The following is a 60814-nucleotide window of genomic DNA, read 5'->3' on the forward strand; positions in this document are numbered from 1 at the left end:
GCAAAATTGAACTCAATCACTTCTGAAAGTATAACAGATAATAATTTCTGAATGGATTTTTTCACTCAAGATAGTATGACAGGCAGAGCTCATATATTTAATTTTTACCTGCTTTATAAAAGATATTCAAAACACCACAATGTAATGTCAGCTTACTTTATCAACAGTGACTGTTCATTACTCAAATTGCGTTTCTCCTGGTATATACTATTTATACATTTGCTTCTTTGCTGAAGATTTAGAGGCACCAACTCTCTTGAAGAAAGTGCATTTTGGACATGATTCATACATACTTTGAAAACTTTTATCTATAGCCTAAAGGACACCTTTACTAAGTTGGAAATTTTGACATTGTTGTTCAAAAGAATTGTTGAGAATATTATTGAATTCCAAATGAGTGTTTTATTACTTTCGTGTGTTCCCATCATACACACTATCCCAATACTTCTTACTTAGGTTATTGAATATTTAACACTCAATAAAGCTTCTTTGCTGTGAATTTAATTATATTTTTCATTGCTAATATTTCTATGTAATAACATATGGCTCATACTGTTGCTTCAATCTATAATAAACAGTAAGAAAAAACTATCTTTGGTGCCTGTCTAGTGGTTCAGATTTAATACAGTAAATCTGTAACTTAAGTTTTGTTCAGAAACTGAGCAAAAATATACTGTTTCTTGTAGCATATTACATGTAATGTGCAAAATGATTTATGTAAAATAGTGAAGAATGGGCTTCCTATAACTGTTTCATTGAGAGGAATGGGATTTTGGTCTTCTATGAGAATTTCTGCCAGGCTGACATGCAGAGAAAAAATGCCCAGAATTCAGCTTACCTTTAGTAATGCCTTTATTATTTTAATGGTTAACGGGATGTCTTTCAATTCCTTATGAACATTCTGTGTAGAACTAGTGACATGCTTTTATGGTAAGCTTGCTATTCATGTGTAAAAAAGACAGGATAAGCTACTTTACCTCAAGGGCAGGCAAAGGAGGAACTGAGAGTGTGAGGGAGGGGGAGGAATTTGCTATTGGACAGAATCAAGAGCACATTTCTCATATGGATTAACGCAGATCTGCCAGCCAATGTGGGAGCAAGCTGAATCAATGATGTGCTCGTTCCCTGCCACTTTCTGCTCTCAAGTGCTGCTGAGAAGCAGAACACACAGCAGCCCATCAGCTCTGCTCAGGTCTCTAATGTGAACAGCACATACAGAGAATTAGGAAGTAATTTCTCACACATGAATAGCAATGAAGATCTTGAGTTTAGTAATTAGAAAATGTGAGTAGTTTAATTCTCTTAATTTTATGAATATTAATGGAACTATTTCCTACTGTAATTTGCTGTATTGTCATCTGTGTTTATATTTTGGGACTTTCACCCTTTCTCTGAAGGCGCATTCTTGTTGGTTCAGTCAGCACCAGTGGTTCCTGTATAATGGTTGCTGGATAATTTTTACCTAGAAGTTCAACTTCCAATTTCTGTCCAACTTTGCTGAGTTCCATGGGAACATATGCGAAAGCTAGACTCTGCTGAGCTCCATAGCTGAAACATCCAGATGTGGTATTGCCAATTACCTGAAAAAAAACAGAACCAATTGTATTTATTTTCAAGATGCAGTGGATTTTCTGAAGAAAAAACAAAACCAAAATAACAACAACAATGAAAAAAACCCAACCAAAACAGAAAAACCCAACCAACTAACCAAACAAAAAAAAACCAAACTCCAGCCAAGAACCCAAACAACTAGATATCTCACATTTTGGTTTATACACTTCAGACATCATGCAAATTTCAAGTGTGTCATGCAGTTCATAATATTCTCAAAAGAGAGTAACACCACCTGAAACCGGGAAGTTTTTGCTTCTTAAAAAAATGTTCTTATTATGTTCACTTAAGTTTTCACTGGAACATATACAATACACATGCATATGTTTATTATCTATAATAATTTAACTGCTAGTGAGTATTTCAACACAATATGTGCTGAAGTGTGGAGTCCCAAACTTTGCTGTTTAATTTCTTTTGAGTAGCAAAAGTGTTTTCTTAAAACAGCAGTGAACTTGCAGAAAAAGAGAATGGATGACAGTACATTAGTCTGTTCCAACCCTAGTTTCAGTGACTTGACAGCATTTCACATCTTCTCTGTAGGTATTTAGTCTTTACTTCTTGCTTGAAGATTAGTGTGTTTATCATAGCTTCAAATTGTTCTGTGCCAGTAAAATAGAAATAATGCATTCACACTTGAAACACAAAGATTCTGTTCATAGAGAATTAAGACTGATTTTTTGCAACATGAACCATAGTCCTTGCCTTGCCATTGTGCCACACGCTTTCATTTCCCTCTGGATCAACATTATCTGTTTCCAGTGTGAGATATACCAGTCGTCGTTTGAGCCCCTTTTCTTTAATCTGCTTCAGTGCTTGCTTTCCTGTAAAGTCTGCTGCCTGAAAAAATACAAGATAATGATAATATATGTTTATTTGGGTTCTCCAATATTTAAATGTATCTTAATGTGTTTGCCCATCACATGAGTATTCTGTATGAAATATAGATGAAATCAAATCTTTAGCAGACAGTATATCTTGTCTCTTGGTATTTTTATACTGGTACATTATATCTTGGTAACTTTATTCTGTGTTTTCATTTTCCTAGATCTCAGCCTTTAATATCCATAATTCCAATGTATTGGAAACACATACATAGTGAGCTGTGGTAAAGACTAACTGCCCAGTTAAGACTGTAAATCAGAAGACTGTACATCATTTCAGTGTCTATGAGAAGAGGTGAATTCCAATACCCAGATCCTAAAGTCTGGGCCTTGCTCTGTCAACACGCTTCCTTTTGAAGCCATCATCAATTTATGACAGTAACCTGCCAGTATTCCACTTTGATGTCTCTGCCAGGCTGCACAGCTGGCAGTTTACTCCTTATCCTTGTTTTAAGGTAGGTACATTTTGTTTCTGTATCTACCGTTTTATGGGATAATGCAGCATCTTTTGTAAAGAACACTGCTATTGTCTGGAGTCCCCTTTTTCAGTCTGCTTAGAAAGGTACAAGCAGTTTCTCATATTTCCAGAAGAAGACTGCACAAATGAATGACTAGTGTGGGGGTAGTCATTGGCAAGTTTCAGAACCCTCAAGGGTATATAGGACAGTATTTACTGTATCTGATCACATTGAGCTTATTCTATCACAGGAACATTTAGGTAGGAAGGGGCCTCTAAGCTCATTGAGTGCAATCTTTCACCAATGACTGCCTTGTTAACTACAGCACAGCAGAAAGTGTCATGTCCAGTTGTTTCTTGAACATCTCCAGGGATGGTGACTCTACCACCTCCCTGGACAGGCCTTTCCAATGCTTAACAACTCTTTCCATTAAGAAATTCTTCATTATGTCCATTTTTTCTCCTATGGCATAGATCAGACAGAATAAATGAATTGTATTTAAACTAAAATGCAAATACACACAAGCCTCCCCATGGGCAGAAATATAACAGCAGTTACAAAGTCCTCTAGCTTTCAAGCCTTTGCTTAACTTGCAATGAAAGTCATTTTAAGGCAGTTGATCTCAGGTCTGAAGAAGGAATTATATTAATTTGATGAGTGTTTAAGGGAAAATAAATACTATTTCTGGTAATGTACTTTAATTTCAGTAGAGAATTATTGCACTGTCAGAATTACAAGCAACATGTATGTGGAATAGATATTACACAGCTAGTTCAGTGTTCTTTTATTTCTTGAGGTCCATATAAATCCATGGGTATGCTCAGAAGAAATTATTTCAGTGATGAAGAGTTTTTGCATTATGAAAAGCTAGGATTTGTAAGCACTTGTGAAAAAAAGCTTATGAACCAGTTAAGGAGCAGTTAGTCTGAAAATCAAGGTGATTCAGCAGGGGATAAAGCAGATACTGCACATAAAGATCAGAACTGACACCCTTTAGGGGAAAAAAGCATGAAATACAGTTCAGATCAGAAAAAATACTGTGAGGATTCATTTTGGAATATAATGTCGAGATGCAACTGCAAAATATAAACCAAAGATCTAACAACAGAGAATAACCAGCTACTGGTAGCTCCATCTCACTTTTCTGCTACAGGGTAGGTGCAACTATAGGAAACACCTACAACTAGAAATGCAAATAAGACTGTATACCATAGCATGGCTCACAGACTAAAATGCTTTGCATAGCAAAGAGAAATACCAAGAAGTAAACATTCTACAGGGATACTCAGCATTTAATCAATTCCTTCCTATTCATGCTAATGTAATATCAGGTATTTAGTCACATGGAATGTAACTGTGGAACTAAATATAAGTATTCAAATGCAATGTTATATCCCCTAGGTATACCACTAGAACAAGCAGCTAGCAGGCTTTAGAATCTACCTAAGCATGGATCATTTTTTTCCTGTTGCTTGCAGATACAAAATTAAATCCTTTCCCAATTCATTTTAACTTGGCCAAACTTTTGGCCACCTGGAATAAACCACTACATAGCTATTATGCTACCTGAAGATGCACATGGAGGATTTAATGTAAAGGGCTTGTTCTTTGCCATTTTCTGTTCATTGAAGGTTAAGAATATTCCAGTCTCTTTAGAACGATAGCTTGGAAAAATAACCAAGATGTAACCTAGAATTCAAACTCTACAAAATACACACCTCTCATATATAGACACACACTGCAAAAAATGTGTGTATCTACATGTATAAATACATAAACAGATGCATACATGCATACATACTTGAACACTACATGAACATGCACAAAAATGTATGTGTGAAAATACATGTGCATATATAATGCACAACTGCCAGTCTATATGCACTTTTAAATATTCAAAGTGCCTTCTTAAATTCCAACTATAGGAATTCAACTATTTCAGTTTACTTCTTTTACAGTTCTTGAGTACCCATGGCAATTTCACACTAAAGTATTCCCACCATTATTCATTTTTTCTATTTAAGTGTATGTGTCATAGGATTGTTCATTCCAATCAGAACAGAATTTGGAAGCTGATGTGTTCAACCTCAGTCTGGCTATTTTTGGTAAAAAATGCTTCCTCTTTCTAGGAGAAAAATAGTCAGTTTTCATACTGCTTCTATTTGCTTTATCTCATCATGCAAAATATAATGCAAAAAAAAAATTTAAACCAGTATAATCCTATAAATTAATATAAAATCTCCCAAAACCAACAAAACAGAAGAAAAATAAACAAATTAAAACACTGAACAATTCCAGCCTTGAACAAATATCAAATTTAAAGCTGCTCTTTGCTGTCAGAGTTTAAAAAAAATGTATAATGTGTAGGAGCAATGCAAAATCTTTGTACTAATTGAAGTTAAGAAGTCCTAAAAATCTATAAAACAGAAAAGACTTTCCATTACTATGGCACAAATTCCCAAAGCATTAAGCTTTGGCAGATGTAATGGTTTTAACATAAAATAAAAACACTTCTTAGACACCAAAGATAAAGACAATATCTACTGTTTAGCTTCATTTAATTTGAGTACAGTTCACCAGATAAAAAGATGGGCTTTTCCTCTTAATTTGTGTGTTAGATAAGTTTTAGATAAAATTAGAATGAAAAATCATATCACAAAGACAAATCAGCCATATTTTTTAAATAGCATGTAGCTAAAGGGATACTACTGATTAGTTCATCTATTAACACACTGTATATTTGCCTTACCTTTCTTATCAGGCTTTTACTTTGTATTAGTTGCCATGTATTTGATAGCACAAGATAAACCCACTGTCTTCTAGAAAGATTTCACAGGACCATAACCAAGGTGATTTTTTTATGCACAGTGAGGTACCTTGAGGAGTTTAACTTACTGTGTTTCAAATGCACCTGGCTTTCAATGGCACCCCAATCCTAATTCTAATTCTCTGCAAAAACCTCTTCTAGTTTAAGGGACACAAAGGAATAGAAATTATCTATAAGCCTTTCAAAAACTTTTTTTTCCATGTTTCTCAGTCTGTACAGTTTATCAGAATTAAGTTGAAGTGTCTAAAAAGAAATATGCTATATCTGTTACTTGCAGCAAAGATATACAACTCTCTCAACAAGGAACTGCTGTAATTTATTCAGAATATCATTTAGGACTGTGGGCATAGAGCCAAATTATTAGCACAGAGTGACCCAACAGAGTAAGGCAGCACCAACAGCTGCTGTCATCTATTATAACCATAATGTTACAACACTCTGGAGGCAGCCTCTATACAGGATTATGAAATTTTTTGTAACTAGATGCTCTTTAATTATTTCAGGGTAACACTCCAAATGATATCTGCCTCACCAGCCTGATAAATGAAGACAATTTTTCTTCTCAGAGAGCAAATATTTGACAAGATTCTTATTCTGTAGCGAATCAAAGCTACAACTTACACCACACAAAAAAATTTTAAGGTAGGTGGCCATTCTGTGTGCATGGCACCAGCACCCGTGCATCTTTCACTCAATCCACCTAAGCTCTTCTTGTATGCAGTCAGCTCTAGCAAGTTGATACAACAGAAATAACTGATGAATCACTGAATTATTTTGGCTAAAAATCCCTATCTAAGTGGTTCTTATTTCTCTACATGGCCAAAGAAACACACAGGGAGTCACCTAGGTGTGCATTTTATACAGATAACAAAATCTCTGCAGATTCTTTCTAATATGTTTCCTAACCTGTATAAATTTATGGAATAAGTTCTCTGTTTTCTGACCCTCTGGACACCAAAAGATGTAATGATAGAATACAGTTCTACTCACTCCTGAAATTCAATTTGAATGGGGACAGGACTTAAGTGGAAAAGTACACTCAACAGATTACAGGCATAATAAATGGAGATTGAAAGGAGGGGGAGGGGAAAGAAGTACCATGCCCCATCTCAGATTTCCTATCCATCACTCCTTTTTCCTGTCCCCCAGCTCCTTAGCCCTTCTTCAGTAAAGCCTCTGCTCTTTTTTCTTCCTCCTCTTCCCTTTATTGTGTGGAGTAAAGCTGGCATGGAACACAATCCTATTCCAGGTTACGAAGTCAGTGACCACTATTGTAGTCATTCCTCTCAGAACAAAAGGGATGCAAGCTGGAAAAGTGAAGCAAGGGTAGACAATGGCAATCAGGGGACCTGCAAGAATTCTTGGAGCTCGGGCTGTTCCACACCAGGACCACGGGAACATGAGCTGGACAGAAACAACTGAGGGTCAGTTTTGGTAAATGGCCAGGAGAAAAACAAATTACTAGAAAGAGGAGGGAATAAAACTGTAAATCTAAGCCTGCTATCAAAGAAATAAAAGGGTGGAGGCATATTCTTAGAACAGCTCATCCTTGTTTCCTGAGAGATAACATCTTATATATTGTTATGTTGGAAGATAGGTCAATACTTCAGGACTGGAACTTATCATTCACTTCCCAATATGAAGCTGAAGGGAGTGACAAAACTTCTTTCATAATGCATACCAAAGCAGTTAAATACTCATGTGTCTAACAGATGTAATAGTAAAAAACACCAAATGTCTAAGTGAGAAAAAGAGGTAGCACTTGTAACCTGAGAGATGTGCTTTGACAATGACATTCAGGCAGCCACTGAGCAGGGATGGAGGAGATGAAATGCAATTAGCAATAAGCAGAGAAGGAAAAAAGCAAGAATCAAAGAAGAAGGTTACAAGAGATTCTGGATATAGAAAAATCTGGAAAGAAGTTTGAAATTAAGAACAAAAAACCTGCCTCAGTAAATAAAGAGGGCTGAGGCAAAGAAACAATGCCTCGGGAAACAGTAGTTTCTCCTAGGAGAAACAGACAAAATACGAGTTAAGCGCTCAGATCCTGACTTACAGGAGCTCACTAGAAAGAGTTCCAAACGGTTTCCTTCATCTACTGAACTCCTTTCCCAAGCTCTGCAGCGAGCGCGACCAGGAGATGGCAGTCTTGGATACAGCAAAAATACAAGCACAAACACACCAACAGCCAACTGCGGACTTGGAACTCAGAAAAATCCTTCTGACAGAATTAATTTCCGTAAGCTAGTATGAAAGTTTTTCACTCTAGCATCAAGCTTCATAGGTATTTCTGATCTATTACAGTCAGTAGAAAAATAAGACTATTTTAAGCATTCAGAGGTGATATCATTGAGTACTCAAAAATCTGAGCAAGTGCAAATGTATGGAACAGTATTCTTGGATGCAGACCAAAAAGAATTGCAGATTGTCTTCCTTAAAGATATTCTGTGTATTTCCTGGCACAGTGAATAACATTAGGACTCTACTAAATATTTTGTAGCAGAGTGCTTATTAATGAGATGAGGCTATCTAACAACTAATTAACTAACTTACTAAATGTAATTGAACAGCCAAAAGAAGACAACAGGTGTTGAAAAAAAACCTAAACCATTGACAGAATTTTGTTGCAAAATTGTGAAAGCATTTTATACTCTAAATTATAAATTTATTAGGTTATTGTCCCTCCACTTTAGTTAAATTGCAGCCTGTCCTGCTCATCTGTGCAAGGAAGCAACTAACACTAATTAGTGAAACAGGGATTATCAAGCAGACTCTAGAGGAAACCACCTAGAACAAGGCCTCAGAGTTACTGACAAAATCAAAGTTGCCACAAAAACACCGTGGAAATGGGTTTACTTATTGCCAGGTTATAATTTAATACCCTGTGAGATATTAAAGGAAGTCAGCTTCAGCTTTGAAGAGTTTTTCCTATTATTCATGACAAAAAAATTACTAGTCTATCTGTATATGAAGGTGATGCACACTAAACTTTCTAAACACAGAGACCATCAGGATTTTATGAGGAATTTATATCTTTTCATATATATTGCCCATATATATGAATGTCCTTTTGTAGAAATTAAATTGTAGAAATTAAAATTCTTTTTGATCATATTACCTTCACTGGCATCTGGGTCTCCATCATTTTAATCTGTTTAGAAACTGTTTTCATTTTGCATGACACACCATTCAAGATTTGCTTATGCTGAAGTATTTTCGCAACAGTTTTGTGAGTATTTCAGTTGCTTGTTGCACAGTAAGAAGCATTCTAGTTTTTAACCGAACAGTCTTTTGGTTCTGATTTACACAGAAATCAGCACTTTCCCCAGCTGGGGGCGCGTGCTTAAAGGAATAGTCTTTGTGAGGAGCTGAACAAGCTAAAATGTCAACAAGAAGTATTTAATTATCTGTTGCTTGTCATTTTTATCTCATTTACCCTTTTTTGAGGGGAATGTTTCTGCAACAAAAGAAACAGGTAGAAAATAGTGTTTTGCTTGTGTTGACTCACAGCTGCCTGTAAAGAATGGTGAGGTCTCTGCTATGCCAAATGTGCAACAAAACCAGAGGCATGGATCTGGGACTCAAACTGCCAAGAAGCAGAGTAAATAATCTTACACTGCATTTCATGCTACAGTGTCAGAGTGCTTCCAATAGCTGAATTAGCTCAGGTACCTCTGAAGTGTCAACATATAGTCACAACTGCCCTCATTTAAGTCAATAAAAAACATTGATTATTTCCTTTTTCACATTAGTTCAGCAAAACTGGCAAATGTTTCAGGCTGACACACTGCATTTCTGTGGGGCACTCATTCATGCCCATTTATCTACAATGTGAGTAGCTGCTCTGGAGAACTTCTCCAACCCTGCATTTCAACCATGCAGAGTCTGCAGAGCAACTAAAGAATCAAGTGCTTCTTGCACTTTAATGCCTTCCTATGATCCGCATGGGTATCTTGGCAAGCAACAGTTTTCCAACAGCTTTCCCTGCTTAGGGCTGCTTTCCTACTCAAACTAAAGGAAAGGGGAAAAAAAAAAAACAAACATACAGAGGTATCAAAAGAAAGTGGAAAGAAAAACAAGTAAAAGTCACATTTTTTTATTGCCTTCCCTTCAATTCTACTAATCTCTCCTCTAGATGGAAAGGCCTTGATTTGTAAATGCAACTTAGTCCTAAACAATTCTGTATTTCTCTTGCACGCGTCACTTCCTCAGATTAAGGCAAAATTATACTACCCAATGGAGAGAGCTGTAACTCTCTGTAACATGTAGGAACTGCCATTTACATCCTTAGGAACACCCTGCCTCAATCCTGCATAGGTTTAAGAACTTTACCTTCTATAGACAGGTTCAACAGTGAGAGGAAAAACAACTTCCTGGGCTTGTTCTGTTATGTTCAGTGAAATTGTTTCATAAATATAAAAGCATCCTTTTATGTTTAACATTCTTTCCTGTGCAAAGTTTAAGATTTGTTTTTATTTAGAGGTGTAACTTAAAGTTTGGGATTCTTCTTATCAGTTCTACAGCGCCTCCATATAACAGGGCAAAAATATCAAGGACTATTTATTATCTATTTATTGCATTTTCAGGTATAAAGGGAGCATAAATAATAACAGCTTGTTGCTATAAGACATTGCATCATAGTGATGATTAAATGTTTTGCAAACATTTTCTCTTCTTGAAAGAAGAAAAATATATATACTTTATATTATATACTGTATTTGTATTTATATACTGTAATTTTTTTACGTTAATTTACAAATTAATTGAAGCAATAGATTAAGTCAGAAATAGTCCATCATTTAGGACACCTCACTTGCAATCTCTAGGACCAGATTTTTCATGTTAGAAACTTCAAATCCATTGTGCAGGCAACTAATGTTTGAGTTGATGCAGTAACTGATAGCAGCAGATGGCTTTAGATCTGCAGAGAATGTGATTTCACCAGATTTTGTGGAAAAGTCCTCTATTTGACAGAGTTAAGACATCTAGTTTGTGATTCATTTGGACCAGGAAAGAGAATTACAAGCTTTTTTTTTTATCTATTAGACTAAAACAGAATTTTTATTGCTAAAATATTAATACAAAAAAAGTGAGGTTGCTAATTAGAGGAGATCGAACAACATATTTACTTTTTACTGCACAGTTAAATTCAACTAGCTTAATTCTCTAACCTTAAAATCAGGTGAAAACAAGTTATGAGCAGAGGACGTCTTCAGAAATTCCATGAGCAACTAGTTATTATTTTAACCAGTGCACTAATTTATCTAATATTTAACTTACTGTTGTCAGTTGTCCCTAGCAGTTCTAAAAAATGTACTTTTTTCAGTAATTGTTGTAGCAGAGTGGTAGCCAGGGAGAAAAATTCTAGAGATACCTGCTTCAACAAGAATGAATAGGTAGAATATTATCACAATATGAACAGGCTTGTTCAACTTCTGTGTGTGTATATATGTGTATATATATATATATATGTATGTATGTGTCTCTGTGTGTCTGTGCAAACACACTCTATATAGTTACAAAAGTACATGACTAAAATTCTCCTCTGAAAATAAATCACAAAGAGTTATTTTTCATGTAGACAACATTTAGCATTTACAAATTTCTGATCTAATGTATAATTTTGACAGCAAGGAACATGGGGAAGATTTTTTAAACAAGTTGCTACTTGTAAAGTAATTATAATTATAGTCATTGATTTAGTAAATGTATTTTTTTTTCCAGCTAATGGCATTTTGCATGTTCTAACACCTAAGGAATAATTGTGGACATAATAGAACATTTTGAAAATGGTAAGACATACCTTGTTTAGCTTCACAAAATACTCCAGTCCAGCTTCTAAGGGATTAGTGTCACAGTTCATCTGTTAAAAGATATAAATTCACCATCCATACATTACAGACCATCATAGCTTTTGGATTGGGCATTATTGATTCTATACATCCTTCTATTTACTCCTGTGCCAAAGTCTTCCCCACTGTGCATGCACAGCTTCTGTCGGAATACACTGCAAGCTTCCAGCATGGGATTCAGATAAGGTATCAATTAACACGCCTAATATGACATATAGATGTGTAAACCAGTCATCTAAGTTTCCATATGCAAAGTAAACACTTTTCAGAAAGAAACAGGATTTTCCATCAAAGCAGAATGCAACCTCAGAAAACTGGGTAACTGAGGTATGCACACCATTTGCAACACAGCAGAGTGGCTTAGCCAGAGAGGGAAATAAAACACAAAGCCGGCTTCAGTCACCACCTTCCCATTAGGTGTAGGGGGAATAATTTCTTAGGAAGCTCTTGAAGAAAGAATGAAAATAACTAGCACAGGGCAAACCAAAAGGACCCCTATATTCCCACAATTTCAACCTCTTGAGTTCTTTCATTTCCAAAGGAAAAATTTAAGGTGAAATGAAATTATACTGATTTACCCCAAATTCTCTAGGCCTTTTGAGTAGCTCTTTATTATAAGTGAGCAAATTCTGCAGGAACAAGGTAATGGGAAACAAAAAAGTTCCAAATACATTATGAAGCAAAAAAAATTTGCTTCTCATAACATAGTTGTTAGAGAAATAAAACATTTTGAGCACCTGTCAGCCAAACCTTTGATTTTAAAATGCTAGAGCTCAGCAAAACCATCATAATTTTGTTATACACCAGAGGAAAACCACCCATGAATCAAAATAAGTGTTTCTTTGCCAGCAGTGCAATGGAGTATACCCATTGTTTTTATTTAGAAAATCACCAGTAAGAAAGCAGCTTTTCCTGCTTGAGGAAAATTTTCTTCTCATGCTAAACAGAGAAAATGGTACAAATAACAGCTGTGCTAACTATGACTAAAAACTGCATAGTCATAACAAAATTAAAAAATAAAACTAAAAATCCTCACCAACACAATACTTCTCACCCCACCAAAAAAAAACCAAAACCCCAAACCAAACTAAGCCATACCAACAAAAAACACCCCCAAAACAAAACAAAAAGCAAACAAAAAAACCAAAATAAAATAAAATTTTTAAAGACCCACAAAAAACCCCCCAAACTTCCAGAAAGAATAATGAAGAAGTTATACTTCCTGACCTCTGCTCCCCAGGCTCGGAAACCCTTTTCCAGCCTCAAAGCATTTAGAGCATATGTTCCAAAGTTATCAATTCCCTCTTTTTGCCCAGCTTCCATGATTGCACTGTAAAGAGGTACAGAATCTTCTTTTCTATGGTAGAGCTCCCAGCCCAATTCTCCTGTTACACAAAAAAAAAAAAAAAATTACTATTTTAATCATCTCAGCTAAATTATCCTAATAAATACACTCCTGTCCTCAGTCAAAAGTAAGGATCAATGCAGTTAGTGTTAAATCACACTCTAGGGTCAGTTCTATCATATAGCAAGTCTAATTCCCAGCAAAAACTACCAGGATTTGTGCCCTACAGTGGTACTATTATTCGAATGTGAACTGTTAACTGAAAACTGTGGGTAAAAAAACTATCAAAATAACTGATAAGGAAAGGTCACGTAACCAAGTCGCAAGGATAAATAAAGGACATTTATGAACAGATGATGACTTGGCAAGTGAACAGCAAATGTAACTGAGTGTAAATAAGAATGAGTGTATTTAGCATATTTAGCACAACAGAAAGATAATATGAATTGCAAGGATTTCAGCTGCTTCAGAATGCTCTCAGTTCAGTCTATTACACTCAAAATTGATGTAAAAAGAAAAAAAAAGTAACTGGGAAAGCCAAATATTAAGCACTACAACATTACATTTTCAAGGCACATTACAAACACTAATATACGGTAATCCAAAAACAGTTCTTGACGTTGGTTTTGCAGCAAATACCAAAGAGGTTATCAGAACTGGCCTTTTGTTCTGCAAAATAAATATTTACACTATAGGGTATTTCTAGAGAAAAAGGTCTTGGAAAACTCAGCACAGATCCTGACCATATCCTATTTGAAAATCAATGTACCATGATGCCTCCCACACTTACGTGTAAGATGCAGCAAACCTACTTCTCATGAATACCTGAGAAGACTTAGTTTTCAACATAATTTTAGTGACATTTATTATTTTATTCATTGTCTCTTTCCTTAAGTGTATGGTTTTTCCATTGCTTACCTGTGTAAGATATCCTAATGGCAGTAACAGCAATATTGGAAAGTTTCAGATGTCTACACTGGAGAAATTTAAATGAAGCATCACTTAGGTCTTCATTTGTCAACTTCTGGAGGACCTGTCGTGCATATGGACCTGCTACACTAAGTACTCCCATCTTATCTGTCATGTTTTCCATTTCAACCTTGTATCCACCTTTTGTTATTTTGTCTTCTATCCATCTGAATATAAAACATAACACTGATGTTACACTTCCTATGAAAAAACCTGAATTTTATAAGATTTTACTAGGCATTATTTTTTGTTAGTGTTCATTTTCCCAGCAGCTCCCAGTCCCCGACTCTCAAAACCAGCCAAATATGTGCTACATTAGATAGACAAATCCATTGTTGATGTCAAACAGTTTTCTGGTGAGACACATAGGAACACAGGGATCTGAGATAGAGCCAGGAAAGAACAGCATTTAAAGGGGTTAGAATAGTGTTTTCAAGATAAGAGAAACAAGTGATCTCCTACAATGACAACAGATTTGGGCTTGGATCCAGTATGTGTTAGTAAAATGTTAACATACAGGAAGAGTAAGGAATAAACACTTTAAACATAAGAAATCTCTAAATAAATATCTGTGACAACAGAAATGTACAAGCAGGTTTGTTGCTTCCTGAATAGAGTATTCAAAATATTGGCAGGAAATTCAACTAGGATTTAATAAAAAACAACAGTTGTGAATTATCTTTCAGGAAGCTCAGACAATAAATAAAATGGGTATATTTAAAAATCTTATGGAGTACTACATTTTTAAGCAGTATTGTAGGATTTCAGGCCTAGGCATATAACAAACACGACTGCAGAAAATCTGTAGAATTAAATACATTAGATCTGGCTCTGCCATTTGGTTTCTGAATGTGCCAGTGCTCCTACTGATTCCTGTGGGGCTGTTATGAAACAGTACACTATTCTTTGCCTGTTAGGGTAGTGAATTCCTGTCTTTAATGTGTTGATTCATTTTGATTGACTGACTTACCAGTAACGTCCAGTAAGAGCACTAGAAATATCAATTCCAATGCTCATCTATGAGAGGTAATTTAGTGCAGTCATCCTGCTCTTTTCTTTTCTTTTCTTTTCTTTTCTTTTCTTTTCTTTTCTTTTCTTTTCTTTTCTTTTCTTTTCTTTTCTTTTCTTTTCTTTTTTCTTTTCTTTTCTTTTCTTTTCCCCTTCCCCTTCCTCTCCTCTCCTCTCCTCTCCTCTCCTCTCCTCTCCTCTCCTCTCCTTTCCTTTCCTTTCCTTTCCTTTCCTTTCCTTTCCTTTCCTTTCCTTTCCTTTCCTTTCCTTTCCTTTCCTTTCCTTTCCTTTCCTTTCCTTTCCTTTCCTTCCCTCTCCCTCTCCCTCTCCCTCTCCCTCTCCCTCCTTCTCCCCTCTTTCTCCCCTCTTTCTCTCCTTTCTTTTCACTTTGTGAAAAGAGCCCAAAGTAGAAGATGCCACCACAGCATCAAGAAGACTGCACTGCCTATCTCTCTGGGCCAGGTCAGTGCCTCTGGGGTCATTCCTGTTAAGAGCCAATTTTCTTTTTTGCGTAATAGAACACACTAGAAAGGAACAGCTATGCTGTGTTACATCATGCAATGCCTAAGACAAACAGGTTCAACAACAAAACAAGAACTACCTCCAATAAAGAATATTACATAACTATTAGCAAGTTCTCCATCTTTTTACATCAGCAATAATCCAATATCCAACTGCTTATACTTCAGAATTCAAGTCAACCAAGTTTCTAAGAAACTAAAATCAATAAATAAGAAGAATACTCGTGAACTTTGTGAAAAATTTGTTGAGTAATAATTGAGAATTTGGAACTCAGTAAAAATTTTTCTGTACTTAATGTGACTGTATAGAGCTATGTACTTACTGCATAAAAAAATACACTAACCTCAGATCATGGAGTTCGGACCCTGACCCAGTTACAAGCATGAATTCTTCAGGATACAGTTGAGAGACAGTTAGCTCAGCATAAACTTTTCCTCTTGGTGTTAACATATGGCTTATATTTGTGGAACCCACCTAGGGCGTAAAATTTGTGATTATTACGATTGCAAAATAAAACCTTTGAATTCTTAAACATTATTAAACATATGGTTATTTATCTTCATTTGGAAAAACGATTTTTTAATGTTTGCTCTGCCATGCCTCAATAGGAGTGGAGAGAGACACAGCTGGCCAATCTCAAGCTTTAGAGTAGAAACTTCAGTTTTTCTTTTATAGAAAAATTGGAATTTTTTAAAATAAGTTAAATCAAGACCTTTATAAATATTTTCTAATTATGCATTACACAAGGCATTCTTAAGCTACATTTGTTTCATCCAAATAAAAAATTCTCAATGTAATTAACATTAATACTCTTTTTCAATCTTGTGAATGAGGTTTCAGATCTCAAGGGAATAACATATGCTTTTCCCCTTACTATAAAGAGAGAAATACAGAGCTGGCTTATGCTTTTCTGGCCCTGATTTATGAATGCTTTTCTATTTTTTGTAGCTGCTGACTATGAATCTATATGTCTGCATATTTGCATCAGATTCCATATAGAAACTCAATCCCTAGAGTCAAAATTTTAAGTAACAGTTACTTAGCAGTGACCATAAAACACATACATGTTCATACATATATCATCCTTAGAAACAGAAATGCGAATATGCCATAGCCATTGTGCTGGCCTGGTTCCAGAGGCAGAATTTAATCTCTCTGCTTTAATCATTCTTTTCTCACCAAAACTTGTCAATAACCCAGTCAGCAGCCAGATTCTATACAATGAACCAAGCAAGGAAAAATATATTTCAGATATTAAGATTATTTTTCAGGCCTTATTACATCAATTAATTCTACCATAGTTATAGTTAGGTATAGTTACTGGCATATTAGAGGCATACAGTTGAATTTTCAGGACCTGATGCTGGTCACTCTCAATCCAATCGCAATGCAAATATATCTCTGGTAACTCCACTGGATTATTTTATGATGGAGACAAGCATCATGAATGGGGCTAAAAATCAGGCAGCTTAAATAACAACAGCTGGATTTTGAAGTGGACTCATAAAATGTACCTTCTGCTTTGCCACCTAACTTTCCCTTAGCATTGCTGATTAAACTCTGTAAAAAACATTTGGTTTGTTCTCATAATTTCTTGTTTAATCTTGATTTCCCTTTACCCCACATTCACATATTCAGCAAGTATTATCCATGCCCACTGATGACTCAGTTACTCTGCCTCTACCCCAAACTAGACTGAAACATTCAATTCAAATTGTTATCACAAAGTGAATAGAGTAAAAAAATATCACTAGATGAAAATTCAAGTTCTTTTTTCTCCTAGGATATCAATCTTGTGCCTTCCCACTGAGTTGACTTTAACCTTTCAGAAGAGCTTATCTATCTTCAAAACTATAGTCTCAGCATACTTGCTGTTTCCCTGTGTTTTCTCCCTTTGGTGTCTAGAGCAACAAAAACTGACAGCTACTGCAAATACTTAATGAAATTCTGTGCTGAAATGACCAACACAGATCATCCTGCAACTGCAGGGTCAATTCAGAAAGGAGCAATCTGCTTGCTGGAGGAGTATCTCTAAAGTTAAAGACACTACATGAGAGTGCTTGACAAAGTAGGAAATAAAAAGGACTCATGATCACAACCTGACGACCACAAAAAAGAAATCTGGGTAGTCTGTCACAGCATGCCATTTTTGAGCACAGGATCTATGAACAGCCACACTTGAGAAGAAATTATACATGTGAGCTGAAGTGGAATCTTCTGAGTATTTGCAACGCTGCCTGCACCAGGCAGCCAGGTATGAAGCAAAGTATGAGTAGAGGAAAACAATGGGTTTCATTTGAAAAAAAAAGACAAAACTTCTCCCTTGGGAACTCATTCAACTGTGGTCAGGCAAGAGCCCCTTCCACTGTTCTGCTCTGCTGCTCAAGCTGCCACCTTAAAGCACAATTTTAGGCAGGCAGCCAAGCTATTCTACTGTAAAAAAAATCCAGGCAGGATTCACTTGAATTTTTTGGAAAAATATTTGAAACACAGGAGGCTATCTGTGGACATAAGGAAATATTTTTTTACTATAAAGTGGCTAAGCACAGGAGCCAGTTGCCCAATTAACCCAAAAACCATCTGAACATACTCCTAGGCAATGAGCTCCAGGTGATGCTTGTCCAACAGGGGGTTTGACAAGATGATGTCCAGAGGTCCCTTCCAACCTCATCCATTCTGATTCAATGATCTCTGCCAAAAGGTACTTCTATGTGGGGCTAGTCTAGTATAAACTCCATTTGTGTGCTTTTAACTGAGAGCAATACATCTGACACAGAAACTTCTCCAAAGGATCTGTGTATTTGGTATCCATGAAATATCATTACAATATTATGGTTCATTTTCATATCTGAAACAGAGCTTGTCTAAGTTGTACATTACAACAGTTATCACTGTCCCATTTACCTTTGGAACAACATTTGCAAATAGATGATCAAGCAGTTTAACAGAATCTGTGCCTTTTACTTTAAACTTGCCAAATGGTGACAGGTCAATCACACCAACTTTTTCCATAACCTGTTTGTACTCACGACCTACAGGGTCAAACCAATTTGTGCGCCGAAAACTGGGTCTGAAACACAGCATTTAGACACATAAAACACAATTTAGAAATTTTGTGCTCTTTGCAGCAAAACATAGTCTTCAGGTTGTTTTCACTTTAATAATCATCCAAAAAAGATTGACTTTCCTAGTTGTAGGTAGTTTACCCAATATTTTCTTTAGTCTAACACAGCTTGATAATTAAAATCCTTTACCAACACAGGAAGATATGAGTTGACATTATATCAACCACTTTGTATAATAAACTGTGAACTGTTCAAATGTTAGAATAAGAAGTGGGCTGTCATGAGTAAATTTACAGCATACTTTGTCAATGAATCATTTATTTAAGTTTGAGGTGTTGAAGGCTTTATTTCTGAACAGCAAAATGTGTCTCTTTATTCCTTTATGAGCCTCATTTAGGTTAGACTCCAATATCTCACAGAAGATATTTATTTGCTGGAAACTTCCTGATGCAGGCAAGTTAACTAGGTAAGCAAGAATGGGGGGGGGGGAGCAAAGAAGATAGGGCTTCTCCTCTCCAGACACTTACACAGAGAGGAATAGGATTTTTCCTATTCCTTTGTGCTGCTGATCAAATATTAAGAGATGGAGAAAAACACACATTGATAATGAACAAGTTGTTTTCCAAGCTCTTCCTTGAGCTAGGTTGTTTTCTGGTATCTCAAACCTAGGACAGATACAAGATACCTTTATGTGTGTTTTGAAATATCTTCATTATCAGAATAAAATGTATTCTAAACCAGAGAAAAAGTAAGAATGGAAATTAATCTAATAGATACCTGTTGCTGCAATGAATGATAAATGCATGCTTCTCATTAAATTTAAATTGACTGCCTTTTGCTATCAGGAAAATTTTTTAGGGCAAGAAAAAAAAAAAATATTTCATTTACTTGTATCCAGTCTCATCTCCAGGTTTGTAGAACCAATGAGGTTGCTCCCATCCTGCATGGAATCCCATTGAACATTTTGACTTTAGGAAATCATACAGCCCACTAGTTCTCTCTGTTGGTCTCCCAGCAAATCTTTCTTCTTTAGGGTAACCAACTAGAGGGAGGGGAAAAAAAACCAAACCAAAATCACCAAAAACTATGGCATACTAAGATCATGATCCAAGATAGAAAACACATCTATAAGCAGAGAAATGTAGATACAGGCTTTGCTGGAATCTATCTTTAGGATATAAATGTATTTTTAAAAATATCTTCTTACCAATGTTATTGAAGCCATAAGATTCTCTTGCTTTGGCTGCTGTGTATTCTGTGGTGGTCCACTTTCCATAGCGATTCGGATCTACTTCTATCAGGTCAAATGGAGGTTCTCCCTCAAGGATCCAGTCACTGAGGTACTTTCCCATGCCACCAGCATGTATAATGCCATACCTTAAAACAGGAAAAAATGTCCTGCAGTGCCAAGTATTTCATATTTTGCTTTTTTAAATCAGTACTAACATATACTACTAATACAACCCCCAAAGTATTTTGAATTTTTCCCTCCTTTTTTTTAATTTGTTCTGTTTTGTTCTCCTTTCAGAAATTAAATTCTATATTAATGGATATTTCCACAGCCCCACTGTAGAATATCATTGGTAATGTACAGCAGTTGCAGTTTAATGACAAATAATCATTAACACCAAATGATTTAAATATTTTTAATACCTTTTAATACCACCATGTCTTCAAAAAAATTGCCAAAATAACCTTCCATCTAGAATATGTCTAAATTAATTCTCAGTTGTTTGTGAAATGCTCCCATGAGCACAAAAGAAAAATCCTTGAATAAGCAGTAAGTCTGTCTCAAATCAAGTTTAGATTAACATGCAGCAAACCACAGACACTTACACAGAATAATGAAGCTAAAAACAACTTAAATTGCTGGTCATTAACTTTGCAATCTGAATTCTAAGTCTTCATTTAAAATAGGCAAGGGCTTCACCAAGAAGAAAAAAAAAGAAGTAATCATTTCATTCTAATGCATACGCACAGGAAGAATGAATCCATAATAGCAATGACATGAATTTGAAATAGTATCTTATCCATTATTTACTTATCTAAATAAAATAGAAACATAAAAAAACTGAGTACACTAAATAATTTTGCCAGCTACAGTCAGTACAATGCAGTTCAGCACAAACCTTCAGACTCAGCAGAAACTTCTATCACTGCAGTGGATGCAGGAAGGATGAGTGCTTATAAACTGCCACTACAGAAGAGTTAGCTGTTGCTGGTGCTAATTCAATTAAGCAACTTTTAGTTATTCATGGGTACAAGCTTTGGTACCATGAAAGCTTATGATGCCTTCAAGTACAGCTCCAGATGAAATCTTAGGCAGTTTAAGTCTTCCTGTGCCTTTCACTGCAGCCAAAGGCAAAGGAGAGCAGCAAAGAGATTGGTGACAGACCAAACATAATGAAGACCTTTAGCTTCAGCTGAAGACTGCTGAGCTGATGGCAGGGCAAGCCCAGGAGCAAGGCAGTGCAGAGGAGGCTGCCCAGCTACTACAGGTACAGCACTGCAACTGGACTGCACTTTGCAGTTTTGCAGCACTGACTGTGCAACACATTGATTTTGGTGCTCTTAGCCGGGCCCACATTACCAGAGATTTTACATTACACAGGGTGCCCAAATCCCTTCTCATCTTAGATAAGAGGGAGCTAATTGTGTATATGCAACCACCGGAATTCTGCTGCACAAGAATGAAATATGCATTTCAGGGATAGGATTTTTACAAGTAGCTATGAAGAGTGGTACAGCGTAGGAATCTCAGCCTTCTTATGATTCAGACAAAACTTCCTTCATGAACATTAACTATTTTTCCCCAGTTTTTCATCTCTCCTTCCAATCCCTGACAGATTAATTCCCCATTGTACCTGTCAAATTCTTGCGTCTTACTTATGAGGCACTGTGTCTCACCCACTTTCAAGTCTTTCCATTCCTATTCCTAGGAAATCTGAGTCTCTGCACACTGTGGTACCTTTTCTAGTGTTTTTGTCCCAGGTTATAGAATGGTTTCACTGCTTTGAACTACATTTTTCTGAATAAAATCCTAAACTACTCTCGTTAATATTTTTAAAACTTTAAGTAACTAAAAATGGGAAGCATTGAGCAACCTTAATAATAAATAGTGCTACAAGCTCTGCTAACTATACTTAACTTCTTTGCATGTTAAAATGCCTAGCAAGCTGCTAATTTTAGATAATAAAAGTCCTCTAATCTAAAAGCACTAAGTCCTCTGTCACAATGTCCCTGCTAGCTGACTGCAAGATAAGGATTTGCTAATGCACACAAAAAATTACAACACTTGTGGAAGCACTGCAGTGACCCAGAAGCATAGAACAGTCAAAAGTCCCTGAAAAGCAGACAAAGTAATCCAAAGACAGCCACATAACTGCAACGCGTGTCTAAACATTTTGAGATTAATCAAACTCCCGAAACAAATTGTTTAAAGAAAATTAAGTAGTCTTCAATTTTTTACATATGGAATTTGATTCTGCTCCCATTGACAAAAACAAAGAAAACATGTTCCAAAGTCTGGTCACAGAGTAATGAACTTAAACAGTCACTTTGGTGAACAAGGTCTAGGCAAACCGCTTTTGTAACTATAAGTTCTGCAAATGTTACTGAAAGATAACATTATTTTTTTTTAAATCCAAGCAGCAAAGGTGAATACCTTTCACAATGAATCATTGCAAAATTACCAAGCTCTTTTATTTTGAGAGCCTCAGAAAGCACATTAGTGATACTGCCTTATCTTACGATCGGAGGGTTTGTTTGTTTTGGAATGAAAGAAACCTGGAAAAAGCTGAGCTGGATTTTGAACAGCAAATTAGGCAATTGGAAAAACAATGTAAACAGAATGTGTTCAGTAAGATCTGCTTGGAATTGTATTTGGTTCATTCTATCCATCTTGAATCAATGGCCAAACTAAGACAAGTAAAGAGATGTTGATGTTTTAACACTTGCTCAAGTGCAGCCATAATAAATAAGATGTAAATCACATTCAAGAAAAACACCATAACGGGTGGGAGAACAACACCAGTAAACCATATATTTCTATCGTTGCACTGCCCTCTTTATTTGATTTCCTCCAATACCCAGCAATGTAAATTTTCAGCTCCACTTTCAACAGTCAGAAACACTGGATTTGTATCCCTAGAGCAGTCAGTCACACACTGCACTGGAATGTCTTCCATTTAATAGGCCTTTAGTTCAGCACACTGAACTGTATAGTGGACACTCATTGTTGTCCAACTTCAGTGAAACCAGATTTACATACAACAAACAACTGTGAAATATAGTGCAATTAAAAGCAAGAAATAAAATTAACTGGAAAGTATACTTTTAAACACAGTATTTTTGTCACTTTAAATTGCTACACAGACAGTAAGAAGTACTACCATTTTGTGTTGCTTCATAAACTGTCACAGGTATTGGCATCCAGAATAAAAGGAGGAAACAAAAATTACTTAGAGTAAAGAAATAAGAGAAAAGGATGATCTTACATTATAGAGGTTGTAGTTATTAAGATTATTTACAATTACATTTTAACGCAAAATATGTGTAAAACAACTCTCAAGCCCATAAAAATGCACAAAGCTTGAGGTGACTACCATTTTAACAATATGATAGACAAAAATTGTCACAAAGAACTTACTCACCCAAAACCAATGGCTACCCAGTAATTTCTGACACCCTGATGTGGTCCCACCATAGGAAGAATGTCTGGAGAATAGGTGATAGGGCCTGAAATTGTGTTTACGATGTCTGCTTTTCTCAAAACAGGGACCATTTCCATGGCAGCCTCAATATGCTCCATTATTCTGTCTAAATCAGACTCAAAAAGTTCTTTTCCAAATCCTGCACAAGTAATTGACTCATTATATATACTTATTTTACACAGAGAGCACATACATTTTCAATACAGCTATAGTATCTATATAGAAATATAGGTGTCTATATCAATTCAGCTATCTATATCAGTACAGCTATCTATATATAAAAGTTTTATGATAATAATCAGTGCATATGTTCAAGCCTTTGCCATTCTACAAAGGAAAAATGGCATGCATAAAAACATAGTTACCTGCAGGACCAAGTTTATTTGTCACTGCAATTATACTATCCTTTATACATATTTGTTTAACCCTAAGGTCATGCAAATTCAACAATGAAGTACAAAGGAAGTGAAGATACACAGAAACTTTCTTCTACATTAATAAGACTCACTTATTTTTCTCAATATGCCAATAATTTGAGGAGGGGAAAAAAGGTACTTCCTGTATCTGCTTATGATTTCCATGAAATCATACAAACTTCTGGGTACATTTCACCCCTCAGCCTGGACTCTAAGCATGGCTGAACATCATTATGTGGAGGCACTTGATGCTACTGGAGACAGTAAGATCCAGAAGCCGTGACAGGGCTATCCAACACTGAACCGTCTTAACTGCCCTTCCTTAGGAAATACTGTGTTTTTTAAAACAGCAATACTAATGATTTTGTATAACATCTTGTCTGGAAGTGAATGGAAAGCTGGAGCCTAGATATAACACAACAATTTATAATGTTTTTTAGTAAGCAGCTGTATGACATGGGACATTTTTGTATTCTATACATATCTACAGCTCTCTTGCACCGACATCCAAGCACAGCATTTTGTCTAAGACATTCCTTTGCTGTTCCTATTTGACAATCACATTATCTCGGGGGTATCAATAAATATCCAGGGCCCCTGTCAGCCTGCTGGAGAAAATTGTAAGAAAAATTTCTATTCAGGCAAAAAAGGCTATATAGTGCAGATTTGGTGACTGCCTCTAATTTAAATACACAAGCACCTCTTCAGGAAGTAGGGTAAGACTACATTGTAGCAGGCTTTTCTTACATTACATTTGTATTTCTGTTATCTTCTTATCACTAGAGTTACAACTATTCTTTGAAAAAAGTTTTTGCATTACAATCATGCATTGCAAATATTTTGTATTTTCTGTCACATGAGGCAGCATGACAGCCTGGGATTTATGCTCATTAAAATGTGTGCTAGTGCCTATTATGTTTAAAGATTTAATATTCTTAGTCACCTGGTGGGACTCCATTTGTTACCCATGACTCCTGGAGCTTCATTTTCTCCTCACTTTCATATGGACCAAACAAAAGTCCATCCCTTTCTTGCCTTAGATAGTATGATCCTTCTAAGTCACGGATCACGGGCAATTCTGTTTTTAGGGCTTTCACTTCAGGGATAGTTGATGTTACAACATACTGATGATGAACAGGTATTAGAGGGTGTTGCAGGCCAATCATCTTGCCTATGTCACGGGCCCAGAAGCCTAGAGAAGAAAAAAACCAAAATCAAAATAGAAATATTTAAACATTCATTTCAGTGAATGGAAAATGACAGTAAAATATTTGCAGTACTCACTGTGCTTTTATGTGTAACAATTTTTTCCCCATACTTCTAATTTTCACTTTATTTTTCATATTACTAGCATATTTTTCCTTCCGTAATTCCATGTCCTTTTTTTCTAATTATACTATTATATATTATTATAGTATGCACATATCAAAATATAACTAGTAAATTATAAATTAGACTTCTAAAAGTTCAGAAGAGAATTTAATTAACAGTTCCAGAAACCCCATGGCTTATTTCAGTAAAGTAGGTCTGCAGTGTACTCCTAACAAAGTTAGAGACACTTAAAATCCAGAATAAATTAACTCACATTATAAATGTGAGTTAATTTAACATCAACCAAGCCCCTTACTATCAACCAAATGAGCTTGCATGCTTTAACAGTACCTTAGTTAAGTGCTAACATCCCAACAGACTAAGGCAGTACTTTTCAGGCAACTGACCTCAGGAATTGGAGTTTCTCTCCTCTTTCATATGCATCATGTGACTCACATTAATTAATGTCTCACACAGCAATCAATTCATAGTGATGCTTGTACTGGTGAATAGGCAAGTGTGCTCTCTACAGCCATCACATTAGAAGTTCCGATACAGACTCTGACAAGAAAATGCAAACAACCATTTCCCTGCCTCTGCAACTGGCTCAATATCCTTCATGCATACCGTGAGAGAAAAGTCAGAAAAGACCTAATTCCCCTGTGCTAAGGTTAAATTGGTATGGCACACTCACTTAGTGAAGTATCTGTGTCAGAATGAATGAGTGGAAACCACTTAACTGCCAAACACTAGTTTGGGCTCTGCATCATGGCTCTCACATCTGCTATGAGGCTGGAACAGAACAGACTTGGGAACCAGACAGGTACAACTGACTGGAAAGGCAGCTGCTCTCAGCTGCTTTGAATACCCCTCAGCCCCACCCTCCTGACTTTTATATCAAGGACCAGAGGTCTCAAGAGTGGGAATGAAAGGGGGAAATCCAATGAAATAAGAGTTTCAGGGGAGTTTTCACTTTTGGAGTGAGGGTTGGAGGAAGACAAAATGAAAGACAATGAAGAGGTAGCAGGGCCCTCCAAATAAAAGGCTGTGTGCCATATGGCTGCAAGCAAAAGAAGGCAAGACAGCCTGGTTCCTGGGAAACCAGCTGATTCCAAACTGCTTAAGAAAAAATATCTGCAGCAAGATTTTCTACCTAACACAGCTGTCCCTTCTCCTGGGACATAGACTTCATGTGCCCAGCTTAATGTGCAACTTTTCCTTCCTTTTCTTCCTTTGGTTAAGAATTTGTCTTAACCAAATTCTCCTACCTCTCTCCTCAATTCCATTCTCTCCAAGACATCCAAGACCAAAATTTCTCAGTGCCCCAAGGACACTAAAAGGCATAAATGAGCTTGAATAGCTTCACCAGGGATGTCCACCCATACCCATGGGCACAGGAGTCCCATTCCAGGTCAGCTCAAGTCCTTCAGAACCTGTCTGAGCTGGTTTGATTGTATGCCTGTTTACAGCTCTGTCACAACCATGCCTGTGCCTGGCCATGGAACATATTGATCCAGACCCTGATCCGTGGACTACTTCTCAGCTTGACCTCAGCTCAGTCTCAACTCTACAGTCCTGCTTATCGATTGGCGGGCATCATTTGACCTCGGTTACCGTCACCAGGCCTGTTCCTGACCTGTGGTAACATTCCTGGCTCGGCCTCAGCCTGGCATCATCACTACGGATCTGACTGTGCCCCATTTCCACAAGTCCACCTGGAGGCCTGGACCACGGGCTGACCCCAGCTGCAGGCCCTGGGCCTCCCCTGCTCAGTCCCCTGTGCCCTGCCGGACAGGGCCCTCGCTGGCTCGGCCACCCTTGTTTCCCTGCTTGGTTCCCTGTCCTGTGGGGAGCAGCCGGCTCATGCCGCTTGCTGACATTAACTGGGAATACGTCCCTCATCTCCAGCATGGCTTGAAGCCAGGACAATTAGGAAAGTTGAATTGGGCCGTGCTGGCCTTGTGCCATTCCCCTGTGCCAGGATGGCTGTCAGTCTCTTATTTAATATTGCAAACCAGCCACAGGGCCTAACACCCACAGTTTTAAAAAAATGCAAAGTTTTCATGAAAAACATTTTCTGTGGTTATTCACTTAACAGTAACTGACAGCCAGGTAAGGAAAAGCAGCAGAGGAAATCCAGCACCACCTTCAAGAGATCTGTTCAGGTAAAAGCCCTTGCCCAGTAAATGCTAGAAACTAGCACCTGTTGTAGTCGTCATATGTAAGGCTTTTGCTTCTAAATGGCATCTCAGCATTTGGAGGAGACTCATTGCCAGAACATTTGTTATGTCAGTTAGATTGGCTGAGGGGTGATTGTGCCATAGAGTGACCCAAAACATCCTTTAAGGCTAATGAAACATTACTTATGTTCTCCTATACAGAAGACAATGAAAAAATTTGAATAAATCTGCATTTCTAGCACATATGCAAGGGTTTCCTTCATTACACAGAACACATGCAAATGTGGATTTAAGGGGCAGGTAGCAATCTTTAGGGAGCTCCTTTTGATTTGGGCATTTCTGTGTCACCTACAAATAAAACTACTTTAAGGTAAGGTGAGCTAGTGATTCACAGAGAACAGAAAAAGTTAAAGCAGCAGAAAATTAGGTCTTTGAAAGAGCTTTGTTTCTTTCTTAATTAGAAATTTCTTAGCAATTAGATTTTGAGAATAACATTACACACCGAGCCAATTTTAAAGTGTTTTTCAGTAAGAGACAAATAGTTTAGGTTTGTTTAAAATAAAATTTACAGCACTATTATTCTAAAAAGGTCACACATGATAAGTACTTTTTTAATTGCTGAAAATAACAAAAGGTGACATTTACTAAAAGAAAAATACTACAGTTGCTTTGTTTAAGGTTTTTGAACAAAAACAAAAATGGCAAAAAGAAGAATACATTCTCTGAAACAAAATTCTAATTGGAAGCAGATGTCAAGTCATATCACACATAGTAGAGATAAATGAAGTCATCTATTATATCTCTAGGACATTTGTGAAGATTAAACTGTAGACACTGCAAACATCTGATGCTGAAATATTTAGTGGTAGTATTACTTAACATATCTGCTGAAGTATGTCATCTGACCATTTCTTGGTTTTGAAAAAGAGAATCTTCTACCACTATATATAAATGCTTGTGTATATAGTGCATGCATGTCTGAAAATACATGCTTATATACACACACCCACACTGTATATACAGACAAAATTCACAATTTTTGGAGACTTTAATCAAACATTCCATTATAAATAGGCTGCAAATAACTTCAGCAGGCTCAGTATAGTTGCTTCATGTCAGGGATTATTTATTAGGCATCTGCTTTCCTCTAAAATGGAAATCTCACATAAGGAGCAGCTAAAGATTGGTTGGAACTAGTTTGTTCCAGTTCTGCAGCAGATGTCAGTTGCAGGGTGAGACGGGGAGGGGAAGAGGGAATGTAAAGAGCCTTCTCATGTATTTTTCTCTGCAACATGAGCCTAAAATTATACAAGTCATGATCTGTAGTGGAATGAGGCAAGGCTGAGAAAAAGAATTAATGTTATCTGAGAAAACATTTATAAGAGATATGTGTTATACAGTATTGATTTTACATCATTAGCCAGAATGTTAAGCAATATGTGCTTCAAATATTAATTTTGGCTGAACAGTTAACTACACAGGAGAATTAGGTAAATACATTGTTGATTTTAAAACTTATTAAATAATAAAAAAAGACTTATGAAAAGTCCACAAGAGTGCATTCTAATATTTGCAAATAAGCTCTGAAAGCATTTACCAGAAAACCCTGCCTAATATCAACTTGATATATTAGCCAAAGAAAAATAACTATACTACAAAAATAAAAGGAAATTACTACATCTGTGATACTTCATCCGTATGATGCAGAGCAAATAGGTGGGAATAATGAGTGTCTGGAAGTTTGTGGCCTAAATAAGTCTGATTGCCAAGAGAGCTGCCTTTCCCTTTCATAATCTTAGATCTGTTGCAGACCAGTATATCTACACTGTGTAACAAATGATATAAGGATCCTATTTGTAAGAGAGCTTGTGATTTTGTAACTGAATGCTGTTCCATAGTTCATGCCTGAAAGATATGAACTGTCAATCCAAAGGCAATCAAATATTGACACTACTCATTTTCCAAGTGCTTGACTTTGTGATTTACATAAAATTTTTAAAATTTGGTTTCCCTGGTTGTGTGGCTGATTGCCTTCTAAAAAGCTTACTAAACTCTTCTAGTCCTCTTTCTCTCCAAAATTCATTATGTGGCACTCATGAGCAAGCTTAGAGCCTCAGAGTGTTGTTATTTTAACGAGGCATATAGCAATAGCAGGTGATCTCCTATGTATGGAAAACATATATAAGAAAGTGCAGTTTTCCATGGGCTTTCCCATAGGTCTTTACCAAAAGCCTGGAATGATTTAACATAAGACAGGGTTGTCTATATCCCTGAATCTGAAAGAAAGGCCTCTAAAGCACATCCCCAGAGAGTCCAGCTGTTTGATCCCACTATCTCTAAATTTCTCTCTTTTTTTTTATGCTATCTGAAATTCTACTTTTACTCCAGTCCTTATATCCTTCTTCAGCTATTTTGTCACCATGTGCTAGTCAGTCTCCCTCACTTGTCAAGTTCTGTCCCAGCAGCCTTTTGTTCCTTCCAATCCACTCCTATCTACCCTTCCATTTCTATGACATATTTCACCAGTCTTTCATGCTTAAGCAGGTCAGTTTTCCACTCAGTTTCCCATACAACCATTGCTTGAGTATCCTTACTAATCATTTCATCTGAAAAACTCCTAGCTTCAGTTTCCCTAATGAAACAAATCAGATACCTTCCCACTATCTCTCTGGTGTCATCCCTACTGCTGCCATTCACTCCCAGTTTGAGCTTCCTTATTCAGTAAGTCCTGCATCATCTAACTGTTCCACTTGTTGCCAGTGCTCCTAAACACTTCCAGAAATCTTTCCAAGGCATTTTTCTCTCCCAACCTATTACCCTTCCAGTCCAATTCCTTCATAATTCCCATTGTCACCGATGGTATTTTACCCCCCAACAAGAGTCTTTATCTCACTTAACCTCATTTTATCTGTCTTGCACTAAAAATAGGTGCTTTTATTTTTTTTTCTGTTCCACTGCAAACATAAAGAAAGGAATTATAAAGGTGTATTCTTGCTCTCAGTTCACTTGTCCCATCTGAATAAGAAAGTCAGCTTGGAATATCACAGCTTCCAATTGAAGCCTGATGATTCACAGCAATGGGAGGTATGCGGGACTAATGCCCTAAAAATGCAGATATGATCCAGTTTGAGGCAGAGTCAGCAAAACTTTAATCTATATGGTAGATATTCAGCATGTTTTGAAACAACAGAAAACAGAAAATCTTCTTCTACGAGGCAGAAAGCATGCTTCACATAAGATTTTTCACCAATAATATATTTTTCTACACTTGTATAAAGCAGCATAATAATAAACTAATAAATTTAGATTTACTACACGTTTTCAGACTTATTAAGTTGCTAGGAAAATAAACACAATTCCAAAGGACACTTGCCCAAAAGTTCTTTGAAGCAGAAACATCAGTTTGGCCTCTTTAACACAACGAAGAATAACATTAGTATATGTAAATACAAGCTCCCCTGAGTTAGGCAATTTTTATGACATACAAAAAATGCACTGTTAAGCCAAGCACATGTTTAAAATGTGACTCAAAAGACAACAAAAAAATCTTCCATTTCAAGGGTATGTGGATAGAGTTAAACCTTGGAGAAAGATCATAGTGAAATAGGAAAGGTCAAATTCTCAGTCTCTTAAAAGAAACAGTGAAGTTATTTGTATTTTGTGTGTACATTCCTTCTGCCTTCCTAGGTATGTTTCATTAGGTTTTAGAGAAACGTTCAGTTCACCTATTGGGCACTGGAACAGGCTTCCCAGGGAAGTAGTCACAGCACCAGCCTGACAGAGTTCAAGAAGTGTTCGAACAATACTCTCAGGAAAATGGTGTGACTCTTAGGAATGTTGCTATGCAGGGCCAGGAGTTGGAGTCCATGATCCTTGTGGGTTTTTTCCAACTCAGGATATATTCTATGATTCTGTGACTCCAGACCTGGACTCTCTCCTACACAGCTTATTGTAGACCAGTAAATGTCTCTTTTGCTACAAAAAACCTAAGAGGGCAGTCTGATAACTAACTGCTGGAGACAAATCAGGGCAAATACTTTTAATGCCTATTCAAGGGCAATTAATATAAGAGCTAAATTTTCACCATACTGTGAAGAAATATGTACAAACCACAAACCAAGTGAATGTTCAAGAACATATATATTCCTTATACATGTAACCCACACAATTCAGTACAGGTGTTAGCTAGTATGTAAATCTGAAAAGCACTCTAAAGCTTATATTAAATCTTACCTGCAGTATTCACAATTCTCTTTGCTTGGATTATTCCAAGTGGAGTTTCAACTTCCCATGTCCCGTCTGATCGGGAGTTCAGATTAGTTACTTGCACAGGATAATTTAACTGAGCACCATATTTTCTGGCTCCTGCAGCCAAGGCCATAGTTAGAGAATAAGGATCAATATGACCGTCTCCAGGGTTATACAGGCCAGCTAAAACCTAAATGGAGGTAAAATCCCCCAAAATGAAAAAAAGTACCATTTATCAAAATTAGATAGTTTAAAAAAAAAACAACAAACTACTTTCTTACTTGAATACAGTAAACTTCAGGAAGTCAAAGAAATTTTCAAAATATATAATAATTTTACCCAACCTAACAATGGCCTATGACAGTCAAATTCCTCAGATCTCCCATGAAACCAAAGGCTGCAATTCTTTAATATTATAATATTATAGACACGGCAATTAATAGTATGTACTCTAACACACAGTATGCATAAAATTCACAAGTTCTGATTTTAGGCTATGATACATTTTTTTTCCAATGAAAAACAAGAATCTGTTGCACAATTTGTAAAAAGAAAGGAGACTCTACATGTATATTTCTGACAGACCAATATTTAAGTGCAATGGAAGTTACATATCATAAAACTAGCTTCTTTACCTTATCCATGTTCAATAAGGGAAATAGCTCCTGCACTTTCTCAGGCGTGATTAAATATTGCTCTGTTGGGTGCCAACCAGCACGAGTCATTTGGTATTTGAATTCATCCACCCTAGTAGGGGTTGAAGCAATTCTGATACTGCCAGGTTGATGAAACCCCACAGGCTAAATAAAAGAGAGAAACAGCAAATTACTGAAAGAATCTTTACTGATTGCTACATATGTACTTTTTCTGTGCTAAGAGGAGTCTACAGGAATTTTTCCACTAACATCATTAAGAAAAATGCAAGTAAGCTATGGGCCCTTGAAGGAAGAGGCCTTGGACATAGACTCCTAGAAAAAAAAATTTTTCATGAAGTTTTCACATTAGCTTCTTAACTTAATGCATACTATCTTCAAAATAGTTAAAAGACGTCCTTATTGAATGCCATGATACATCTATTTTACTTGATATATACATCATATATATTTGATATATGCACTCACACACTTTCAAAAGTAGAATCAGATACTTCTCAAAAATAAGTATATATGATATACTTTACTTTAAAAGCTATCATTTGCATGACTTCCTATTGAATGTATTTAACTGAGCACCTTTGTAAACACAATGAAAAAACACTCACTCACTGGTTTTGTCTTTCTAATAAATTAAACTTTCTTACAGAGCTGGACACTGAATGCTTACTTTTCTTCACCTTTTCTATGTTATCTCACAGGACAATGATAAGGCTGAATAAGTCTTTCACTGGAACTCACAATGATAATCTGATGTGCCAGCTTATCTAGTTGAGTAGCAGAAAGAAGAAAAGAGCATTTTATAACAAATATGAAAAATATCTGTCATACATATATATATATATGACAAATATTAAAAATATATGAAATTTGTAGACTAGTAAAGTGAGGTTCATTTAATTTCTGCTGCTGTCCAAAACAAGCGCAAGTTAAGTAAATGAAATCTATAAGGTTGAGAGATGCCAAATGAAAAAGATGACTCCTGTGTTTCTCCACATATCCATTCCTTAAGTCACTAAATAAAAACACTGAAAGGGACGCAAAGAATTGCAGCAATCATCTCAAGCAGAGACAGCATAATATCATATGAATTTTTAAGTAGACATATTTAAGGCAGGAATGTATCATAATCAATCTGTTCATTCCAGATTCCTTGTACTATTTTAGCTCCTTTATCAAGTTAAAGTTGCAGACTCTCTGTTGTGTCTTGAGATGTTTTATGAATACCATTTTCCTAAACTGTAGAGGGATCTGGGAAACTATCTACAAAATGTAGTGACTGGGTATGAAGAAGAATGTATTTCAATAAAAAGGTGCTACTGCTACTTCACACCATTATCAACTACACTTTTTTGTAAGACTATTGCTACAATTGATATTGCTCTGAATTGACACTTCAAAGGTTAAGGGGATTACCTGTCCTGTCTCTTCTTCAAGCTTTTCATAGAGTTTGATGCTGTAAGCATGGATTTTCTTCAGGTTTATTCCAGGATGAAAATAAGTGGTTAAACCAGCCTCAAATAAGAAATAGGAACAATAGATTAGAAATGTAGTGTTCTTGCCTTCCTTCCAACTGTCATCTAAAAAGGAACTGCCAAGATACTGTAAAGAAAAACAACACATGGATAGAGCCAACTGCTACAAAAATAAAAATGAAGTATTTTCTGTACTTAAGCCATTTCTGTTTTCTGCACAGGTGTTTTCCCATCTGTCTTTTCTCACCAAGTCTGCCAACCCATGATAGTGTTGCAGTTGTTCTGTTCTGATATCTCAATTTATATACAATATCATAGTGCACCAGCTTATTGAAATGCCCAGATAATCCAGTGGAAAAGAGTGTAAAATTAATCACTTGTCAGTATAATATTTTACAGTTCTATCTATAGTCTATTCATAAATTTGACTAAAAGTATTTTTGGCAATTTTCATTACAATGTGAGTTTAAGAAGAGATCACAGAAACCTACAGGAGGGAGATTCATCTAGTAAGGGTCCCATGAAGAACAAAGCAGGTATGTTGATTTCAGGAAGTCCTTGGGCTAAATTAGTAGTCTGGAAAAAATATTCCTTGATCATTTCTTATTATCATATTGAACCATTAGCATCATACAGGACACAGCTGAAAACTAGATATTTGACTAAATGCGATTTTTATCTCATTTAATACATGTGTGTACATGCTGTGAACACATTTATTTAAATTACCTTAGAGTAAGCCCCAGGGCTGTTTCACTGCTGAGTTATTAGCTGAAACTTGTCTGTTTATAAAAAAATAAAGGGCCTTTTTTCAGTGTGTACAGAATGAAGAAATAAAATAGGCATTGAAATATTTAAATTTCCTTAGCCATTAACAATGTCTAAGAATAATTAATTTACTTCTACTTGCAAATTTTGTTATCTCATTTTGGTTTTTCCTGTATTCTTTTATTTATGTAAACATTTTCTGGCCTTCTGTTATTCTTCCAAATGTAGTAATAAATCTTCCAGATGTAAGGAAATTCCATTTTAGTGGTCACTATTAGTGTTGTCATTTTGAACTAAATGAGTCACAAATCACTTGCAAGTTAGCTACAAACCCACATATATTCAAGAGCATTTAATTGCAGGGATTAAATAAATACTTCAATATCTTACACTTTCAAGTGAAGAAAAGAAGTTTAAATGCACTTAACATCTTTTGGGTTGAGATAATATTTCTGATTTCAAGAGTGCAGCTGGCAGACAGCTATAACCCAATTTCACCAAATAAAAATTAAGATAATAAAATCATTTTAATGAAACAAAAAGATTGAATGGGTCCTTAGGAGATTTCTCTTAAATTTCATATTCAAAGCAGGATCAGCTACAAGATCAGACCACATTTCTCAAGATTTTTTCCAGATTCTTTGAGAGTCTTCATAGACAGTGGCTCCTCTACTTTCCTAGCTTCATATGGAACTTTACATTTGGCCTTGATAAATTCCATAAAACTGTCCTTTCATCCTTGCAGTCTGCCTAGGTCCCTCAGCATGGTTGCCCTGCCCTTGAGTGCATTGACTACTCCTCACAGTTTGGTGTAAACTTCAAAAGTGGATGAGCATGTGCTTCATCACCTACTCCATATTACTGATAAAGACATTAAACAGGATGGGTCCAGGGCAGATTCCTGTGACATTCCACTTATTTCCAGGATTTGGGTAGAATATGACCCATTCACCCTCTAAGCCCAGCCATCCAAAGAGTCTTTTAACTTTCTAGCTGTCCAGCCATACATAACATCTTCAGCTGAATAAATGGATAGTGTGGGACAGGGTGTCTAAAGTCTTGCTAAAATCTAGGTAAGTCTCATCCACTGATCTCCCTTTGTCTAAGAATTCACAATATTCCATAATAGACAGCAATCAGTTTTGATCTGACATGATTTATTCTTCGCAAATTTATTTTGACTCTTGCAAATCACATTTTTTTCCTTTATGGACTGGGACTCACTCAACAATTTTCTGAAGAACCAAACTAGGGGTAGCTGACCTTTAGCTCCTCTGCTCAGCCCTTTGGCTTTTTCGAAAAGTCATACATATGTCCTTTGCCACATCTCTGGCACCTCCACCAATTTCAATAGTATTTCAAACGTGATACATCTGTGGCCTTGCCATGAATCAGCAGCATTATTGGATGCAGCCGGTCTGCTCCAACACATGAGCATTTGCCAAATTACTCCAGTAATCCCTGATTTGGTCCTCATCCATCGCCTCTAGTTACTCTCCTCCTTTAAACCAGAGGCAAGAAGGCACTGAGACCTTATGGGTGTAAATTGTGACTGAATTACTCACCTCATTCCCTTATTTTCATTTTTTCAGCCTTTTGCTATTAATGCAGGAGAAGAAGCAGTTCTTGTTGCCTTTCATTTTCCTCACAAACCTTATATTTAGTTGAGGGTTGGCTTTCCTAACATCCCCTTCACATACACAGGTAACTTTTCTAAATTGCTGATTTTCAGCTTTTTCCTGCTCTGTCACCAGTGTACTGCATTTTTCTCTAGAACTCAGTCATGAATTTGCTCTGGCCCAGCTGCTTTCCCAAGGCATCTACATGTTTTCCTAAATTTCAGCATAAACAATTCTTGCAGTTGAAGGAGATTTTTCTCTAGGTTTTACTCTATTTTTCTAAGAGATTCTGTTATTGAACACAAACAAGATCTGGAAACATAATTTAAAGAATGGCAACTTTGCTATGAGAATTGACAAAAATATTTTAAAGCATTTCTATCATTGAAATTTTTAAATGCTGAAAAGTTCATGTACCAGTTTTGTTCTATTTCAATCAGTTTCAGATTTTATTCTAATGCCATTATTAAATTAGTTTTCTGAAGGAAAATGTTATTAACACTGTTATGTACTAAACTCTCTCTTCTTGTAAGTGTGACCAAATTGTAACAAGTTATTATTTGACTTGCGCTGTGCTTTACTGTCAGCAGCAAAATCAATGGCATGTTGCAAGAAAAAGTATAATATAATATAACATGTAATAACTCACTCTGTTACATCTTTTGGTAATATAAAAATGTGCATATTTGTTGTGCTGTCTTAATAGTACACATGAGGTCAGTCAAAGTTATCTCAGACCTGAGAAGTGAGAGAAAGTTTTGGCAGCAACACTAGTAGGAATATTAGCTATCTGAAACACGATCCTGAGCTCTGGCAGGACCTTCCTGGACCGTCTAAGAGGTAAAATGTGGTGTAGTGCAGCAACATCTGAACCAGACCTTCAACATTTGTGGCTGCAGGCAATGTGCTATGTGCCATTCCACGTCTTAAGAGTATGTGTAATTGTCATCTGTATTTAGTATCTGCATTTAGTGTCTTCTGTATTTTGTGAGGAAAACACTGATAAAGACACAGTATCTGGTATAACAAGGAACTCACTGTCATAGTTTTGATCTTTCTACTCATCTGAAACAGACGTGACCAACTTTTTCATCTTCAGACAAAGTCCTCTAATAGTGAGTTCAATGAAAAGAGACAATGAAGAAAATGAGAAGATACCACGTAGTTATCTATTTTAACATGGCCTATAACTAGGGGTTTTACTGTGTTAATTGCATCAAATTCCTTCTAAGAGGTGTCATGAGGCGTCTCTGTCAATTTTGGTAGTGCAGGCATTTTCTCTGCTGAGCTCCAGCTCCTTACCTTTGAAACTGACCCTCACTCAGGGCTCCAGTGCTGCAGTCACTAAGAAGTCTGGGCAAAAGTACTGGAGGAAGGGTTGCTTTAATACTGCTATGAGCAGTAAGTTAGGGTGAGTGAGTGTAACAACAAGAACACGGGAAACATTCAGTAACAACACCATTCATGATTCTGGTTCCTTATAGAACTAGGGGATTTTTATTGTTTTTTACAAACATATTGTTTTGTATATGCATTGAGCAAATAAAATACAGTCTGTGCCTCTATTTCATAGTTATGATTCAATACACAAGATGCATGATCTGACATTTTACATGGCATTGCTCTGTTTGCCACACTGTTGTATTGTACAATTACTGAATGTTGTTTCTTCTTACTACACACAGCATGGTTTCTTTTGCTTTGTTTATTGAAAGCAAGTGAAATGAAGTATACTACTTATACACTGCAGGCAATGATATTTTTTTTTCATTTCATTTTTTAATATTGTTCTCTCAAAAACCCCAAAGAACACAAAACATCTGCACTAAGATGAAGCACTTCAGACTTCCTTCTCTGGGAGAAGTATGAGAATACAAATAAAATATAATTAATTTGTCCTCTGAAATGTAAATTATTGCATAAATACTCTGTTGTATTAACAGAGTAGATCTAGAGACATCAAACTGCTGGGTTTCTGCTCTTTTGTGTTGCTACACACAGAGATAATCTCCCAATTTCAGGTAAGAATAGCTGGAAATAAATGGGAAAAGCATCCATTACTGTATTATTGTGGCAAGCTTTATTTAATTTTGTTACATTACCTCTCCAGATGTAGATTCAGAAGATATGTAATTACATAAATGCACATTGTGAACCAGTATGACCATGTGATTACCATTATTAAAGGAGGTGTTGGTACCCTGACATTTTTACATGTATGTATTTTGGTTCTTGTCCTTAGAATGCAGACAATACGCAGGCTTAAAAAACCCAGAATGTATATTTGTTACCTTTGCTCCTCCAAGATTTTATGTAATGTCAGCAATGGCACGAAAGACAAGGAATAAAGGTAAGGAAACTTCCACTACCACTGTATACACAAATGACTGTTAATTTGAGACATGAACAAAACATTTCTTACTGCATGCCAGGTAGATCCTGCAGTGAGCTCAGATTTTTCTAGAAGAACAACATCTTTCAAGCCAGCTTTAGCCAAGTGATAGGCTAGACTCACACCAACACAACCACCTCCGATGATCACTGTGTCTGCCCTGTCTTTCCCTAAGGAAGGAGATGAGGCTTCTTTACTAAAAAAAAGAAAAAATTACAGACAGTTAGAAAAAGTCAATTACACTTCTCCCCATTTCTTTTGTTTACAGCTTCAACCATAATACACATGGGTTTCTACTTGGGAGTTTACACACATAGCTTATGACCTAACCTGTTCACTCATATCCACTTTTAAAGTAAATGTTGTTTGACCGTCATATAGGCAAACAGCTGTAATAAAAATTTGAAAAACAAAAAACCAGAAAACAACAAAACAAGCTTGCTGCCACTTGCAACTTTAGATATTATTTATCCAATATACCCTTACATGTAGATCCTATTTCTCAAAAAGAAGCTGATGCATAACATGACAATGTCAAAACCTGACTTTGCCAAAGTACGGTAGTATGTGCAACAAATAGGCTTTAAAAATACTTACATAGTAAGTCCCCTTAATAAATTTCTAAAACCAATGTCAGTAGACTAAGTCAGTATACATGTTCATGAAGAAAAAAGCTGGATACTTACTTTCATATTCTGTCTATTTTGCCATGTTCACAGATTCACAGAATATTCTGACTTTGGAATGTATGCAAACATCAAGTCCAACTTCTAAGTGAATGGCCCATGGAGAGACTGAATTCACAACCCTGGTGAATTACTTGCAACATGCTCTAAACAACTGAGCTATTCCCAGAGTTGGCATCTCCTACTTTGCTTAAGACAAAACATTATAGAAACAGGTTTTTGTCAATGGCTCACACCGACTGCTCCACACTGTACTTTCAAAACTACTTGAGTTCAGTGTAAACCAGGACTCCTGTCATAAGCAGCCCTATTCTTCTGCAAATTAAGTGATCCTCCTCTCTACTGCCTCATCCACAGACAGCCAAGCAGCAAGCTATATGTGGAAATTTATCACAAATTTTTAAGAAGCAATTTTTTTGGATGTGAGACAAGGTAGCACATGTTATTACAGCAGCAGTACAGAGTACCATGAATTAACAGTATCTTTCTCTCCAGTTAATCTATACTCAATTTTATCTCTCCTCCTCGTACACTTTCAACTTCTCTGGCAACAGACTTTCTAATGTATAACTAGTCTCCCACGTCTCCCACTCAGAAATAAAGGCCACCAGTTTTATGTCTTATGAATGGAGATCTTATAAGATTTTAAATGCAGTTGCAGGCAGAACATGCACCAGGCGTATACAATAAATGGTGGTAAATTAAAAGTAAAATAAGTGGGAGCACAGGACACCACAGCTGTTCTGTATTTGGTGCACCACACACATGCACGGGTTCTTTTTTCTGATTACATATTAATTTTTACAAGTTAACAGTAAGCTGTTTAGCAGCCAGATGTGCGGCACTTACACCAGCTTCTCTACTGAATTTTGAGGCACAGGGTAATCAAGGTCAAGCATAAAGACTTTTCTTATTGTTCTTTTATGCTGTGGATTTGAAATCTCCTCATGTGCCTTTCAGATTTTTAAAACCTATGCCCAGGAGCCTGGCAAGAATCCAGGGTTCGCCTTCCCAGTGAACTAAACAGGTCACCCAGATGTTTGATAGTGCCAGTTAAAACCGGTCATTGTTTGCTTATTGGTATGGCCCAGAAGACAACAGAAGGGACCTTGCTACACCAGGTCAGCCCCGCACCCCGGGCTGGCTCCGGCTTTGGCGCAGCACTGCGAGGCGCAGAGAGGCACCTCAGGCCACAGGTGCCGCAGCCGGAGCCGGCTCCCGCCACCAGCACCCCTTCTGCGCATCCCGGACAGCAGCGGCACCGTCCCTCTGCCCGCGCCCCCCGCCCGGCCCGGCCCGGCCCGGCCCGGCCCGCACTCACCGCCCCTGGGCGCCGAGGGGCCCGGGCCGGCGCGGGGGCCGCAGCCGCCGCAGGGCTCCCCGCAGCACCGCGCTCATCCTGCACACGCAGCAGGGATGGAGAGCGCTGGCTCCGCGCCGCTCTACGCCGCCTCCCGTCCCGTCCCGTCCCGTCCCTGCCCCGCCGAGCCCGGCCCTCCCGGAGGAGGGCGCCGGACCGCCCCTTGGAGCCGGGGGGCGCCTCCGCACCTCGGGCCGGGCGGGGCAGCGGGAGGGAGCGGAGCTGCCCCGGCCGAACCAGAGCGCCCCGGGCAGTCAGGGGCCGGGCCGGGCCAGGCGGGGTGGGGGTACCGCCCGCAGCGCTGCCCACCGCGTCCCGCCTCCTCCTGGGGCTATAAACGAGCGGCCGGAGAGCCCACCGAGTGAGCGGCGGGTCGCACCGAGCCGTCGAGGCAGTCAGCGGTCCTGTGCGAGGAAGATGCTGCCGATCAGGAAGACCGCGAAACAGGGCAAAAGGGTAAATCTCCTGTTTCCCTCCCTCGCGCAGAGCCGGCCGCTGCTTCCCCCGTCGCGGTGCCCTCCGCCGGCTGCCGCGGGCGGCCGCTGCCCCGGCTGGCGGGACGGTGCGGGGGAGCAGCCCCGCCGCGGGAGCCTGGCTGCGGGCAGGGCTCCGGCAGCGGGCAGGGCTCCCCGTCGCCTCTCCCGCCTCCGCGGGGTCGAGTCCGCGTAGAGCGCGGGATTCGCTTCTTGACTGGCGCGACCCTCGCCGGTTAACCTCCCTCTAAGGTACTCGGTATCTCCGCAGGTAAGGCGATCTTGTGAAAACGTAAAATAAAGCCATAGTAATTGTACCTGTTCAGCGTCGAGACGTTAAGGACATTTCGGCATCGTTATGAGACAGATAAATTAGCTTGATCTTAACGCAGTCACAGGCCATATAATCTTGGTTTCTCTGAACACATAGAATGGAGCCACCAGAGTACAAAACCATTTAGTGTAACACTATTTGATACACAAATCAAGCAGGATTTGCTTTAAAACACACTTTAAAATAGTAAATTAAAATAGTAAATATTTTAAGGACAACCTGTCATTGGATGAGGTTTCTGTCTCCTGCCTGCTCTGTTTAAAAGGTCCAGATTTCTCACCCCTTGGTTAATATGACTGGTGTTTGTATAATATCAACCCAAACTCCTATGTATGCATGCCCACTGCTCCCCTATTTAGCTAAAGGAACAAGCCAGGAAAAAGTTATCCAGGCACCAGCAATTCATGCCATTAAGGCAAAGCTATGAGCAATATCTAAGTCAAACTCTCTGACATACATCAGAACTGGTACCCTGTGCTGCTGCTTGACAAGGTCAGCAGAATGATGTATTCTGTCTTCTGTTTAAAGGACACTATTGCCATTAGTAGGGCACATCTTTCTCAGAATGGGTTTTACTCATTTTTATGTGTAGAGCAAAAGAGCAGAAAGATATGGGAAGAAGTCTATGAGCTCTAGGTCCTACAGGTAGCTTGATTATAAAAGAAGAAGGTATGGGGTATTTGTTCTGCTTTTTATATTTTGGCATGTACCACCTAATTTCAACATCAAGCAGAAATTCCCCCTACAAGCGGTGGAGTTTGCTTTAGGGCTTGAGATGTGAATAGTTTTTCAGGATTTCTTTTCTCTCTATTGATGAAAAGGTGGATTATAGGTTGACCATGTAGGATTTTCACTTACACAGTACAGTTGCATGCCTAAAGATGGCAGTCGGAATATCTTCATAGAGGCACTTCCACTCACGCTTTCCATGTATAGTTGTATGGACCATGTGGTGCAACTTCATTCATAGTAGCAAAAGTAAAGCAGCAAAAGACGGCTCAAAGAAGCCTTGGATAGCTTTTTACATATACTGTTTTTTGTAATTAAACATATTTTTTGTCTCCTACCAGATCACCTGACAGTAGAATATTGATCTGGATTAGACATAAGCGCACAGCAATAGGTCTCTGAACAAAACAATGTTGATGCTGAATTTTGGTTAGCTATATGGTGGTTAAATAGGTGGTATTTTGCACAGTATATAAAGTAAAAATTGTATGAAGAGAAGATAGCAGACCTATAATGAAGTCTGCAAAAAGGTTATTTCCATTTGAATCCAGCATGAGCCTCTCAAACTAAGGTTTTATTAAGTATTTTGTGCTTTGTATTTATCTCTCCTGCCATTAGATACCCTGGCACTAGACTTAATATATCACAATATGTTAAGGTGCCATGGTCTATTCGAACGTGGCTTATGTTGTTTCTGTGTGCCAAAAATGAAGATTTGTACTTCAAAACGAAACAGAACTATGAAGAAAAACTGCTATTAAATACTAGAAGTTACTTTTTAGAAGAAAGTTCTCTTGTATTACATTTAAATACATAATATAATAGTAAATATTATACCTATATGTGATGTCATTTTGTGTCTGTTACTCAATGCTCAGTTAAAAAACAACTGAGGCTGCCTTTACATTAAAGATTTCATTTCTTCTGCATGCCTCTTCTCTGCATATCAAATTTCTGAAGGCAGGCTTCATTTACAAAGGATTCTTTGGCAGACAGAGGAAGCATGGACTCAAGCAGTGAGCTTTTGCTGGCCCCATTTGAGGCATTCTGTTATAAATGAAAGTAGGTTTATTGCAAGCACAATCTTCACAAAACCAGCTGACATTTACTCTAAAATTGTTTCTCCCTGATTCTGTGGAAACAAAGATAAAAACTTGCAGACTTTGTTGAAGTTTTAAAGTCAATGGGCTCAATATTTTGGCAAGTCCATAGTGGAACCTGATGCAGAGGTTTGCAGGCCAACGCTTGGCAAAGCTCTGCACAGCAGTACTGTACAGACCAGTCCTGCCATTTGCTGCAATGCCAGTGCCTCAGCCAAAGTAGGCGATGCTCTCAGCCAGGCTTTGTGGCCTCCAAGGAGCCTCACCCCGCTGTGCATGGTACTGAAACTGGCGCAGCTGGCACGCTGCTCCTTACTGCTGGAAAGGCCTTGTTCTTGTTCTGCCTAAACAGCAGTTCTGAGGCATCCTAAGGGTTTGTCTTTGTTAGATATATGGCATGAGAGAATTGTGTTAATGAAAAGGACACTATCAAGAAAGATAATAACTGAAGTTTGAAGGGTAACTGTAAAAAAAACATGTCCACTCAGCATGAAAATCACACTCAACTCTATGTCCATAAGGCTTTTCTTTTTCCTCCTCCCTCAAACTTCTTCTGTTGAAATGAAGAAAACTGTGGATGGAAATTTCAGACCTACCCTTGGTTAATTCTTATCCTTTATTCACTACATATATATATGTAGTCTTCATTAAATCACTTTGTAATATAGATGGAGTTATGGTTGCCATCCAATTGTAGAAATCAATCCTACTCTAATAGTAGGTACTTTTTAGAAGTTTTCAACAAGGCAATGAAGCAATTAAAGAAATAAAAATGCAATGTATTTTAGGACAAGCCAGTATTTTTTTCTCATGTTTTTCAGTTTCACAAAAAAGATAATTGCCATTTTCCTTGCATTAGTGTGGAGTTCAAGAGAGAAGCAAGGCTTATCTTACATAGGGTTTTGTAAGGTTTGTAATTTGGCACTCTAAAACATTTCAGGGCTGTGCAAAACCAACAGGATTATTTTTTGTTTTGTAAATCTGGGTAAGCAAACCCAGGCCTGTGAAAAGACTGTCAGAAACTGCAAGTCAGCTTTCTGAGATGTGTCTTGTTTGATAGGAAACTGTTGCATGCTTACTTTTCTGTGGTGCCTGTTTTGCCATCTGGAGTCACAAGCTGCTTGTGGTAAGGCTCTGTGAAGGTGGCATTGGAAGCTAGAGAGCAGATGAGCTAATAGTGAGATCAGTGGTACTAGTGTCTTATTTTAAGAAGTTTCTCATGTATTTTACAGAGAATTTGAGATGGCGTGTTACTTTCATGGGAACATCTCTGGACCACTGACTTGCAGTTCTGGAAACAATATCTCTGGAATACAATATAACTGTCTAATGAGAAGTTTTACAAATAATATATGTGTGCATATTAAAGCCTTATGCTGCAAAAGAGCAGATCTACCATTCTTTAATTAGAATTTTACAAAGGAAATTTATTACTTTTTATTATTGTGGCAAAAATATTTCTGCTAGCTCACAGATATTTATGTCTGCCTTGCAAATACAGGAAAAAGCCATCAAATTGTAATTGTGAACCTACCCTCATGCTTTCTGCAGGGTATTCTAGAACGCTTGGACGCTGGAGAAATTGTGATCGGAGATGGGGGATTTGTCTTTGCTCTTGAAAAGAGGGGATATGTAAAAGCTGGGCCTTGGACTCCTGAAGCAACTGTAGAACATCCAGAAGCAGGTCAGTTTTACTGGGAAATTATATTCCTATAGTGAATGTAAACAATGTAATGGTTGGCTAAGTAATAAATATATAGAGCTCTTAGTAGATTTTTAAATAGAAGTGTTCCTTGACACTGTAGAATTGCATGAAGAACAGCCTAAAACCAGCTCATCTTTCCTGTTTTATTTGCTCTAACACTGGCCAAAATCAGTTTGCTCTGTAAGAATATGAGTAGTGCAAACATCTACTGATACCTCTTCAGAATGCTCTCCCAATCTTCAATAACTTGCATCCCAGGGACTTTTTCATGCAGATGTAGTTATATTTGTGTTTAATAACGTTCAGTGATTTCTTTCTCATGGATTTGTCCAGTCTGTTTTTGCGCTGATCATTTAAAGCTTCTCATTTAAAGTACCTTACGAAAAGGAATTCTGCAGTTAACTATCTGATTTGTTTTGTTCTAGTCATTCATTTATATTTGTAATCTAAAATAGTTTTTTTATTAATTCTTTCAAAGAAATGGCAATTTTTAATAAACATCATAATGGGAGTATTTAATGTTTCTGGCTCCACTGTAAAATGGGGAATGATAAACCTGATAGGAACCTAAAGAAAAACATTTAACAGAGTAACTCTCTTAAAGTGGACGGAGAGAAAATGACCAACTATTTTATGCCTTCCAGTGTAAAGACTGTAGTGTTAATCATAAATAGTGCAGAAGCAGATGGTATTATCTATTTATGCATGCTTCATTACAAGATAGCATTTGCCCTAATAATATGATGTGCGCTTAATCCCACAAGTCAATTCAGAATATCCTGGGGAAAAAATTTCTTTCTTCTAAGTCTTTTCTATTCCAAGTCAGTTTTTTCTGCTATACAGGAGAAGAAGGAAGAGGAGTAGAAGGAGAGATACCTTAGTTCTCTCTGCTACATCACTTTGTAGAATTCACCTATTTATTCAGCCTAATATTTCTCAGCCTTCAAATGTCACTTATGTGTCACTTAGCATCCCTAATTTAGGGTTATGGGCTGCTTTAGATAATGCAGAGCTCCAGGAAAGGTTTAAGGATGGATGACCTAATTTGCTGACTCTCATCTCCCAAAGAGACATTCTATCATCTCTCTATTTCTCTCTACGTCTACCTCTGTCTGGCCCTGCATGTTCCATTTTACAGTTCATAGCACTTGTCCCATGCTCTTTCTTTCCCCTTTGCTTGGTATTTTTGCACCTCAAAAGCCCTCCCCACTCTGCACATGTCTTTTATAGGCTATTTATAAATCCACCCTTCAGAGCAAATCTGCTTATTTCCTTTTGTGCAGTGGGGCTTCTTTCCCTCCATGCTTTTGCTCCTGCTTGCTCAAGGGTCATGTTACTTTGAAAGCAGATGTAATAGAACACAAGGAGCAACTGGCAGGCACAGTGGGTGTAAAAACCATACAGCTACCAGAGCTTCTTGTCCTTATAAGGAGAGGAAAAGGAAGGAAGTTCTGAGAAGGCAGGAAGGAATTTAAAAAAAAAAAAAGTTCAAGGCCATTTACTGTATTAGAGGGGATTTGCCAGACTGGTAATTGTAGAAATTAGGAGATCTATATTTTTCTTCTGAGACAGACTAGGGATTGCTCTGTGCTGAGCTGTAGGCATGGGTGCTTATTGCTCCTATCTCCTCACAGCTTGTGTCTGTGTCTTTTATGTAATGTCCAACTCATGATGGATTTAAATGAAAAATTGGCGTTACACATCTGACTCCGAAAATGCATCAAATTATTAATAATGTTTTAGCCTCATGTGTGACTTTTATTCCCATTTCTGAAATGCTGGAGGAAGTGTGCTGGAAGTCACACAAGTAAACTACAGAGTGGTTTGGGTTTTTGATATTGCTCAGTGCTGTGGGTTTTATAAGAACAACAGTGTATTCTACTGGTAAAGCCTATTTGCTTGAGGTTGAATGAGATTCAGGCTGATAGTTATAGCATTATTGTTTCCCCCAAAGTGTATCCCATGTCTCCTATTCATAACCTGGTATTTTGGGGTATGAAGTACCTTAATCACATGTGTTAGATTTCATTTTCCTACTTATGTCGCCATTCATATTCACACAAAACCCAGGCCTTCTTCTAGGAATGGTCTACTATTGAAATGTCATAGAGCATTTGTGAAAATATTTGTAGATTTTTTTCTTTTCTTATTTCCTGACCAGTTTTCATCAACTCTTCCTCATTCAGGAAGATGAAAAAAAACCCACTAGAAACACAGAGTCCTTTTATTTGGGATCCACTAGTGGCCTATTGTTGTGATGTAGGAAAAAGAATACTCCCAGCACTACAACTTTTTTGTCTCTTCATAAAGATGTGAAAGTGAAATTTGATCCCAGACATTCAGGCAGATTCCAAAAACTTTTTGAACAGTACCTCTGCTACAACCTATGTTCCTGGAAAGATTTTTGTGACTGCTGGGCAAAGAAGCACTGTGTTAAATCACCTGTGTAGTAAAAAAGTAAGCACTTTGAAGTTACCCAAGGCAGCAACTAGAAATAAAATAGTGTACCAGTAGAGACAAGCAAGGGACACTACAGCGATCCTTCATTGAAAGCAGACATGCTTGCATGTATGCACATTAAATCTAGCAACACAAAATGCTCTTTGAGCTTCTCTGCTGCAGAAAGCTACATTTGTTGCAGAATACGGGAGTAATTTTATTCTCGCGACAAACTTGCATATTTTTTTAGTGACACAAACTGTATCTGTAGACATTGAGTTGTGATAAACTAGGACTTCAGGAAAACCTTTCTAAACATCTGCCATAGCAATTGCAGTGTTCTTGTGTGTCTAGGTAATAAGTATCTTGCGTACAGTAAGTAAGGAACTCCTGTATTTGCTACAAGTTATTAAGCATTTAACTCTGTTTTACATGATCAGTAGCATTCTAGTAATTATTGTAACTATTATTCTGTGGGTATATATATAAAATCAATTAACAGTTCCTGTTCTGTTGCTGTTGTGGCAATTGAAGTATACTGCTTACAGCCAGAAAGGCATGACTACCATCACAGAGCCTTTTCCCAAAGTCCTAATGTAGGAAATTTGTCTATTCGAAGTAATGGTAACCTTTCCTTTAAAAGGATTGTTGTTGATGTAGTAAAATCATCATGTGGAGACATAATGATGATTGTGAGTGATTTGTGCTGTGAGTCACTTTTCTGGAGCAACAAATCTTCTTTTAAGTAAGGATGTATTTAGCAAGATAGAGCTTTGGTTTTGGCTGACTATACTCTTTTAAAATTTTGCTAGGGGAGAAAACTGAAAAATGTAGAATAGAGGAGGCAATGAAACACTGTAATCTTCCATATAATTATCATGTCCCTTAATTTGTTGCTTTGATCCTCTCTTCTGTTTTCTTCTTTGTAATATATAAGCTAAGAGAAGATGACTTTTTCATTTGAAGAGCCTTTTGTCTGGTGTTCCTTGTTATGCTTTCACATTATTTTGTCAGACATCAGTTATCCCTTCCTAAATCACTATACAAAAGCTTTATCAAGCCCTACATCTGGGAGATCTGAAGGATTGCAGAAAATAGAGGATTGTCAAGGTGGCAGGCAAAACTGAATCTGCAGCTAAACTATATAGAAATCTTCAGTCATTCTTAACAGTAAAGAATGAAGAAGAAAATTTTCTACCCAATGTTTTGATGGTGAGAAGAAAGAAATTCTATGCAGACTCAAGTACTGCTTCTAATTTCTCATAATTGGTCTTCTAGTAAACACAATGTCACTTATTTTGCAATAACATTACATCAACAAACACTGGATTTGGGGATAACACACCAATAACCTTGTCTCTTAATTTGCAGTTCGTCAGCTTCACCGAGAATTCCTCAGAGCTGGATCCAATGTTCTGCAGACCTTCACCTTTTATGCCAGTGAGGACAAACTAGAGAACAGGGGCAATTATGTAGCTGAGAAAATAAGTGTGAGTAAACCAATTTTGGAGATACAAAATAAGTTGATCAATTTCAAAAGGTTTAGCAAAGGTATTATCAAGTTTGTCCTAACATTTTCGCTATATTTGAGGACCAGAGAATGAGATGATGGAATTTCAGAGTATGAAATAGCAAAAAAACAAAGTGAAGTGACAAAAGCCCCAAACCAAAACAAAAATCAAACACAAAATTGGGAAAGGATGAAGAGGGGAAGGAGAATGCCTGCATTGTATTTTTCTGTATTTTTATCTGAGGAGATCAGTTTATGGAGTTTAGGTACAAAGATTATAGAGAGTACTAAATGCACAGAGAGCAAAACTAGTGAGAAAATGGAGATGTTTTAGAATCCAGAGAAATTACTGAACTGTAAAAATGGTGAAGAATCTTAGAGAATAATGAACAGCTAATGAGAACAAAATGTTTTTAGAACCACATCTTCATTAAGTAGCAACTAAAGTAATCCAAGCTATACACTGTATTCAATATTCCCCTTCTCTTGTGTGAAGGTGCTCAATATTCCCCTCCTCTTGTGTGAAGGTAATTTTTACATCAGCAGAAGTACCCTGTCAGTGTCTTCTTACCCCCTACATAGAGGAACTGTAGGATTCTGTGTGTGTTTACTAGACACAGGCTCAAGGTCTAGTGGAATTCCTAGCCAAACATTTCTATATAATACCTTTGATACTAGAATGTTTGGCATTGAATGGTTTCTCTGATCCTGTTCCTTTGGTCCTACTGTACATTCTATCTTCTGCAAACTAGAGAAAACTCTCCAGGGCTTAGGGAGGAAGGAATAGCTGTATCTGTGAAGATATCCTCAGTCAGAAATTAGAACAATCTGGACACTAGGGAAACACTTGAGGCTTAATTGTGTTCATCCCAAAATGTCATATGACCAAATTTATCTGAAATGCTGGACCTTTTACAACACTGAAATGTGTGAAGTGGTAGTCCCAGAAACACAATAACCCTGGAACAAGCCAATGCTTCCATTCTTGCTGATGTGCAAAGTTATAGAGGCTGGAGAGCACCTGGTATTTGGATTGCATTACATCAAACATCTCAATTTATTTCCTGCCAGTTCTAGAATCACGTTGCTCCAGGATTTAACTAATTTATTGTTCCACCTCACAGAGTTCCCAGAGATGTAGCCATGCACAAATGCAAATGGAAGACAATCTGTCAGCAATCACTTTAAAAATCAGCTGGGTTTTTGAGGCAGCCATGTAAAACTTCAGCAGAGAGAAGCTTATGGACTTAGAGACTTCTAAATAGTCTGTGGACTGCAGAGAACCTGCTGTAATCAATACTTTTCAAATACCACAAATAATGATTCTTTTTCCCAGATTTTTTTTTTCTCAGTTTAACCTCTTTTTGAAAAGCTGTTCTGGTCATCCCAATTTACATACAGAAGCAATATGACTTCCAGTCTTGGTGATAAATTAGCAATATTTTTCCCTTTCTTTAAGTTGGCAAGTTTAATATCACATAATTAATGCTTTCTTTCAAAAAATGTCTTAAATAACCCTGTGTGAATATTATATCGGGGGTGGGAGGTGTTAATTATCAGAACAGTAAAATATATTTTAAAAAAGAAAAGGTAAAATTTTCATATCTTGTTTTCCATTCAAAATTTCAGAATGAAAACATATGCTTAGGTGTAACTAACTCATTTTCTGAGAAGCAAAGAAAATTCCACTTCACACCAAATATTTGGTTTTTGTAGCTATTTGTGTAAGATCTATTAAAGGTAATGTATTTTGTAGTATTTGACAATATGATAACTTAGAGGAGGCAAGAAATTATTTTTCTAATGTTTGTTGCTGTTTAAAAGAATTTTATCTTCCTAATCAAGATTACTCTCAAAATCCATTTGACTTTAATTACATTTAGTTTAAATTTAACAAAAATATGAAAAAGCCATTATGACATCTCACTATTTTTGTCCTTCTAGGGTTCTGCATACCTCTGGTAAGATAAAACTAACAGATTCTATGTTCACACAGTGCCACAAAGTGAATGAAGCTGCTTGTGACATTGCAAGAGAAGTGGCTAATGAAGGTGATGCTTTAGTGGCTGGAGGAGTCAGTCAAACACCATCTTACTTAAGCTGCAAAGATAAAACAGAGGTTAAAGCAGCCTTTCGAAAACAACTGGAAGTCTTTATGAAGAAGAATGTGGACTTCTTAATTGCAGAGGTAAATCTGTAAAAATAAGTATGTGCTTTCAACTGGCACAGTGTTAACTTTTAAGATGTCTAGCTTATTTTAGGAAGTATCCCTACATGTTTCTACCTCCTTCAAGATTTTCTGCTGTGCTATTATCTCAGTAGTATCAGATATTTTTTTGTAAATGCCCACCAACGTCTGCAGGTGTTCTAGAATAGGATCTTTGAACCTCATTCCTACCTAAGTCAAGTAAAATTCTGTACGAATACAAAGACAAAATGTTGCTGGGATCTGGACTAATCCCTATTTCTTCCAGTACGTAGAAAGCAACCTAAGACAACTTTTCTAGTTGACTATAGGTCTTGGGTTAATCCTTGATTAATCTCCCCTGTAGGCATTCTTGTTCTGAAACAAAAGTAACATTATTTTTAATTTATTTTTACTCACTTTTAAAAGTAATTTTTTAACTGTGTGGCCAGTAAACTCAATTGAATTATGCTAGTATAAATCAGAAAATTATCAAATCATTGTATTGATGGTTAATTTGGGGTCTGGATAGGAATTTTTATATTTCTTTGCTGAGAAACAAAATCACCTAGCTTTAATTTTTTTCAGTATTTTGAGCATGTTGAAGAGGCTGTCTGGGCAGTTGAAGTTCTAAAAGAATCTGGAAAGCCAGTTGCAGCTACGATGTGCATTGGTCCAGAAGGAGACATGCATGGAGTGTCCCCTGGACAATGTGCTGTCCAGCTGGTAAAGGCTGGTAAGAATTTGTTTTAATGTGCCCTTTGAAAATATGGAAAAAGTTCCTAATTATTTAAATAAATAGAGATGTATGCCAAGTAGGTAGCTTCCCAGTTGTATCTGATAGGAGTTATGACTCTGTAGAAAAGTCTTTATGTGTACTTTACTAGAACATATGGAAATACAGCTACGAAATACTTGATTATCTCTATGAAATGGGTAAGAGCAGTAGCCATAGAAAACTGATACTGAATACAGCAAAATCCTAAACCTGCTCAAATTTCATTGTAGACCCATCCCCAAATTCTAGAATCACAAGCACAAAGCTGCTTTTGATTCTCTGCTCTTGTTTTTGCACACAGCTCAAGATGAGAAAATTAAGAGAATGACAAAATTAATCATATTGTCTATGAAAGGCTGTTTTCTGTGGAACAAGGGGAAGGGCAGAAGAAATTAATCAGGGGCATGATGGATGAAGATATACAAGTTTACATATCTATCCCAAAGTACTCTTTTCCTTTCAAGTTATAGTTGAAATCCAAAGGTAGAACTTGTGTTAGAAACCTGCCACGTGTTTCCATATGTGGCTCTACATAATCAGACTTTACTGATTAAACACTGTAGGAGGGTAGAAGAAAAAACAGCTGTAGAAGATGTGATTAATCATTAGAAAGGTAAAGAGGAGTGCAGCTGAGATGTAAATGGCATGATCAACCTCAGGAGAGTTGTGCCTGGCTGTAGCACAGCTGCCTTGTTTCCATAGCACTGATGTGAAGGTGGAAAGCGCTGCTTCTAGAGTGCTGTGGAACTTTCATCTCCCACTTTCTGGGGAGCTGTGACTTGAAGTTACTTTCCTCCTCCTAGGTGCTTCTATAGTTGGAGTCAACTGCCATTTTGATCCAGAAACTTCCATTGAAACTGTGAGGCTGATGAAAGAGGGCTTGCAGGCTGCTAAACTGAAAGCCCACCTGATGTGCCAGCCACTTGCTTTCCATACTCCTGATTGTGGAAAGCAGGGATTTATTGATCTTCCGGAATTTCCCTTTGGTAAGACAAGGGTATATTTTTTGTTGGTGGTGTTGCTTTATTGGCTGTTCCTGGCTTTTATTGCCTCCAGCTTTTAGTACAGCTGAAGCTGAAAGGTGTTCTTTTATTCAATATGATGAGTCCTAGTTATCCTGTCTGGCATATCCTAGTTATCCTAGTCCTGGCATTTTCCAGACAGATCAATAAAAATAATACTGGAGTAAAGATCATCCACATAGGGAGAACACTTCAGTAGTATCACAGCATGTAACTCAATGTATAATTATGATGAGAAGAGTTAAAATGCCACAATCTAAATTAATTTTAAAAATATTCTTCCTCGTGCTATAGAACCCTGTTCAGGACTGCTATAAACAGTCCAAAAGGCAGCAGCAAATGTAGTAAAAAAGCCTCATTTTTCTGGGTTGTGATATGTATCCCACAAGTCCTACATTTACTTGTGTAAGAGTTTAATGTACAATGCAGTACAATTGATATAGGAGCATTATTAGTGCACTCATAATATTTAAATCTTGTAAGTGTGACTGTCTAATGTCTGTGACTTTAGAGAGACACCAGAAAGGGGACTTTAGTATTGCTAACAAATTAGCAGTTTGGAGTAGAAAACTCCATGTATGCTCAGGAGAAACTCTACAAAAACTGGGAGAGTTAGCCATTTAATATTTATATAAGGCTTGTGTATTTAGGGCTTATTTTCATGTGAGTATTTTGTCCTATAACATAAGGGCAAAATCAGCTTAAACATTTTAAGGATGATTAGAAATTTCTTTCATTTTCAGATAACATACACCCTTCTTTTCAAGATCAAAATAAATGGTCCCAAAACGTTCACAATTGGAATTTGCAGCAAAAAACCTGAGAAGTAGATGTGATTTTCAGGAAGTTCATTGTTTTTCTTTAAATTCCTCTCTTTACATAAATGAAGGAAAGAGAATAAAGCATAAGCCTGGGGCATTCATTAAATGGTAATAACACATCTGAGTCCTGAAAATATCTAAGATGTTTAAAAGTGTTAGGAACTCATTTATGCTCTTCATTCCTTCATATAGTTCCTCTGATTGCAGGCAGGGAAAAAAAAAAGTCAAACAGATGCAGTAAGCAATCAAGTGAATGGAAGGATTCACTCTGGTTTGTTATGGTTCTTGGCTTGTGGGCTATAAGCAATCTGTATGACATCTCAGCATTTAGAATTTCCATGAATAATTAATTGGTGAAGACCTGCTCTGTGAGTGTTTTCAAAACCCCGAAGTAGTAATTGATTTCTTGACAGCAGATAATCTCTTCAGTAAATCATTTTTAAACTGACCAAATTACCTGATTTTCATGAAGGCAATAACAGGGATATTTAGATATCTGAAGAGTACATATACTCTCTACAGGGCAACAAGTTCTAAGTTTCTAGGGAAGCATTAGTTTGTCAATATGTTGTATTGACAAACTCCAGCAATTAGATGCCAGAAAGATTTATTTTTCTGTAGATCTGTTTCCATTTTTCTATGTTTTCTCTTGTGTTTTATTGCAATTTCTCTGAAATGTCACCAGTTAAATAAGGACGATATTTTAGAAAGAAATGACCTGGTCACTGAAAGCATACCCAATTATCTAAAGGGTAGATATATTGAGGGGGCAAATCAAGGAGCATGTTACAGTTTTTCTTCATCAAGAACTGTTAAGTTAGAGATATTTAATTCTGAACAAAGCCAAGAAAAGTATTGCATTGACAGACCTGGAAAAAAATAAATAAAATGTTAGTCAGTTTTGGGAAGGAATCCACTTTAAAAACACGGATGTTGTGTGGCACAGTATCAAATGCTTTCTGGAAGTCCAGGAAGGTGACATTCATCACTCTGCTCTACCAATGCTGTAACCCCATCACAGGAGGCCACTGAATTTGTAGGCACAGTTTGCCCTCAGTAAAGTCATGTTGGCTGCCACCAATCACATCCTCATTTTCCATGTGCCTTAGTACAGGCTTCAGATGATTTGATCTAAGGTTTTTCTGGGCATTGTAAGACTGACTGGTCTCTCTTTCTCTGGCATTTCCTTTTCTGCCTTTTTAAAAGTGTGGGTTATGTTTCCCTTTCTCCAGTCACTAGGAACTTCACTGGACTGTCACAAGTTTTCAAGTATGATGGACTGTGGCTTACCCACTTCAGCTGCCATCAAATCAATGCATCTCATTAGGTCACATGGATTGTGACAGGGTGATGGAGATGACAGGGAAACAACCTATACTGTTCCCCCGACGCTTAGTTGCTTATACAGGTGTATGTTGAATGCACAATGATGCATTCTTACTGTTGATCATTTGTATAAATTTTGCATTAGCTTTTAAATAATATATGAAAGAAGAAGAAATAATGTATTTGTGCTTCTGATGCTTTCTATCACATCTGCAGCACTGTACAAAAGCTTGTTTTTATTTGAACAGCTTTCTAAAACGCTTAATCACAGTTTTCCAGGCCACATTAGTCCATCTACTTTTCCTTTGTCTCATCTTTCCCTCTGAGAGCAGTAATTTTCTTTATAAGAATCTTTAGTTGTCTCCCTTCTGCTTTTTTATTTGTAAACCTGATTCTTAACTACAAAATGGACTTAGGCTATATCTGCTTTGTATCAACTTCTTGTATGTTAGACATTTTTGGGACAGGACAGTGGGACATTCTTCAATCCTACTCTCCTTTGTTGCTGGAGCCTTACTACCTCAACCACAGCTTCTTTGCCCAGCCGTGTTCAGTGCACAGACATGACGCTGCACTTAACTGATAACCATGCTGGTTCACATCCTGCAGATGTGCATATCCATTAAGAAGTGGGAGGATTTTTGTCTTTTTATTTCTGTATTTTCATTTCTTTAAGTTTCTTCTTCAGTCCCCATTCTTTTCTTTCCAGTTATGCCACTCTTGTGCCTCCAGCTCCTTGAGGTGTGCTTTTCACTTTTTACTCCTTATTTCCACAAGTCTACTCTCTCAGGTCTCGTTATTCCATCACAATGCTCAACAAAACTTGCAACAGAGATGGCATTCTAACTTACCTACACACAGAGCTTTCCACAAGGAATGAGGTGTTTTGAGGCAGCAAGCTGCTCATGACTGGGATTATACCTAAGGGTTGGTCTAAGAAATAGCTAAGATCCCAGCTGAAACAACTGGCTGCCAATATCAGATTGTGGAAAAAAGTGCAATAAAGCATTTCTGAGGAATAATTACCAGGATTATTCCTGTGCCAGTAGGCTGATACTTTCTCCTTTCACAGATCAGTGTGTGGAAATCAGTTTTCCCAGGTATTGATTGTTTATTAGGAAATGTAGCCATAACATTGAAAGTATTCCAATTCTTCAGCTAAGAACTCTGCAGAATGGGAAACATGATCCACCTCAGAAGATACTAGGTGCTGTTTTGGCAGGCCAAACATGCTTACAAGCGCTGGTCAGTGGAGCACTGCAGAAAAAGCTAGCCTTCTAAAAGTTTCAATCTCTGATTCTAGGTCAGACAGTTCAAACACATACATCTGCATCTACAACCACTTTTGCAAACAGAGTGCAAGTGTTTCAACAGCATGATTTCTTACCAAAACAATGGATAAAAATTGAATGGACCATGCTGGAAACTTAAGATATTAATGTCTTTGCAGGTCTGGAGCCAAGAATTGCCACCAGATGGGACATTCAAAAATATGCAAGAAAGGCCTATGATTTAGGAATTCGTTTCATTGGAGGCTGCTGTGGATTTGAGCCATACCACATCCGAGCAATAGCTGAGGAGTTGGCTCCTGAAAGAGGATTTTTGCCAGAAGCTTCTGAGAAACATGGTAGCTGGGGTGATAACCTGAGCATGCATACTAAACCCTGGGTGAGAGCAAGGTATGTATATCTGACCTGGAAACCAACACACCTTTTGCAAAGGCTTACATTGCTCCGCAGAGCACACTGGCTTAGCTGATATGGGCTTCTAAATATCACTGTAAAGATTTTATGGTTAGAATTATATGTTTTATGTTTAATGTCCAAGAATTAAAGCTGACCTAAGAGCAGGGAAGGGGTTGAAGGAGAAGTAGAGGAGATCCTGTGAATGTAATTAATGACAATGAAAAGGAGAATATTGTATATCAACTCCTAATGGTGGCTTGCTTACAATATTCCTTTCAAAGACTGAAAGATACTTTTAAAGCATGTAGCACTTAATTGCATATTTTCATTCATACTTCTATATATAAATATAATGTCCATCTTTACAAGTTAGATGACCCTTTGCAATTGTCTTCTAAGTCACATTTCCTTTAATATATTATGAGGTACTGGGAAAAAACCCCCTGAGTTTCTTTTTCCTTATTTAGGGCAAGAAAAGAATACTGGGAGAATCTGAAGCCTGCTTCTGGCAGGCCATATTGTCCTTGCATGTCAAAGCCAGATGGCTGGGGAGTGACCAGAGGAGCCAAGGAGCTGATGCAACAGAAAGAAGCAACAACTGAACAACAGCTGAAGGAGCTCTTCCAGAAAAAGAAGTTCTAATCCACTGCAGATAAATCTTAAAATGATTTATCTGCAGACCATCTCATGCTTCAGAAGAAAATCTGTGAAGATGAGTACTGTGTTGATTTATCAGTTAAAATGTAATGAAAGAGACAAAATGCAGAAAAAATGTGATTACATAGGTCTAACTTTGATAATGAAATCCTTCTCTGGACAAATAGTTTAGAGAATACACAGTAAAAAGTAATTTTGGATTCTCATAATAATTGAGCTTCTATTAGCTGAGTGCCATTAATTGGGTAGACACAGAAATACCTGGAAAGTCATAACTGGCTCTACTCACCTGTGAAGCAAGAAAAAGCCGTCTATAAATACAGTGTCAACGGACTTCAACTCCCAAGTCTTTTTTCAGTTTGGTTTTATAGGAGCTTCCTCAGACCTCAAGATTTGTTGAGAACTAGTGCAGGAACACACAAACTGCCAATTATTTGTGGTCACTTTCTTGGTTTCAACAGAACAAAAGTAAACTGAAAAATATATCTTATAATTGTTATCAAAACCTAAGGAAAATGAGATCTTGTAGGAACTTATTATATGCAGAGAGCTTTTAGAAGAGAAAAATGGCAGGTAGACAAAACTCAGTTTTTGTCTTAAGGTACCATGTACACAAGATTTACTCTTCTGGGGATTAAAAGGCTTAAGAAATTACTCTGCAATCTGAAGAAATGTCAAATAAATTAAAAATAATATGATGTAATACTATTGTATTATCTTCACACCTTAAACTGTAAAACCTCAAAAGCTATATTGTATCTCCAGTAAAAAACTAATTTTCAAATGATACAGCTTATTTTTGGAAATCTTGCTTTAATTACTTGGTTATCTTAAAACAGTAGGTTTCTAAGATATAACTCCCATTTAAAAGAGCAGTACACATGTTTGGGGTTTTTTTGTTGTTTTTTTTTAATCTGATTGATTCACTCTGCAATCTTAGTTTTAACAAATGAAAAACTCTGTTAGGAAATAGATCAATCCATTCAAGTTTAGAAAACCCATGGAATTTGTACACTGGTTTGTTTTCAAACAAGATAAGGTTTTCATAGGAAGGGTACCACTATATTTAGAACTTGTAAACGCCCATATTTCCATCATTCATTTTTGTAAGTACCACCCAACTTCAATTTCTGTTTAAAATGAATTTTCACCCATCCTACATGAAGGCAACTACCTTTATGAAAATCTCATTCTCACAGTCAGTGTTGAAAGATGTAGTTAGACTACTTTTCATGTATAAGCTTATTTCCTTGTTTCTATATAAGCTTATTTCCTTGTTTCTATCCATGCTGACATTCTACAGGTCAGGAAACACTTACATAGACAGCACTTCAGTGAGAAACTTAATGCATCCTTTTCAGACTGTTATTGGCAGACAGGTTTAAGCCTGCCTTCCCCAGGCTTAAAACATATTAAAACACTTACTAGTTAGAAATTTGGCCTGAAAGACAAAAGCAGACAAACCAAGAAAATTGATATTTTAAAATGCAGATTATTTGGAAAGCATCTGAGTATATACTTTATATGCTTTATACACTCCTTTCCTTCCTAAGTGATTCTCAACATTACCTCTGCAGAGAGTGGATATTGCAAAATCTGTAAAACAGGAATGGCAGATCTTCGATCATCATCAAAATGCATGTAGCATTAAGAACATATTCTTGATTAGGTGGCTTAAAACAAAGGCTACAACCAGTACAGAGGTGGTTTGAACAATTATTACCTGTTTAGGGACTTCTTATTGCACAGAATGCTGTTTGACCATCACACACTAAGTATACGAGTAGCTGGGCTGATTTTTTGGAAACTGTCATAATGTGCAAAAATTTGTATTGAAATGAATGACTTCACAACACAGAATACTGAAGAACCTGGTATTTAAGAAAATATGATTTTTGAATTTTTGGTATCCAGTTTGAAAAGGATGAATTTTAACATATGATGATGAGAAATACTTAAAGGCCATTTAAAGACATGGAACGTGAGAGCTGGCCCAAGAGCAGAGTGAAACAAACATTCCCTGTTTTATTCATATCACAGGCTGGGCTTATAAAGGAATTTCCAGTGGGATGTAAACAATTTCAGCGTGCTTTATTGATCACTAATAAACTCAATCCACTGAGAAAACCCAAACTCCACCCAAAAGAATCCAACACCACTGTCCTCAAAAAAACACCCCAAAGCCAAAACACCACCAACCAGCAAAGCCAACCGGGCTACCAAGCTTTCTTTCCCATTTGTTTCTGTGTAACAATTTAGGCCTAAGGAAACAGTTAGATTTTCACATGTTTCTAATGGTTAGTTACATGACTTGTTAAGGAAATAAGAAAAGCCAACAGCACGGTCCTAGGAAATTTGGTTCCCTGGAAAGCCTTTCTGAATACTTTAGGAGGTGAAAGGGGCTTTAGAGAGCTAGCTCCTGTATTTAGTACCCTAAGGATCATTTATTTTTCTTTCAAGGTGTTTTCTTGACCTGTTTGGAAATAAATCTAATGATGTAGCTTCCATGACAACACCAGGTAAGTTCAATGTCTACAATCACAGAAACACAAAATATTTGGAGCTGGAAGGGACTCCCAAGGATTGTGTTTGGTTACTTCACCCTTAACAAAATTTTCCTAATTTGAATGTTCCTTGGTGGAATTTATTCTTTCTTTATTATTTTTCATTGTTTTTCTCCATTATTTCTTTACAGCCCATTAGAGACATGAAGACATGAAGAATCTCTTCCTTTGCTAAAGTCTGTTGTACATTTGAAAATTTAAAGTTTGTCTCTCAATCAAACATACCCAGTTCATTCATTCTTCCCTCTGAGTCTATGATTCATCATATATCCAGAAATCACCTCCATCAGATCTTTATCCAGACCTTGCTATCTCCTATGGTTTTTTATCTGTGAGCTGAAGTGAAGTGATCTGAATATCAGAAGTACAGATCCAGAAGTGAAAAGCTAACGTCTTTGACATTTCTATAATCTAAAGAATAATTCTTACTCATAACACCGAATGTCAGGCCAAGAGGGACCTGGACAAACCATACACTTCAGAAACTGCTAGCTATCTGCAGTACATATTAGAGATGGCTACATATTAAGTAAGCTCTGAAGTTTCCAAGGATTTCATGCAAAAAAAAGGCCTAAAAACCTGCTGTGAAATGGTCAGTTGTTGGTCTTATTTATCTGTAAACCAAAAAAATGCAAGGAGGGTGTTGTAAAGAAGGAAAATTGGGAGTTAGTAAGAAAACCCACTTTATTTTGCAGAAAACACAGCTTTTTTTCCCCCTGATCTTTTGAAAAGAAAGTTTTCTAAGACTTCTACTAAATTTGACATCTTCAGGTATCACAAATTTCTTCCTAAAGCAGTTAATGGCTCCGCCTTATCTTTTGACTCTATTCACAAATGCAATGGCAGGTTCAGTGACATTTTTAAAATCTAAACGTTGAAAGAAGTGGATTCATGTATCTGTCTTGTTCTGCTCCATTGATGTAAAAAAATATTGAACGTAAACTAATCTACTTTAATCCTGCATTTAATTAAGTATAGACACCAGTGAAATAGGACAGAATTTTATGGTAAATAATATAGGCCAGAATATTATGGTAAAATACATTATTTCAGCAGCTTGCTCTGTTACAAAGTTCTTTGTTACCTTTTTCTTATGTTCCACTTTATTCAGATAGATAGTATTTG

At 37.1% G+C, this 60814-nt stretch overlaps 2 protein-coding genes across 2 annotated transcripts; one reads left to right on the forward strand and one right to left on the reverse strand.

Moving 5' to 3' along the window:
- Positions 1–1364: 1364 nt before the first annotated feature.
- Positions 1365–32148, reverse strand: DMGDH (dimethylglycine dehydrogenase). The gene is made up of 13 exons (XM_054287519.1): positions 32044–32148; positions 31394–31598; positions 24613–24861; positions 23194–23392; positions 19749–19918; positions 19430–19583; positions 18381–18546; positions 15820–15950; positions 13896–14113; positions 12860–13017; positions 11584–11643; positions 2317–2451; positions 1365–1580 (listed from the first exon to the last, which is right to left on the reverse strand). The coding sequence occupies exons 1-13, from the start codon at positions 32131–32133 to the stop codon at positions 1365–1367; spliced, it is 2151 nt and encodes a 716-aa protein (XP_054143494.1). The 5' UTR covers positions 32134–32148.
- An 8608-nt stretch (positions 32149–40756) lies between these two features.
- LOC128943892 (betaine--homocysteine S-methyltransferase 1) lies at positions 40757–57341 on the forward strand. The gene is made up of 8 exons (XM_054286864.1): positions 40757–40817; positions 44549–44681; positions 48513–48631; positions 50648–50839; positions 51425–51572; positions 52418–52600; positions 56234–56462; positions 56936–57341. Exons 1-8 carry the CDS (start codon positions 40779–40781, stop codon positions 57108–57110), a joined length of 1218 nt encoding a protein of 405 aa, XP_054142839.1. The 5' UTR covers positions 40757–40778; the 3' UTR covers positions 57111–57341.
- The last annotated feature ends 3473 nt before the right edge of the window (positions 57342–60814 follow it).

Source organism: Melozone crissalis, unplaced genomic scaffold (assembly GCF_028551555.1).
Source record: "Melozone crissalis strain CALT ecotype California unplaced genomic scaffold, PUWL_Pcris_2 ptg000005l_1, whole genome shotgun sequence".
Lineage (NCBI taxonomy): Eukaryota > Metazoa > Chordata > Aves > Passeriformes > Passerellidae > Melozone > Melozone crissalis.

What these genes read in the sequence shown, in the direction of transcription:
- DMGDH (XM_054287519.1), bottom strand. Translation starts at nt 32,133, where the DNA reads ATGACTCGTGCTGGTTGGCACCCAACAGAGCAATATTTAATCACGCCT. An exon ending in TGGGTAGCCATTGGTTTTGG is followed by an intron (nt 19,919 to 23,193) that starts GTGAGTAAGTTC and finishes TCCTGTTTTAAG; the next exon opens with GTATGGCATTATACATGCTG. An exon ending in TCCGAACTCCATGATCTGAG is followed by an intron (nt 14,114 to 15,819) that starts GTTAGTGTATTT and finishes TTTTATATTCAG; the next exon opens with ATGGATAGAAGACAAAATAA.
- LOC128943892 (XM_054286864.1), top strand. Translation starts at nt 40,779, where the DNA reads ATGCTGCCGATCAGGAAGACCGCGAAACAGGGCAAAAGG. An exon ending in TGTAGAACATCCAGAAGCAG is followed by an intron (nt 44,682 to 48,512) that starts GTCAGTTTTACT and finishes CTTAATTTGCAG; the next exon opens with TTCGTCAGCTTCACCGAGAA. An exon ending in TCTTCCGGAATTTCCCTTTG is followed by an intron (nt 52,601 to 56,233) that starts GTAAGACAAGGG and finishes ATGTCTTTGCAG; the next exon opens with GTCTGGAGCCAAGAATTGCC.